General features: G+C 46.2%; 3 protein-coding genes across 4 annotated transcripts; 2 read left to right on the forward strand and 1 right to left on the reverse strand.

The window, feature by feature from the left end:
- The first annotated feature begins 6,534 nt into the window (after nt 1-6,534).
- COPS6 (COP9 signalosome subunit 6) lies at nt 6,535-18,660 on the forward strand. Its single transcript, XM_018564806.1, has 10 exons — nt 6,535-6,682; nt 8,587-8,712; nt 10,330-10,461; nt 11,510-11,598; nt 13,883-13,945; nt 14,030-14,077; nt 16,109-16,223; nt 16,329-16,336; nt 16,797-16,955; nt 18,402-18,660. Exons 1-10 carry the CDS (start codon nt 6,625-6,627, stop codon nt 18,540-18,542), a joined length of 939 nt encoding a protein of 312 aa, XP_018420308.1. The 5' UTR covers nt 6,535-6,624; the 3' UTR covers nt 18,543-18,660.
- Nucleotides 18,661-25,447: 6,787 nt separating this feature from the next.
- Nucleotides 25,448-36,357, reverse strand: MCM7 (minichromosome maintenance complex component 7). Its single transcript, XM_018564807.1, has 15 exons — nt 36,321-36,357; nt 34,394-34,473; nt 33,667-33,831; nt 32,130-32,254; nt 31,328-31,508; nt 31,054-31,191; nt 30,819-30,968; nt 29,965-30,079; nt 29,248-29,379; nt 29,008-29,091; nt 28,483-28,694; nt 27,936-28,117; nt 27,580-27,832; nt 25,806-25,915; nt 25,448-25,655 (listed from the first exon to the last, which is right to left on the reverse strand). Exons 1-15 carry the CDS (start codon nt 36,355-36,357, stop codon nt 25,448-25,450), a joined length of 2,172 nt encoding a protein of 723 aa, XP_018420309.1.
- Nucleotides 36,225-55,771, forward strand: AP4M1 (adaptor related protein complex 4 mu 1 subunit). 2 transcript variants are annotated; one of them, XM_018564819.1, is made up of 16 exons: nt 36,225-36,293; nt 38,406-38,478; nt 40,369-40,457; nt 42,855-42,961; nt 43,041-43,137; nt 44,762-44,872; nt 44,979-45,059; nt 46,627-46,689; nt 46,785-46,851; nt 47,651-47,704; nt 48,363-48,469; nt 49,900-49,991; nt 51,734-51,781; nt 51,865-51,915; nt 53,245-53,362; nt 55,524-55,771. In XM_018564819.1, exons 2-16 carry the CDS (start codon nt 38,421-38,423, stop codon nt 55,719-55,721), a joined length of 1,341 nt encoding a protein of 446 aa, XP_018420321.1. In that variant the 5' UTR covers nt 36,225-36,293; nt 38,406-38,420; the 3' UTR covers nt 55,722-55,771. The 2 variants fall into 2 exon arrangements, with proteins under 2 accessions (XP_018420321.1, XP_018420323.1); XM_018564821.1 differs by having other exon boundaries at nt 36,226-36,295; nt 38,403-38,478.
- The last annotated feature ends 10,454 nt before the right edge of the window (nt 55,772-66,225 follow it).

A 66,225-nucleotide genomic window follows, 5' to 3' on the forward strand; every position in this document is an offset into this window, starting at 1 on the left:
GGTATATTAGGCAGCAAGTGAACACTGTGTCCCTGAAGCTGATGTGTTGGAAGCAGAAACGATGGGCAAGTGTAAGGATTTGAGTGACTTTGACAAGGACCAAATTGTGATGGCTAAAGGACTGGGTCAGAGCAACTCCCAAACTGCAGCTCTTGTGGGATGTCCCCAGTCTGCAGTGGTCAGGACCTACCAAACATGGTCAAAGGAAGGAAAACCGGTGACACGGCAACAAGGTCATGGGCAGCCAAGGCTCACTGATGCATGTGGGGAGCAAAGGAGGCCACACCTCTAAACTTACAGGGCTTAAAGGATCTGCTACTAACAGCTTGGTGCCAGATACCACACCATGCTTTCAGAAATCTAGAGTCCATGCCTTAACAGGTCAGGGTGGAATTGGCGACAAAAGGGGGCCTGCACAATATTAGACGGGTGGTTATAATGTTATGGCTGATTGGTGTATACAGTAAAGGGTAAAAGATGCAACTGGCATTGGCTACAGTACAACATGCAGAAGACATGGACACCCAGGAACAGCCCAAGCTGGTTTGTCCTGCACTTTTATTCAGCAAGGCAGCAAACACACACAGTTTTAGTCCAGGAGGACTTTGTACAGCAAGTCCATAGCATAAAGCAACCAAAATATCTGCTCCTATGAGCTACTTACTAATCTCAGGTCAGTTCCTGACTAACAGGGTGCCCCTAATGGCTTCCCCAAAACCAGGGGCGTAACTAGAAATCACAGGGCCCCATAGCAAAATTTTGTATGGGGCCCAGCCGGCCTATTCTGCTACATCTGCTGGCTGTCACTGACACAGCTTGGCAGCGGCTGTGAGGGGGAACGTTCACCTTCACAGCTGCTGCTGAGCTATGTCAGTGACAGCCAGCACCGGAGACGCCATAGCGACCCAGGCGGCCCACACGGCATCAGCCCCCCTGTGCCCGGGCCCCATAGCGGCCACCTGGGTTGCTATGGCGATTGTTACGCCACTGCCCAAAACAAACAGGCAGCACTCGTACCGTCTGTCAGCAGTCAGCCTCTTCACCCAGCAGCAGGCTCCCACAGAAGAGGGAGTGACAGAGAGAGACAGAGAAAGCACCATGGGCATCAGTAAGCTCACATATAAAAAGACCTGTAAACAGCTGAAACTAATAATGAGGTCTGGCTACCAGGTAAGATGTGGACCTGGGAATGGAGGCTTTCCCCATGCAAAGCTCTAATAAAAACCTCAGGGCCCCATGACACAGGACAGGACTTTTGAAGAGGTTTGTTCTCTCCATATCAGACACAAATCCATGAGCTCCTTACCATGTGTATGTGAAACCTAGGTGACATATACAGTACATCATCCATAATCCTGCCAACAGTACCTCACATACCCTCCCCCTCTGCTCAAACCTGAACATTTTGCCAAAGCACAGTGAACATGTGGCAGCCCATCAGCATTCCCTTGCTGGGTCCCTGGTGTGTATTCTACATAAAATGTAAAGTCTTGCAGAGCCATAAACCATCTTGTGACCCCGGCATTATTCCTTTTGGTTGGAGCCATCCATTGGAGAATGGTTTGCAATCAATTGGAATCATCTGCCCAAAGGGCAATACCTCAATGACTGTGTTGCCCACTTTACGGACAGATATTCCCTTTCCACCATTAAATAGTCCCTCTCTGCAGGGGTTAATTTCGGGCAGATGTATGCTACTGGATGGTCTTCACCATTCATTTCCTGGGACAAGATTTCCCCCAAGCCAACATCCGAGGCAGCTGTTTGTACATTAAATTCTTGACTAGTTAACTCTGGTCCCTTATACTGCCTTCAGCTCTTGAAGAGCTCCTTATGCCTCCAATTCTATTGGACCATGGTGGACTCCCTTTAGAGAGATCAGTAAGTAGAGCTGCTATAGTAGTAACGTTAGGCAAAAACCTCCAGTAGCATCCTACAATGACCAGGAAGGCTCTAATCTGTTTTTTTTTACACTGGCTGGGGGCAACTTTTAATTGCCTCCCAAATGTTGTAGGCCAAATACAGGGCTTCTTCCAGATCTATAATAAGCAAAGTTCCCCGAAAATACGGAATCCCAAAATAGGAGCTGTCTATAATAATCAAACAGGTAATGATAATGTAACAAATTTTAATGAGAATTATTAATAAAGTAGAAAAACATATAAACACACCTACTGACAAAGAACATCTAAAATCAATTAAAATGACAAACAAGTCCTCCCTGATATAGCCCTGTGTTGATTGATGTAGATGAGAATCTAGTGACCGTTAGTGATGGTCACAAAGAGTCACTGATATTGGACACAAGCGCTGTGTTAGGCAAGCAAATACTCAGTATCAAAGAAGAGAAAAAAAGAAGGAATTACTCACTTCTGATGTGGTTTAGGTGGTGAGACAATTCCTAACAAAAAAGACTTCAAGCATGCATGAGATAATGGTCACAATGGCTGTCCCAGACTGCTGGTCCCCGGTTTCAGCAACTTTATTTTCCTGTATGTTGGTATAATTGCTGCGAGGCCTGCTGTGGATCCTCCATGTCGGCTCCTGCCTATGAAGTGGTATTCAGACCTGTGTTTGATAACAAAGCTGGAAAGTTGTATTCCATATGTGCGGCCGCACTAACGAATGCAGGTGAATAAAGATCCACGAGGAGTGTAGTTTTCTCTTAGTGGGTCCAGTCAGCATGGATTTAGCCAAAGAGGAGTGAACAGATAGTATTCAGAGTGAAGGTAGTACTGTCAGATCCACCATGATTTGGTTGGTTTGCTTTGCCATCAGTGTCCCCAAAGGGATCCCGTATATCCAGCAGAGTCTGCAGAGTAAAATCATGGGCACACAGGGAGGGCTGCACACACGTTTAACCCTAACGTTTCACCCCTACACACAGGGGCTTCCTCAGAGGGACGTGTGGTAGACATCTTGCAGAGGTGAATCATATAGCTCCTGGATCAGAGCTTAATGAAGTTCAGGTGTACTTGAACAATTAGTAAACCGATCATCGGTTTAAACATTCATTTTCAAGGGCAGCCTGTAAAGCCCTATATATTTGCCTCAAAACATTCCGTGGTCATCGTGATTACACTATAAAATCGTTTTATAAAGTGTAACAGCCCCAGATTTAAATAAATTCTTTCAGTCTCATACAAATATTTGCATAAAAGATGATAACTATAAACTATAGACATAAGCTCTGGATCTGGTTCGTAGGTGATCTATATCTCAGGTCTGATGTATCAGAGGGTCTGTCTGAAGGTTTGTAAACGGGGAGCAGATCTCACATATGTCCCCATATAGTTTATATAAACAAAAAAAAAAAAAAAATACATTTCTTTTATGCCCAAATTTATACTAATCAATGACTGGAATACATGTCTCCATAATCCAGTGTCTAATGGCTTAGAAAAAAGTTTACATTTGCACCAAGAGTGCCATATAGCTGGATGCTGCTGAATGGGATGGATGCAGCTGCATTTGTATGAGACTGGAGGAAGCATTTGTAACGCATGTGTACATATACAGTTGGAGAAGCAGGTCATATTTCCCCTTCTACATTGTATCTAAGTGAATATGATTATATTTACATTCATGTATACAGTTACATAGCATTCAAATCTATATGTATGTACATGTGGTTACAAAGTTTCAGAACATGAATTATAAAGATCCGGCCATCACATATATATCATACCGAAAATAATTAGTTTAGAATAACCTACTTAGAATGAGAGCAAATTAAATTATAATTGTGTGATTACCTAAATACATGGAACATGCATACAACTCAATTGTATGCATGTGAGGGAAACACAATGTTTGAGTGAAGAGCCACTCCAGAGGTATCAATAAAGTCATATTTGAAAGGACAAAGATAAGAGATTCTTCCAGATCTACTGCACATTTTTTGGATTGGCTGGTGTTAAACCAGCTTTTTGAATGGAATCTAAAACTCTGCATGGGCACAAAAAAAGCTGTTGCATTTGGCAGCGGAGGCTCTTGTGTACCATCAAAAATTATAAAGGTATGCTAAGGGGTCTATTTATAAACAACTTGCAGGACCTGTTCACCCTGCGAATATCTGTAAACATTCACTGTGTAAGAATATATGCCAAAATGAACAATGTTCATGTAATATCACATCATGGCCACTAGAATGAGCTCAATGAGCACAGAAAGTGTTTATTTTCTACGCTCCTCTGCGCCACCTACTGGTCATAATGAGATTTTACATGACAAAAAAAATTGAAAATACATTCCCTTGTAAAGAAACAACTAAATAACCTTCATTTGGGCACATATCCACACGGAACAAATGTGCACAGATATTTGCAGGGCCAATAATTTATTAAAAAGACCCCAAAGAGTAATTTATTATGGGCCCAGTGCCTCTGCAAGTGAGTTGAACTCTATACTGCATCGTGTTGAGGTGGTAGTATACTTCACATTTAATCCCTTTTATTTTAATGTTCCTTTTATCTGTTTAGTAATAGCTTTTCTGTTATATGTTCTTGCACCATTTTTCTTTTCATTAAAGGAGAATTATGAGACGAGTGAAATACACTCATCCCCATTGTTAGAGCCGACATGTCGGCTCTATTGATTGAGAACTGAGCAATCAGATACAGTTGATAGTTCCCTTTTAAGCTGAATCTGCGAATGCTTTGACTACAAATGAAAGAACTTTGGCTCTGCGAACAGCTACCTTAGTGTAAAACTCTGTCATATTCCTGTCTGGTCGTGGCAGCGAGTGTTACAGACATTTCTCAAAGGTCAGAAATGCAACAGCTGATTCCGTGAGTGTTTCTGTTAATACACGCGGTGGCAGCTACCTTGTGTATAAAGGGTTAACCGCTCAGTTAACCTGACCCAGGGAAGACAGAAAAACACAAGAAAGAGCGCTACTACCTGATATTGAATAGCTGACCCAGGGAAGATCACTCTCAATCACTCCGTGCTTAGATTGTTGTCCAGACAGCCGAAAAGTCTCTGGGTAGGGTGACGCTGAGAGTGTAATCATCACATTCTGGAGGCAGCGGTGGGATCTGACAACATAACACTTGATTGCTTTTACAGGGTCACAGTCATTCCGATTCAATGAGCAGGGGAATGACCAGTGGCGTCCCGAGGCCGGGTGTCACCCGGAGCAGTTACTGGGTGACGCCCCGTCGTGACATCATCGTGCATGCACGGCGATCTTATCGATACCTGCCGGCGGCCATATTGGTGTTGGACGCCGGCAGAGAGAGGAGGGGGACAGTCATGAACGAGTGCCCATGACTGAGTGCCCGACTTTTCAGGGGGGGGGGGGACACCAAAATGACTGTCAGTCATTTTGGTGTCACCCCTCCAATGGTGTCACCCGAGTGACACAGGAAGCTTCAGAAGTGCAATAGTGAAAACACTGTTGTCACCCTATCAGCAAGGGTACAGGAGCTTCAAGAGTGACTAAACATAATTACTTAATATTAGGCAGCTTAAAGAGTTGTCATATGTGAGCTCCAATTGCATCTTCAGCTCTTCGGCTGGAGTTCCACTTTAAGGGCCCGTTCTCAGCATTCGGTGCGCATTATGGTGCACATAGCATGCGTGTGCTGGTGTGCGTTGTGCTGCAATGTGATTTTTTTTTTTTAACTGTTGAAAAAAAGTGTAAAGAATTCAACGCTATGCACAACAGGGCGCGGCGATGCATGGTTGTGCTAGGGTTGCCACCTGTCCAGGATTCACCCGGACAGTTCGGGTTTTGAATGCTGTGTTCGGGTTTCATGGCAGCAGAAACCCGGACACAAGATGTCAGGCACACAGGAGAAACCAAAATGAAGATAGGGGCTACTGGCCCCCCACTGAAAATAGTTTCAACTGTGATATTTACATATGAAGGGGTGGCACTATTTACATATGAAAAAGCAGCAACTCATTCTTCCAAGAAAATTTCCGTGTGTCGCTAGAGTGTTCGGGTTTCGATGGAAAAAAAGGTGGCAACCCTAGGTATTGCGTTGCATTTAAATGCAGACACTGAATTTTTACGCAACGCACCTATATGGTGAGAACAGGGCACATAGAGAACAATTGTTTTCTGCGTTCATGCTTTGAGCCTGCGTCAGCCTATGCTGAACAACGCAGCTCAATGCGCCTGATGTGAATGAACCCCGCAGGTTACATTTCAATAATACGCAGAAATAATAAAATGTATCCCAATTTAGTAACCAAAGAAGAAGATATAAAAGGAGATGCAAAAAGTCTGCACCAGCAGAAGATCTGAAATATTGTACGACTCAGGATCAACTCACTAAGCAATAAGGATCGTTAATTTTTCATAACGATCGTTGTTTTTGCAATAAACGCGGAAAATAACGCTTTGTAAGGCAACGAGACTATACAGCAGCGCCCCCAGCGGCAGACTAAAGACTGCACCGCAGCGCCCTAGAAGAAATAGAGCAGCGCCCCTAGCGGCAGACTATAGACTGCACCACAGCGCCCCAAGAAGACTGTACAGCAGCGCTCCTAGAGGACACTCCACCCAAGAAAAGATCAGCGCCTGCGCAGAAGCCACCGCAGCCGCGCCTGCGCAGACCCGAGCTCTTGTTCCTCGCAGCCGCAGTGACACAGCTGCCAGCCGGGAGGAGCAAGATGGCGGCGGCTGCGGCTACAGCTCCGAACGGCGGCGGGATGGAGGTGGACGGGGCGGGTGAGTGTACGTGCTACTGCCTGAGCTCCGTGGAAGGGAGGGGATTCCGTTGCGGAGTGCCGGGGAGAACAACGCTGCGGGGTGTAAAGCACGTTAGTAGTCATGGCCGCCCGCCTGACCGAGCCTCCCGATCTGGGTCAGATGGGTGGGTGGGACCTGAACGCCGCACTTTGGTTGGCTGATGGTGCTGTCAGTCAGTGGAGGGATTGCCGTGACGTCACTCAGTGTTATGAATTGGAGGAAGAAGTGTGCTGGCTGCGGTGTTCAGGCTGACAATAGTGGGGAAGCCATAGATACTGAAATACTGAACTGTCACCCCTGTGCTGAGCTGGTCTGGGCAGGAGTGGGCCTGCTTTGTGCTCTTCAAAAGAAAGGTTATTACTGATGAGCTGTGCATGCACTGTGTCTAATAATAAAAGGTTATGAATGTCCTAAATACTCTTTCGAGTTGTCATGCCTCCACATGTTGGAAACAGGAACATTAATGTGTCACTTGGAGACCCTCGGTGCATGTTCAGCATCAGAGTGGCACGGCGCCCTTGGTTGCTAGGATGCTGTGCAGCTGACAGCATCCTAGCAACCAGTAATACATTATCTGCCCCATTCAGCTGCCAGCCGGGCAACCTCACTGAATGTAAACAACAGAGGGGGGACATCATTGACCAAATATGGTCATTATGTAGCCACACTTGTGTGCAAACACCCAGCCAAGACTACTTCCTGTCATGCCAAGGATCCATGAGCACTGGCAGCATGGAAGCCTCCGCCCCAAGCCACTCCCCTTACTACCATAAAGGCTTCAAATGACAGACGGGCACATATGTGCTTAAAAGAAAAACTTGTATATAGCGGGGGTTAGTGTTCTGAATTAGGAATATTCATGTACATCTAAAAGCTGCAAGGAATCATGGGACTTGTAGGCCCCGAACGTGATATTTCAATGATGTAAACTGCGCCCGCTCTCTGACTGGACGCTGAGGAGAATCGAGCAAACAGTTTATAAAAGATGGAAAAGTGAGTTCTTTGGGATCCTTCGAGATAAAATACTATATAGTTACACTTTGGTGGACCTGAGAGGGAAAATGAAATATTGCTGTGAGGGTGTAATACCACTTTAATGGCGGTCCCACAGCTCCTTTGCTCTGCAAGTATGGCCGCTGTGTGGCGCCCGGTGTCCTCACACCCTTTCCCTGCTTTTATTTCCAGGCTCTGCTTCCTGAGTGGTTGGGTCTCCGGTGGCAAATGATCTTCCAGCTGTAGTAGGCGCTGACTTAAGAAAAAAATAAAAATGATATATATATACACACACATTGGAAAGAGTAGAGAGAACAGGAGCACTGCACCAAAGGTTTATCAGTCCAAGTCTATTTATTTAATCACATATGTCCAAAGAAAGCAAACCAGCACGTTTCAGGGGTATACGATTCCCCCTTCGTCAGGGTCTGAAGGCTTAGTCCACCTTTGAGACCATGTTTTATTTAATACCTATATTTATGGTGTAACACGAAGCATGGTGGCATCCCTCTTCCCTGGAACCAGCCCCTCCACTTACCCGGATCGCCTTGTAGCTTTTTGAATTTAGCTCAGTTGTGTGCTGCTCATCCTGCGTAGCTGCTTAATTTTTTCACACGGATCTGGGAATAGGAAAACTACAAGTCCCATCTGCCACATGGCACAGGGACACACAGACCACGCCGGCAGCAGGGCGGTGACGTCACCACACTTGTAGTTCATTGTTTACTTCCTACAGCCCCTTAAAATGATCGTCTACCATTTTCCCCCTCCTAAAGCTTATGTAAAGACTTAGCTTCTATGGAGCCTCCTGATGTATACAAGATGTACGTTGGCTGGATGTACGCTGCTTCTACGTGCTGTGTCCTGTAACAGTGTGTGTTTCTTTGCAGTGCTCCCCACGGTGATGGCGCAGGGAGTCACGGGCAGCGTGGCTGTAGCCTTACACCCGCTAGTCATTCTAAATATTTCCGATCACTGGATACGAATAAGATCGCAAGAAGGTCGCCCGGTGCAAGGTAAGACACTGATTCCACCTGTGAGGCTGAATCTCAGGAGCCTTCCATACTATGTGCCTTAAATGTTGCCTCACAATCTGATTGTAGAACCTTCTTTAAGCGGGCCATACACAGAGCGAATTTCGGATGGTTCTTGATGAATCAGCCCAAAACTCGCTCTGTATGTGGCCCAGTCAGCAGCCTTCCGCCTGACTTCCTTCAATGTGAAAATCCAAGAAGCCAGGGCGGGAAAGTTCTCAGCCGAACAATGAAAGGCAATGGCAGTGTATAGCCAGCTTTAGATTTACCAACCTTCATGTAGTATACATCCTTGCTCAACTAGGGGGCCTTCTGACTTCCACAGGGGTCCCTTGAAATTTTTGAACAGAGTCATGCGTTTGCATGGAGCAGGCAGGTCAGCCACCAGCACCATTAAAATGCATGGCACTGATCCAGGGAGGATAGAATCCATTCAGAAAAGGACATCAGTTTGCCTCCATCCAGACCTGCCCCACCTACTGCCTCTGCCCTACTGTCCCAGCTGCAGCTTCTGATGTGGAAGAGGGCGGCTCTGATGTGGAAGAGGGCGGCTCTGCTCTGATGTGGAAGAGGGCGGCTCTGATGTGGAAGAGGGCGGCTCTGCTCTGATGTGGAAGAGGGCTGCTCTGATGTGGAAGAGGGCGGCTCTGCTCTGATGTGGAAGAGGGCGGCTCTGCTCTGATGTGGAAGAGGGCGGCTCTGCTCTGATGTGGAAGAGGGCGGCTCTGATGTGGAAGAGGGCGGCTCTGCTCTGATGTGGAAGAGGGCGGCTTTGCTCTGATGTGGAAGAGGGCGGCTCTGCTCTGATGTGGAAGAGGGCGGCTCTGCTCTGATGTGGAAGAGGGCGGCTTTGATGCAAAGGGGGTCCTAGTAAGATTCCGCTGATATTGTACATCTCTTGGTGACAACAATGGTGAGATCCCTACACCTGAATTCACAGTTTGACCTCCATCTGTCTTCTATTATACGGGAGTCCCTGAGAATCTCCTATTATTTTACATTCTGGAGATACAAGACTCCTCGGTACGGGGTACTAACCAGGAATTCTGGTAGGGAAGCCTCTCTGCTGGTGACAACAAGAGATAGGACAATGCAGTGGGATATTCACCCCGTCCAGTTTGTATTCAGAATATCCCATTGTCTTTGCTTACCTATCTCTGACTCTTTATTGTTACCTGTGTCCCCGTGTGTCAGCTCCTTCTTACTCGGTGTCTCTATCTCTGACTCTTTATTGTTACCTGTGTCCCCGTGTGTCAGCTCCTTCTTACTCGGCGTCTCTATCTCTGACTCTTTATTGTTACCTGTCCCTATGTGAGCTCCTTCTTACTCGGCGTCTCTATCTCTGACTCTTTATTGTTACCTGTGTCCCCGTGTGTCAGCTCCTTCTTACTCGGTGTCTCTATCTCTGACTCTTTATTGTTACCTGTGTCCCCGTGTGTCAGCTCCTTCTTACTCGGCGTCTCTAGCTCTGACTCTTTATTGTTACCTGTCCCTATGTGAGCTCCTTCTTACTCGGTGTCTCTATCTCTGACTCTTTATTGTTACCTGTCCCCGTGTGTCAGCTCCTTCTCACTCAGGGTCTTTTTATCTCCTTTGCAGTGATCGGCGCTCTCATTGGGAAGCAAGAGGGAAGAAATATAGAGGTAATGAACTCGTTCGAGCTCCTGTCTCAGAATGTCGAGGACAAGATCATCATCAACAAGGAATATTATTATACTAAGGAGGAGCAGTGTGAGTATAGACAACTCTTAGTTGCTTAAAGATGAAGTTTGATCTGCTTATATTTTGCCTTTCCTGGTCCCCCCCCCCCTTCCTCGTCAATATTCTAATGAAATAAAACCTTAAATATTTTTATTAGAAATACCTTAAACTATAACATTAAATAAAACCTTACCATTTTCATGACCTTGTTTTATACCCAGTGATGTCATCTTTTGGTCTCTGTGAAATGCAAGCAGATCATAATCCTAGCTGGTGGGAGGGACCAGCAGGGCGCTGTGATGTTTTCAGGAAGTTATGTATAGCACCCTGCCGGTCCCTCCCACCAGCCATGATCTGCCTGCATTGCATAACGTACTCCTCAGTACTCCTCTCAAGAGCCCTCAGCCATAATTGAAGCAGTGGGCTGCCTCTTGGGAGGAGTCATGCAAATATCACAATGCCTTGGTTGGTGGGTGTCAGTTTGGAGGAGTGGGTGTTCCTAGGCAGGCTGCATTTGCATAAGTCCACCCTAGGTAACGCCCACATGTAACGCTGAGCCTCCATGACTATAAAAACTGAAATTCAATGAATGAAAGGGACCGGCCTAGGACAGTCAGGCTGGGGAGGGAAGTAGGGCTGTAACAACTAATCGACATAATCGATTATTGAAAAAGTTGTCAACTTTTTCAATAATCGATTAATCGGCTTCCGATCAGTTGGCCCTGTAAAGTGAGAAGCTGGCAGTGTGCAGTAAAACCAGAGGAAGCAGTTTCAGTCCAGGAGAGGAGCCGGTACAACCGTGTAAGACTGAAGGACATCCAGCAGAATGTATCTCTGCCTGCCCTGCTTTAAATGTCTGTCATAAGAGAAGTACATTGCTGTGACTTCACTGCCCCTCGTCTAATTAGAGAACGCGCTGAACGGCCAATGCGACGAGTGGGTGACCCCCTGTGTTCCTACTCGCTCTGCTCAGCAGCTGTTTCAGGATCCATATGGTCGCTGTAATACATTTGTAGTCCATCTGATCCAACTAATTCTCCTTTCCTGACTTTTTTTTTTTTTTTATATATGTGTTTAGTTAAACAAGTGTTTAAAGACATGGAGTTCCTGGGCTGGTACACAACCGGAGGACCCCCAGAACCGTCTGACATTCACATTCACAAACAGGTAAAGGTTACTTTAGATCAGTGCTTCTCAACTTGTGTAACCTCAGGACCCACATTTGTCATCGGTCATTAAGTCGTGACCCAAGTCGCACTGCAATGGAACGCAAGGCAACGTGGGCTGCTGTGCTGTGATGGAGCTCCGTCCATATGTGCATTGCTTGTGGAGCTCAAATGTGTACCTGTAGAGGTGCCGGGAGCCAGATTGTGATCTCACTCCAGTCCAGGCACCTCCACAGGACATGCAAGGGGGCTATAGGGAATGCACCTATGGAGGTAACTCCTTGGCGGCCATACCCCCAGCCCACCCCACCTCAAGTCAACACTTGCGCTGGGCAGCATATGTTGAATGGCTGCTCATTGTAAGAACTGACAGTGCTGCGCTAGGGGGAGGCTGAGGAGCCTCTCGCCTAGAAAAGTGGAAGGGATGCAGTGACCCAATGAACATGGGGTCGCGACCCACTTTTGGGTCACGACCCACCAGTTGAGACCCAAGGCTTTAGATGGTTATTAAAAATTGGGTTTGACATGCCAACTTCTCTCCAAGGATATTACAGTCTGTGTTCCTATAGCAGTCACACAGGAACACTTTGATCAGGAAATAGTGATAATATACAATACAACACAAAGGGGGTTTATTTATAAACCAATCACACAGCGAACAGCTCTGCCAAAGATATCCACAGCTCATTATAGCCACTAGATGCAGCCAATGGGAATAGAGAATCCCTATGGTCCTCGGCCCCATCCAGTGACCATAATGCACTATGACTCTCGTTTGCAGAGCCGTTTGCTGTGCGAATGGTTCATAAATAGGCCCCCAAAATTCTAAACGGTTTCAACAAATTACTTTTAAAAACAGGTTTTCATAAATCTATGTAAAGCCACCTTAGGGCTCCTACGCAAAATGTGGCCCCTAACTGTAGTCTGACCGAGCTCCCATTGTGGGAGATTTATATAGCAATGAATACATTGATAGCAGATCTGCCTTGGAGGTAGCCCATTGCTCCTTAAAGGTGCAGGGACACACCAGGAGCCCAGACTCGCTCAGTAGCAACGGAAGACATCTACGTAGTAGCTATGTGGATAAATCCAGCAAGAAAAGAAAAACGTCATCCAGGCTGATTAGTCAGCTGTGACGTCGAGGGGTTGCCATCGGTATCCTACCAAAAGCCGCATTCTTCCCTATGAAGAAACACTGGGGGGATTTCTTAAAAAAACTGGAGCAGTTGCCCATAGCAACCAATCGGTTCCTTTTTTCAGTTTGTTTAGTTTGGCTTGAAAAATGAACCAGATTTGTTGCCATGGACAACTGCTCCAGTATTTATGAATTCCCCCCTCCTTGTCTGTGTTCACATACTCTGGAGAGAACTGTGCAAGGCCTGGAATGCTTGTTGGGATGGGGGAAGCTTTGGATGGATGGGAAAATCCAGAGTTTCCTCCATGGCACCAAGCATTCGAGGCCTTGCCTTGCACAGTTCTCTGTCTTGCACAGGGCAGATACTTACAGGAGAGGAGAGCACAGGCTTGACCTCGGCTGCTGCTCCTTTGTTGTGGAATCTTGTGCTAGAGCGGGTGCTGGACCAGACTGTATTGCTGAGCTGCAGAGAGTTCCAGGATGAGGCCGTTGTGTCTGGCAGTGTTTGGATTACTGGCTGGACAGAATTATAAATCCTCTGCCAGGTAGAACAGTTGTCATGTATTTGCTAAATCTCTGGGTTTAAATACCTGTGAGTAGTTTTTGTTGTTGTTGCTCTATCTCTGCTATAAGACTGTTTGTCAGTCCGCCTTCTTGTGTTAAAGGAGAACTATGAGGTGAGTGCTTTTCACTCATCCTCATAGTTCTAGCCGACCTGTGACAATGAGACTGTCACAGGTCGGCTCAGTAGATCGGGAGGTGAGCAAACACATACCGGCGTTCGCTCACCTCTCGATCCTGTGGAGGGGCTGGATTCCCCTCTCCCCACTCCGATCCTCCAGCGCTGACTGGCGGAACGGACGGGGGAGGGGGCGGGTCCAGCTGGCTCTGCCTCTAGATAGGCAGAGCCAGCTGTCAGTCACACAGCTGGGCGGATCCCGGCATAATTGTCGGGATCCGCTTCAGCTGCGGCGTCTCAGTATACCGCAAGCTACAGCTCGCAGTATACTGAGCCTAGGGTGACGGGAGGACGCTAGTTTGTGTCCTCCTGTTACCCTAAGGAGAACTATGGGGAAAAGCCTTAACCCCATAGTTCTCTAAGTCTGAATCATGAGAACGCCATAATAAATCAATGTTGTTTCCTCTCCAGGTTTGTGAGATTATCGAGTCCCCGCTCTTCCTGAAGTTGAACCCAATGACCAAGCACACAGATGTAAGCTTCCCCATGCAGCCGTACGCCGCTTCTGTTCTACTGGATTGTTACGTCTTATCTTTAATACGTTCTCTTCTCTCACAGCTTCCGGTCAGTGTTTACGAGTCAGTGATCGATATTGTGAATGGAGAGGTGAGTCCAGTTGCTTCATTGCCTGATACTCAGAATGCCAAGTGCATACGCGGTACAGCTTTGCAATACTTACACCTCTCCCCATGTTATATCCCTGTAAAGTGAAGATTTGTTGTGTTCTAGGGAATCTAGGAGTGTTAATTGTGTCTAAGCTGTACCCTGAAAGGTTTACCTTAGCCCTGAACTTCCTACTATGTGAGGGTGCCTAGGCACTCCTGCTCTGAAGCCTGATGGCTGTATATCTGCAGTATGAGATCTAAGGCACTGCTGCATCTGACTTCTAGTCCTGAGGAGATCTGGAGTGAGATTTGATGTCACTACTGTGCTGATCTGGCAAAGTGACAGTGTCACCTAAACTATTGCCTTCTGTATTTTAAACTTAAAATGTCTTCCTGTCTCTTTATTGGCTGCTGCGACTGTCAAGGTCTACAGCATTGTGCCCAGCTCTGCTTTATAAGCTCAATTTTGTATTCTGAAGTAAAGCTGTGCTCTGCTCATGTACATAACGTCACCCCTTCCCAGCAGCGCATACCTTACGTTTCGCAGCTGGGCGTGAAGATTGGTACCAAATACTTCCAGATATGGGGGCTCAAGTGACATACTTCCCTTCCTCCCACATCACAGTGTTGCCAAATGGGGGCGGCAAGTCAAAAATCTCCATGTTATCAGCTGTCCCACAAGGTGCTTGCAGCCCAAAGCTATAGAGTCACCTTGGGTGACTGCACTGCTCTTCTATAGATACAGTACTGTAAGTGAATGTTGTCACCCTAGGATAGGAAGTGTTATACTGGTGTTCTATCGAAAGCTCCGACTGGTCGACCTCTCCGACTGGGCACATCACATCCGGTGACTGCCAGTAGGAGATGTACAGCAGATGGAGCTAGTGCGCATGGGCAGAAAATCCTTCTCGAACTGTTGCCACTGTGCGGCTCATCGGATTCTATAACCTAGTACACACTTATATTTGTCCTAGGTTATAGAAGGCGCGCATGCGCAGTGGCAACTGTGGTTGTAGAAAGAATCGCGTGGGCATGGGCGCTGTAACATAATATAACCTTTGACTAGGTTATAGAATCCGATGAGGCAATAGCCACTGCGCCTGCGCGGCTCATTGGCTTCTATAACCTAAGACACATATAACCGTAGTATGTTATACAAGTGGATAGCAGCGCAGGTGCTTTGGCAATAGACAGTTGGACAAGGATTTCCTGGGCATGCGCACTAGCACCATCTGCTGTAAATCTCCTACTGGCTGTCGCCGGATGTGACGTCACCAGTTGGAGAGGTCAACAGGTTGGAACTTTCGATAGAACGCAGGATGATCAGTACAGAAATCCTAAATGAAAGCACTGTTCACAAAACAAATGAATGGGGTTCCTAAACATTTCAGATGTACCATCTCCTCGGTCTTCCTGGCCCCAAGAATAGTTCTAGCCAAGTGCTAGAAAAAAACCTTGAAATAATGGAAACCAAATGAAACTGGAGTTATAATCAATGACGAGGTCTCCATCATCTTGGGTAGCAGACACAGTTTGAGAAGATATGGAGTCCTTGGATACAGTACATATCCATAGACTACAGCGACCTGCTGGAGGACCTTCCTGCTATTCCTCTCTCATCCAAGTCTTTCTTGTGAATATTCCTGTAGGTTTCATGACCTTTTATAATGTGGAATTGCCCCTGATCACCTCCAGCTATATTATTATTATTATACAGGATTTATATAGCGCCAACAGTTTGCGCCGCGCTTCACAATATAAGGAAGACATTAGAATCACAAGACGAGGAGGGCCCTGCCCGTGAGAGCTTACAATCTAAAAGTATATGTTGTAGTTTGGCAGCTAGTATGTACTGTAGGAATATCACGTGTTGTCAGATCTACAATATACTCCAAATAGACAGAATTCCAGGACAAGACATCTGGCAATGCCCTTTTATTTGTAAGATTCTGAAAGTTTGAACATCTGCGCTACTCACTGCGGTCTTATTTAAATCATCCCTTTTCATACACCCCCCATCTGTCCCTTTCAGGCCACCATGCTTTTGGCTGAACTTCCATACACTTTGGCAACAGAGGAAGCAGAAAGAATCGGCGTTGACCATGTGGCTCGAATGACGGCAACAGGCAGCGGAGAGAACTCGACAGGTGAGAGGGAAAGGTGATGGGATGGTAATGAAAGGGGCAGGTACACTATATGACACTGCACCATCACACCGGCTATTTGGTGAGAACTATGGGCATACCCTCCAGATTATATGGTAAGGGTATTGTTTATTCTGCAACATACCAAGAAGACATTTTAGAGTATTGCGCACTTCCAACCTTGTGGTAGCAATTAGGGAGAGGCCCTTCTCAGTCCCAGCATGGCTGTGTCCCGATCCACAAAGCCAGCTCCATAAAGACATGGTTTGACCAGTTTGGCAAAGAGCAGTAGTTCTCAACCTTTCTAGAGCCGGGACCCCTTGGTAACATTTGGCAAGTTGTGGTGACCCCCAACGGAAAAATGATTATGTTTTATTATTATACTTATGATTGCACCAATATCGTTTTTTCCGTATCGAGTACAAGTAGAAATGTTTTCTTCGGTAATCCCCAATACCATTTCTGTGTGACCTAATTATCAAGAAGCTGGGTGGCGGATCATGACCCGCCGCCTGGTTTCCTTATTTTCTGGGAAGCCGGTGTTCTATCGAAAGAACACCGGCTACACTTCCCGAGGCTGCCTGGATGAGGTTGGCGCAGTTAAGCTGTAACATCTCTGATCTTCTTTTTTCAGGAGAGGTTCCCTTCAATCACGAGATTCTTCGGGAGGCCTCGGCTTTGTGTCATTGCCTCCCTGTACTCAGCACAGACAAGTTCAAGACAGATTTTTATGATGTAAGTCTGAACGTTATGTGACCTCATTTCTCCACAGGGTTCATTTCAGATTCACCACCCAGTTTAAGGGCCCGTTCACACCAGTTGCAATGCGTTCCGGCCTGATTCTGGCCAGAACGCACTGCCTCGCATTGCGACCGGCTCACTTTTTAGTGGAGCAGTAGGGGGCGTGGCGAAATGAAATGAATGGTCCGGTGCGATCAAAATGCTGCAAGCACTATTTTGATTGCACCGGACCGCAGACACAATGTGCCTTGCGATCCCGTGCAGGCGATCGCATTGCGGCCGGAGGGCATGGCTACGGTGCCATTCACTTCAATGGCTGCCACACCCCCTCCTGCCCCACTAAAAAGTGAGCCGGCCGCAATGCGAGGCAGTGCGTTCTAGCCAGAATTGGGCCGGAACGCACTGCAACTGGTGTGAACGGGCCCTAATGTGTTCCTCACAGTTGCACCCCGGACTCGGGAACATTCACGAACATGTTGTATGTTTAACCCCTTCGCGCTGGCCACACAAATGTATGTGGCAGCATGGTGGTGGGCTTTATGCTGTACCGACACACATATATATGAGTGCAGTGGGTGGTGGTCTTTTGTGCTGGGAGCGCACTCAATCGCGCGCCTCCAGCACCGTGACCAAGCTGTCACCGACAGCTCCTATTGGTAAGAAGGGCTCCTGATCACGTAAACAATATGACTGCTAATAACAGTGATCACATGATCAGAATGTAATACAGCTAGGTCACCTCCCCGACTCAGCCTATAATCATGCAGCCAAGGAGCAACAGCAGACTGATGTGCTCATCATCCCTTTGCTCTCTCCTCCTGTCTGCAAGTTCCTTCTCAAGTTCAGGGAAGTTTGATATCTACATACAGATTTTAAATTCTGCTAATAAATAGCTTCATATGTTCATATGCGGCATACTGGCCCTTAGACGAGGTAGCTGCTACTGACTGCACTGTATGTAGGAAAGCCAATTAGCCAATCAGTCCAAAGAATATGCTGACAGGGGGACAAAGCAGAGTAACAGAGAAATGAGCTCAGCACTGCTGATCCTTCACTTTCCAGCCACAGGCTGGCAGCCCAGTGTTTGCCGTCATTTAGCCTGGAAGACTGAGGACATCTTGTGGAATACTGCACAAGGACAGCTCTGGAGCTTTCTCTGCAAGGCTTTAATGATCACAGAGCTTTCTCTGCAAGGCTTTAATGATCACAGAGCTTTCTCTGCAAGGCTTTAATGATCACAGAGCTTTCTCTGCAAGGCTTTAATGATCACGGAGCTTCCTCAACAAGGCTTTAATGATCACGGAGCTTCTGATGCAAGGCTTTAATGATCAGAGGTTTTACAGGACACATACAATGCTCTGACAACGGACGTTGTTCAAACCATTGCTTGCAAATATCACTGTGTGTATGTCCGGCTTAAGTCTTCGTCTTTACTTCCAGCAATGCAACGACGTGGGCTTGATGTCCTACCTGGGAACCATCACCAAGACCTGCAACACCATGAACCAGTTTGTCAACAAATTCAATATTCTGTATGACCGCCAGGGGATTGGAAGGAGAATGAGAGGCCTCTTCTTCTGAATGGTCTTCTGATGAAAGCAATACGTGACCATGCTTCTTTTCTGTGATTTAAATGGACTTTAGCAAGGAAAACAGCAACCTTTTGCTCTGTTATGTTGTTATTATAGGAAATAAATGAATAAAGGTATATTGCATATGTTCATGCTATTTCCCAAGGTGTTTGATGCTGGAAAGATCACATGGCCTGATACTTTGTTTCTGTAGAAGAATTGTATAGCATAAGAGAATTTAAAAGACCTAAAATGGAACACTATGGATTGGATTTTTTTTGGGGGGGAGGTTAAGTTTTAAAAGCAGTTTTCCTATTCTGCAGTTTTCCCCTTACGTCCTGTCTTTGGATTAGGGGTGGTAGTGTAAAGCAATCTCAAGTTAAAGGAGACCTTGCATGAAAATACAGAGAGCACTTTTGTTAACTCCTCCCCCCCTCCCATAAAAGAACAAAACAAAAATATGAAAGCTGCCAAATAGGATAGTTCGTCTTCCCATTAAGGGACACAGGATTTCAGATACAGCTGGGTTATACTATTGCCTGCAGAAGAGTTGGACACTGGCAAATAGAAACATCATAGGCCGGCCCCCAGTATACCTCCTTATGTCCTAGAACAGGGCTTCACAAATATCATGGGGCCAGTTAGCCAATGCTCCTTAAAATTCTAACTGGCACCTAACTTTTCTCTAGTTGTCAATGGAGCGGGCTCCTACAAAAAAAAACTGGCTCCTGGATTGCACAGTCTAGCTCCTGAATTCCATATTAATTTGTTCACCTGTCTTAGAAGGATGGATATCTTTTACCAACTCCAATTATGCAAATACAATAAACACCTGGTTGTCATTAACAGATTATGTGGATTGGAGCGACATTCACCATATTTATTCCCAGAGAATTCTGTGTACAAGTCATTCTGAATTGAGAAAGCTGGTCGGATGTCCAGTGAAACGTCTTCAAGAAAAATACAGCGAGTCCAGTTGCCTTGACTTATTCTTTACAGATATATCTTTTACCAAGCTTTACTGAGAAAAGTCCAATTTTTGGTTCTTAGCCACTTGCGTGGATGTCTTTAAATTTCCTTTTACTGTGGTAAGGGTTAATTTGAGGGACTGAGCGCTGACATGAGTGAGTGGATTGCTCACATTGATCACGGTTATACACATTGTTGCAGCTGGTGTTTTCACATAGTTTTTCCAGCGCAACTAAATTGGTTAAAATGAGTGAGTGGAGTGTTGCGCATGCGTGGTCTTTCTCACGCTGTTCAGGGTAGAGGAATTACCACCCTGCTTGCAAACATCTCATTGAACTCTAGTGCTACCACTGCCTACCTATGGTGACATGGTCACCTTTGGCCACCTGAGCCTCATCGGAACCAGCTGCCCGACTTTTGTGCTTTGGGCCCAGTTGCATTACTGTTGCATGGCAGCAAAATGCCTGCACAGAGACAGCCCCACTGCTACAGGTGACCCCAACCCATATTTCTCTAGTAGTTCTGAGAGTGTTTACTGGGTGTCCTCTAAGGGACCTGGTGCATGTAATCTAGAACCTGGTACCTCTTTTGTTACAGGGCATTCCTCAGATCGGGCTTTGCTTTGTCCTCAGTAGGGATGAGCCGAACACCCCCGTGTTGGGTTCTAACTCGAACTTTCGAACATGGAAAAAGTTCTAATTCGAACTTAGAACTCAATGAATACACAGAAGTCTATTATAACAATCTATAACTCTCTATCAATCTGCTGTAACTAACTATACTAGAACCCTCTTTCTCTATCTCCTACAACACACTACATAGGGCCGGTGTCAGCAGCCTTATATAGTGTGATGCAGGGACTTAGCTGTGAGACATGATTGGGCAGAGTCATTCGAATCGAACATAGGTTCGACTCGAACGTGCAGCCCATCCCTAGTCCTCAGGTACTTTTATATCGACCATGTATGCTCAACTCTTTGCACACATTGACCAGAGTCTCAATGCACTTCAAGCTCCATTTCCTAGTCTCTCTGACCCTCCAGAGGTCTTACATCATATGAAACTAGAGTCCCAACAGTCTATTTCTGAAAAGGCACCACAAATCTCTCGTCCCCTTATAGTTACAGGGGGTCAAGCCAGACCTTATTGAGGCAGTGCATACTACTACCCTGCCATCGCCAATCTTAGGTCTTTAGGATCCCCACTGTTCCAAAGGCATTCCTCTATGTGGACTGGAAGCAATCTGAGTGGTCCTGGGTCCCACCTAGGGTTGTGCTGGAAATATGCCCCTTTGAGAGTTTAATGGCGGACTGTTCCCACTGTGGCTCAACCAGTCAGTGTACCACCTAAATAGGAACTAGTCAGATGAAAGGTGTGCTTACCTTTAACCGCTTGAAGACCAGGTGTTTAGACCCCCTTCTTGGCCAGGCCATTTTTCAGTATTCAGTAATTTTTAGGGGGGAAACTTTAAATTTTTTTTTTCTCACTTAACTTTATTGCTATCACAGAGGGGGCTAAGAAACCCCTCTATGTGATACCAAAAGAAGTGACAGGTCCTCTTTATGGAGACATCAGGGGTCTCCAAATGTCACCTAGGACCCCCCCCTGAAGAAGCAGAGATCTGCTTCATCAGCTTCTCTCCAGAATCTGAAGCTGGAGAGTGACACAAGAATGCGGAAGTAATGTACAACACTTCCGCATTCTGACAGGGGAGAGGGGACCGGAGGGAGCTCGTGAACCGACCTCCCTCTCATCCCATCAGAGAGCCACTATGCTGGTCCCGGGCTCAGCGCAACAGCGGGCGGGGGGAGCTGCGGAGCACACATACCGGTACCCCATACAAGCGATCCGCTTGTATGTTAACGGGCATCGCTGCCAGTTTTTAAATTGTCTTTCCCACGCGAGTGGGCGGGACTAACAGGACGTGTATACACGCCCAGTTATATCCAAGAAGGTCCTGGTCGGCCATGTATACACAACGGCTGGCCAGTAGTTAAAGATTATACTGATAGGCAGTATCCTTTCTCAAATGCCAGTTTGCACTGGTTGGTTTTGTGGGTAATCCTATGCTGGGGGCAGTCAGCTTATTGTCTCATCATCAATAGGTGGGTTCAGCACCTACCACTCTCACCTATATGATGAAGTTCCTTCCTTCTCCAATACAGGCTCACTCTACTAGGTGTGGTTGTGCTTTTTGGCCTTTCAGCATCAGGCTTCAATATCGCAAATCTGTAAGGTTGCCACTTGGTCCTCTTCATACTTTTGTCAAGTCAAAATTTGGCCCTTTGTGGATGCGTGCGTCAACCACAAGGTTCTTCCGGTGGTCCTCTCTCGTTAGTTTCCTGTGGGATGTGTTGTGTTGCCCACCCCTCTGTTGGGTTGCTTCTGGAAATCCCATCCATGCAAGAGACAACCGGGGTCCTGATGTATGTTCCACAAAACAGGATTTTTGTCTTACCTGCAAAATTGTTTCTGTGAGTCTATTGAGGGACATGGATCTCACCCCTCTGTTTTTTTTTGTGTATGTCCTTAGTACCGCTTTACCACTAATACTAGGGGCAGGCTTAGGATTTCATTTTTTTGTCCAATACTTCTGTAGTTTGCAGTAGAACCTGACATATCTGAATGCTTGTGTAGCTCAATAGATTCCAAGAAATAGTCTAATTCTGTAAAGTCTAATTGCAGCAAAACCATATCAGGAGCTCGATCATAAACACAGCTGGATGGAATCTACATCCCTCAATAGACTCCCATAAATGGATAGTTGCAGCAAAGTAAAAAGAATCCCATTTTCTCTCTTATCCATGGAGGACACAGGCATTCTTAAACTGTTATAATGTCCAAATGCAGTGGGGGGTGGGCAACAGGAAATGAAATGCTAACAAAATGTTAATAAGGTACCTGAAGGTCCTAACAACCGAAGCATCAGATAAGACATGAACATCCACATTAGGGCTGCAACCAACTAAATCAATTATGAGAATAGTTGTCAACTATTCTCATTATCGATTAGTTGGTTGGATCCCCTTGCTCTTTCCTCGACTCTAGGAGGGCACAACAAGCAGTGGACAGGTGCCATAGCCAGCCTGCTATTGCTATTTGAAATGGCCAATAGCAGGCTGGCTATTGCATCAGCCCAATACCTGCTGTATTTACATTCAGCTGCAGTCTGCATCTTGCTACTGGCAGATGTCATTCCCTGGCTGAAGCTATTCAAGTGCCATGTGCTTACAATAAAAAAATAATTTTTTAAATAAAAGTGGGAAGAAGTCTTTTGGTTTCAGCCCGACAAATTCTGCTGCAGGGGTGCATTGCAGTGCCATTCATTTTAATGGACCCCAAATGCGCCTCCCACCCACAGTGTGATCGCCCACACTGGAACGCACGGTACCACAATATCACGTGTTCCAGTGCAGTGCGATTGCAAAAAAATTGTGCATGCAGATTTATTCAGAAGTAAACTTTGTTTGTAACACGCCACATATGTGTATTTGATTTTAAATGAAGGATGGTATTTTTTTTAGTTGAAAAAATAAATCTGCCAATAGATTAAGAAAATCATCATTAGTTGCAGCCCTAACCCACATGGTAAAAAGGTGGAAATGGTTAATTATACCAGGTGGCACCTTTGTAAATCTTTTAGGAACAGTAACCTGATGCCAGAGAGACTAACAGATCTGGTGAAATGTGCCACAGGAAAGGGTGGCACTCAACCCTAAAATGATGGTCTGTCAAAGTCACACAAATGGTGGCAGAAGCTGGTTGACCCTCATGTGGACCATCAGGAATGACCATGTCAGTCTCTCTGAAGGAAGCACTGGCTACAAGAAACTCACAGCACACACTACATCCAGGCAGTGAAGGGAGATCTGATGAACTGATCCAGATGAAAGAACAATGTCCTGTTTGGAGGTGAAAGGACAAAACTACCTTCGATAGGAAGATCTGTGACATTACCTTGTACTTGTTTAAGACTAGAAATATTTCTTTACACAAGGCTGCCAGCTAAGACATTTACCCAACAGAGGTGATGACAAAATAAATGCACCCTTATGAAAGCTAAAAAGGAGAATACCTCTGATCAGTTCAAAAGGGCTGATTAAGTGTAAACAGAACCAAAATTCAGATGCCACAGAGTCACATGGGCCTCCACAAAAGTTTTAATCAAAGAATAGGAAGACCGCAGGCTCTGGAACAAGATCACAAGAGCAGAGACCTGACCCTTGATGGTGTTAAGAGCCAAATGCTGGTCCAGACTCCTCTGTAAAGCCACCAAAGTGCTCTTCACATGTGAACTGACATGAGATGGCAAACCTTCTGCAACCCATCCACAATAGTTCAGTGTAACCACCAATCTCCCCCCCCCCCCCCCCAAACATTCTATGATCAAAAGGAGGATCAATCTCCATAAGGACCAGATCCCTTCCAACAGCTTTTAACTAGTCAGTCATCGTTTGACAAAGCAAGGTCCAAGGCAACACAGGGTTCACAGCAAGGCCTGCCAGAGAACACTGCTCTAGAAACGGCCTCTGCCATTTGTTGGTTGGGTCCTTGAAGACTGATGCATCCTATCCCAGACACTGCTGCATCCACACAGAGGGAGCAGGCAATCTTTAACAAAATTCTTCTCAAAAGGCATTTTGAAAGGTGCAATGGGAAAATGTATCAACCTTGGTAGTTCTAAAGGATCCGAGCCGGGGACAGCATTCGCAACAGGCTAATTCTACAGTTCTAGCTATATTTTCTGCACACTACCGCACATGTATGGTGTGAACAGGGCACATAGGAAAACTGTGCACATTGGTGTGCAGAAAAATGCGGCTCACACACGGTGTGAATAAACCCTTGTGAGGCACCCAGTACAGCAGGGTTGTCCCCCCGGGTCTATTACATGTTCCAACTGCCAGGTGGTAAGGCAACATAGCTCTGGGTTCGAGGCAAAGCCTCAGGTAGTCTCAAACCCAACTGATGGTATGAGGCATAGCATCAGACAGCCAGAGGTAACCAAGTCATTGCAGGTGGTCCATATGCATAGATCAGTTTCAAATGACTGTTGCGAGCAGGAGGATCAGTGGTAAGGCACTTTAATAATGCTAAAACAACAAAAGAGCAAGGGGTGCACATGCTCAACATTCCACCCACCTAGTGGAGGATTTCCATGCTAGTTCCTCAGAGTGAATCCCTTCTGCAATAAAGCAGAAAATGTAAAAGGTGTCTATGGGTTCGAACAACAAGGTAGCTCCTGATGCTCAGCCTACTCTAGTCACAGTGGTTCAACTTTTCCTAGCAGAAACACACACACACCCCATATCCAATCTACCAGTACATCCTTAAAATTAGGGCATGCTGGTAGCAGTAGTTGGGAGGGGTTTATGCTGGGATAGCCTACAGTTTGCCAGCAGCAGTATACCCATCGAATTTCAGGGAAGCTGCTTAGGTAAAAATGGGAGCCATGTAGGAAGTTCCCTATAAGAAAGCAAAAATTGAATTCCAAATTGCAGGTCTTCTTAAAACATACAGCAGTGCAGGGCTCCAAAACAAAAATGACTTCCACTGCGATTCAAGTCTTTCCCCATCCCCTAGAATATACTACTTCTTCCATGATATAAGCTGTTGCCAATTGCTTGCACACAAGGATGGATTCAGTCTTACAAGTAAAAAAAAGTCTTTATTGAAATGACTCGAGAGACCATAATTTTCATTGTGCTCAGAAAGCTAGCCTCCATACTAAAGACCAGAAATACCTGAAGTCAACTAAAGGAAAAATATGCGTCAACATGTCATCTTAGTACTTGCACATCACTAACGGAATGTGCCACTTGGCATAACTAGATAAAATGCGTTTGCCCATAATTGTCCATCAGCCCTAACATGAATACGTGTCTGGCAGCGGCAAAGAATGTTCAATGCAAAGCGGTTTAAGCAAAAACTTTGAATACACCCAAATCATACAAAGGTGATCTTTGTCCGGGCTTGGTTGACCAACCAAACGTTCAGCTCCTCATACTCTTCCAAGGCAGCTTCAAACTGTGCTGGGGTGAAGCCTTTGGACACACAACGCTGCTCAGCTTCTGAATATTTGACGCTGCGTGCACCCTTCTCTGGAACCATCTCACGAATCGTGGAAAAGATCACATCAGCAGGTCTCTGTGTCCTGGAAGCAAAAGACAGACATACTTTGTCATCTATAGACCCAATACAAAGCCATGCAGTATAGGAAGAACAGGACATCCCAAAATCTGAGGATCAAGAGGCAAGCGAGGAGAAATAAAAGGATGACAGATTGGGTTTTATATAGTTTTACCTTGTGGTTTGTCCTTTGTCACCCATCAGAGAGTCTTTAGACATTTCCATTAGCCTCATCGCTTCGTTCACATCCTCTTTCTCAACAACATCTTCAAGACGCAACCGAGCCTATTAAAGAGTCACGTTGGCTTTAGCACAAATTCACACAACTCTTCAAAAGTAAAAGCTTATATGTTCAGATTTTTGTAGAACGAGCCAAGTCTCTAGAAAGCAGTGATCACCAAAATAAAATCGCTCTCCTAGCCACCCCTCACACAACTGGACTGGCTGGGGTGCCATCTACAGAGTTCTACAAAAATTATCAGCTGCCATTATTAAATCTGTATAGGCAGTTAATGTCACTGAAAGCATACTGGTAAATGCTGTGGACAAAGTCACAAGACGGCTATCTGTAGACCACTACATGTGCAGAACACAATCTTCCTAGACCTTGTTACCATGTGCCTGCAGATGCAACTAACCACTCAGCTGCAATGGCAGATCTGAAACTACAATTGTTTTGTTGGTACCATAGATCACAGTCCAGATCAGTCTCAATAAAGACAGAAGATAAACGGTGGTGACCAGATGAGAGGACTGCCACTCCTGACGTTTGCTAGTACAGAGCCATCAGATTTTCCCCAACTCCTGAAGGTCAAATATTTACTGACAACAAACGCATCTCTACATTTACAGGGATTTGTTGTGCACCTGACCATCACACCTATAGAAGCTTGTTGGACATTCCAAAGTCATGGGCATTATTGAGTTTGCCCACCTTGGAAGCTATAACCTCCTCACGATTTGCACCTATTCTGCCAAAAGCATTTGTGAGGTCAGCTACTGACGCCGGCATAAAGACTTGCAATTTGTGTTAAAAATAAATATTCGAGTTGAGGTTAGGGCTCTGTGCTGGCTATTCGAGCTCCTCCACACCAATAATCGAACTATCTTTATGGAGCTGGCTTTATGTACAGGACAGTCAGAGAACTATGGGGTTAGGGCTTTTCCCCATAGTTCTCCTTATGGTAACGGGAGGACACAAACTAGCGTCCTCCCGTCACCCTAGGCTCAGTATACCACGATCTGTAGCTCGCGGTATACCGAGACGCCGCAGCGGATCCCTACAATTGTGCCGGGACCCACCCAGCTGCGTGACAGCTGGCTCTGCCTATCTAGAAGCAGAGCCAGCTGTACTCACCCCCTCCCCCGTCCGTTCCACCAGTCAGCGCTGGCGAAGGTTAGAAGTGCATAACGGTCCTTGTATGCTGTAGCATTACCAGCACCATTCACTGGAAACAGCTGATCATGTAGGTGTGATGGGACTACAACAGTGCAGGCTATTGGGAGATGCAAGGCCTTCAAAATCTACATATGGACCACACCATTGCTATAAAAACAGAACAAATGTTGGGTACAGGCAAGCACGTTTTGCTCAAATTTGATTCATCACCATAAAAACAGGTAAAGGGTTTGGTTATTATGCCGTAGTGTTTTGCCAACACTGTCAGACCGAGACAAGTGCAATGCTCCTAGGACACACCAGCAGTTGCTCCTGTCTCTGCCTGTCAACATCGGCCTGTCTGGAGAAAAATAGGTGCCACTGGATTACTCCGCATGCGTCCACTCCAAGATGACTGGGGTCACAGGAAACTCGTGAAGTGCTGTCCTTACAGTAGGGCCATCAAACAGCTACCTGCACGAACAGCACTTTGGAGCGCCAAGGACATCTTTGCCCTAAAGAACATAGCATCGGGTTATCTCACGCCAAGTATTCCGACAGCAAGTCTCACCAGAGCTGTGGAGATTCGCAGAATGGCCAACAAGGTCCTTGGAGATGTGTATGTGGTGTCTTTATTGGTTCTGGCTTCTTTCCTCATCTCCACATAGGCTGCCGTCAAATAATCAGCAAGTGCTTCTGGGATTGCAGGTTGTTTTCTCTTGCACATAGTGATGTATCGCCGCATGAGTTTCATATCCAGAGCCTCGAACTGGGATGGTGGTTGTTTGCTGTGCTGGTGGACATATGTGATGTGCTGAGCCAGTCTAATAAAACAGAGCAGACTCCCATTAGTCAACTTGCCAAGGGGGGAAAAAAAAAAAATGCAGGTCATAAAAGGTGAATGGAGTGAAGACAAACTATATTTACCTGAGATCGTTTTCCCGATCTGGCTTGTCCTGGATTAGCCAAAGCAGGTCAAATCGAGAGAGTAAGGCGGCAGGGAGCTGGATGTTCTGCTCTATACTCTTCTTGGGGTTGTATCGCCCATAGGCAGGGTTAGCAGCAGCAAGAATGGAGCAACGAGCGTTCAGAGTTGTCATAATTCCAGCCTATAAAGAAACAAGTCACAATCAACACCTAACCAGTAATCTGTTTCCACAGTGGCTGTCATATTTTTGTTTCAGTATTCACTGCATCCTCCCCCCACTTCCAAGGTTAAGAGAATTAAATGCCTGTGATGGCCAGAGCACAAGAGCCAAAAAGTTAACTGCAACTAAGGAAAGGTTATTCCTCAATTTCCAGTAAGTGTTTTTATGGTTTCTAAATATGCCTTCAACATGATCACCACACAGCAGAAAGACAAAAGTTACATTTGTTAACCACCAATCAAGCATTATAATAAGAGTGGACACTTATTCTGTTTACAATAAAGACACTATACCTCAAAACACAGGACAGTTTAGCAGATGCCTACCTTGGCAATGGAGATGGTCTGCTGCTCCATGACCTCATGAATGGCTGTGCGGTCAGTGTCCATCATCTTGTCAAACTCGTCAATACAGCAGACACCCTGATCTGCCAACACCAGAGCGCCACCCTCCAGAGTCATCTCTCCTGTTACTGAATCCTTCATTACAGCAGCAGTGAGACCCACCCCTGATGAACCTCTTCCAGTTGTGTACTGACCTGCACGAGGAAAAGAAATGTCACAGAAAAGACGCCCGTTAGAGAAACTTCACAGCCCGATAGTAATGACCTAAAAAAAAGGCTAGTTGTCTAGCAGTGTCTGGTTTTAATGCCTTCAGAGAAGCATGCAGCCAGTTAACTCTGATCTGCATACCCGTTTTAAAGTAGGAAATCAAATAAACCCGAGTGCCAGCTTATCCCAATGGTTACCCTTGTAGTTCCAAGTTTGTATCTATGGCGGCCCTGGGGGGGGGGGTCAATGTAATTGCGAGAACCTTGGAGAGGGGAGGTTGACAACATTCATGATACTTACTGCGAGGAGCTAGACGATCGATGTATGACAGAAGCTGAGACTTTGCTACTCCTGGGTCTCCCATAAGGCAGATGTTTATGTTTCCTGAAAAGGTAAAAAAAATACATTGGAGCCAGATCGCATACACAATCTACACTGATGTGAAATCAAATCGCATCACGAGATTACAAGTCATGTGAAGACTTCGCTAGGACATCCACCATGCATCTGTGAAGTCAGTAGGTCAAGACATTAAAGTACCTCTTATCTTCATGCCACGGGGAGAGTGGTCAACACCACCCACCAGGAGAAGCAGCAGGGCCTTCTTCACATCCTCATGACCATAGATCTCTGGGGCGATGGAGGCTGCCAGCTTCTCATAGAAGTCTTCCTCTACAAAAAATAAAGTTCACCAAGTTATATCACTTTATTTTTGCAAAAAACACCGGCAACACTAAAGATATTTAAAAGGAGAACTATGGGGTCAGGGCTTTTCCCCATAGTTCTCCTTAGGGTAACGGGAGGACACAAACGCGTAGAAACTACACAAACTGTAGCCTGAGACGCCTGTACTGAGACGCCGCAGTGGATCCCGACATCGATATCCGCCCAGCTGCGTGAGTGACAGCTGGCTCTGCCTATCTAGAGGCAGAGCCAGCTGTAGCCGCCCCTCCCCCGTCCGTTCTGCCAGTCAGAACAGCGGATCGGAGCGGGGAGAGGAATCCAGCCCCTCCCCTGTCACGGCAGAGAGCCGTGACAGGATCGAGAAGTGAGCGAACGCCAGTATGTGTTCGCTCACTTCCCGATCTACTGAGCCGACCTGTGAGTCTCATTGTCACAGGTCGGCTAGAACTATGAGGTGAGTGAAAAGCACCCACCTCATAGTTCTCCTTTAAGGACACCACTTCCCCTCAAAAAAGGAATTTTCAAAATTTTTCCCAGAAGCTAAACCGCAATTATCTTACAGTTTCTGCTCACCTGTAATCTGTCGTAGTTCCTCCTCACTCAGCTCCTCTGTACCTAGCTCATCATCTTCTGTTTTATTCATCCTAATGATTCGGTGAGCCTCCAAATAGGTCTCAGAAAGAAGACCCTACAGGGAACACAAGAAGCCATTATGTACCGTGCTCTAATGAGCCGATTTGCTCACTTTTGGGCGATTTATACCAATGTTAACTGATGGTCAAGGAGTGGAGGGGGATAACAGAAGGAAAGCCAGTCCCATTACTGAGACTATAGGCTCTCCTGTGATTTGTGTCAGAATGCGGCCATACTGCTGGGTTTATGAATTGGTCCCTTAAGCTCATCTGCCTTGCCCAGTTTGTACTACACAACACTTCCCCTCGTGTTAAAGAAGCTGTCTGAAGTCCTCCTAACCTAGGGGGATAGCACTGCTCCTTTCCAGAGAGACAGTATGATGACTGAACATTGTCATATTAGAACAGGAAGAGTATTACCACCATCACCATTTAAAAAAGGAAAAAGCCTAAGAAACCCCAATACAGCCAGCACATCAAAAGGACTCTCAGGCCTTGTTCACACCAAATGCAGACCAGATCCAATTATATATATTTTTTTTTTTTTTTTAAGTTTAACATGGGCTTTCAGGCACTTGCATGCATTTTTGATGCGTTCCAGAGCAGGTAAAATAGGGCTTGCCGCAGTTTTTTCACCAGATCTGGATCTGCACGCTGCGACGCAGTTTTGATCCGGTCTGCACCTGCTACGCGCTTGGTGTGAACAAGGCCTAAGATGCATGGTGTTAATTTTCATGGTTTAGATGCAATTGAAATGCATCACCTGACTGATAACTCCGCACTCCGCACACCTACCTGCACTACTTGCCGAAAACCAGTTTTTAGCATAGGTAGGAAGATCCCAGTAATGCCAATGTGATCACCTGGCTGGGCCAGACGGGTATTGTCTCCGCGCACGAACACAGACATACAGCGAGGAATGTTACCAACCGGCACTTGGTCACTCTAAACATACAGAAAACAGACGGTTAGATGGAGGTTCTTACACGAGGTTAAACTTAATACAAAAAAAACAAACAAAATCACTTACGTGCTCTTGAATTTTCAGTTCCTGGAACTTGACAAACTTCGATCCCCTAGTCTGCAGGTAGAGTCTGCCACCTGACCGGTTAGTCTGACATTCTTTACTTGGACACATTATGAGAGGCATAAAGGTTGGAGACTGGATCTATAATAGAGCAAAGTTATATGAGATCACTAAACTGGAGGGAGTTTGCTGTGCACTGGAAGGTCGGTGGGGTTGTAGAGATTGAATGGCAAAAGATTTGCTTCAAAGAGGACCCGGTTGAAATCAGATTACTTACTGGTTGGTAAGTTTCGGCACCACACTGGTCACAGGTATAAGTGGCTACGACCATCATGGGTTTGACCTCTGTGACCCTGGTCACAATTCCTCTCACTGTAACCAGTTTACCGATTGAATCTGCCTTCACATCACGGACAACACGAGCCTTGGCACTGGAGGGAGCCTTGAAATACAGTTCACTGGAAGAGAGTAAAAAAAGTTATTCAGATATAGTTTTATGGCCAACAGTCAGTACCGTGTTTCCCTGAAAATAAGACCTACCCCGAAAATAAGACCTAGTTCGGTGGTAGGTCTTATATTACAGAAATCCCTGAAGATATCGCTAGGTCTTACCTTCTGGGTAGCTGCACATGTAATTAAATTTTACATGTGAAGACCGGCCGCAGCTCCCTCCTGCCCCCTCGCCCGCCCACCTGCACGCCCAACTATCCGTGGCTCTCTGGATGGCATCAGAGCGGAGAGGCAGCTCCCTCCCGCCCCCCTGCCAGACACGCCCCCCGGCCGCACGCATGCCCGCCCCCTCATCTGTTTCACACCCCCGCCAGAAAGGAGAGGCACCGGGGCCCACCCCCGCCAGAAAGGAGAGGCACCGGGGCCCACCCCCGCCAGAAAGGAGAGGCACCGGGGCCCACCCCCGCCAGAAAGGAGAGGCACCGGGGCCGACTCCAAGGAGGTTGGAAAATCCCCATTTGTAATGAGTGTTTTATCATCCTCCTATGTGGTCAGAAACCACCTGATCAATGCCACACTGACAACCTTTTGAAGATTTACTACTTAAAATCAAAACTGTTGCAACTTACAATCTTCTCATGAGCTCTGGTGGGTACTGGTTGTGAGGGTCCCGGGTGTCATTAGGGTCTCTGCCTCTCTGCTCCATCATTAACCGGTGTTCTATGTAGACATCCAGAGAGTCTTTATGCACAACCTAGGAAGAGTTATTTCACAAGCATTCAGTACATTTCCTCCAATATGTGTACATTAGCCCCATGCTTGGTCTCTTTAAAAATGCTGCAAATACAGAACACTACCCGGCGAGCACATCAGACATTTAGTGTGCTCCTTAGAGCTGCAGCTAACGATTATTTTCAAAATCGCTTAGTTAGCTGATTATTGAGTTCGATTAATCGGATAAACAATAACATACATTTTAAAAAATGGCTCCAGTGATGGACTACTAGTTTGTATCGAGGTTGTAGTCCATCACAGGAGCGAGCTTGGAGCGGTGGAAGTAAAAAAATGGTGTGGTGTGCAATATAGTCAAATGGAAAGTGTAAAATTATACAGCAATCAATGCAGAATGGCATCGGCTATAGAGGACTATAAATCCCAGCAATAGTACATTATACAGCACAATGCAGTTCCCTGTGCGAATCGTGGATGTGGGCGGGCGGTGAGTGTGAGGCGGGAAGGAGGTGCAGCGTGTAGAGCGCGGATGCGGGTGGGTCTGGCAGCGGTGGGCGCGAGTTGGGGAGGAGACGCGGTGCGCAGCGTTTGTGGACCCGTGAACAGGGCCAACTGATCGGAAGCCGATTAATCGATTATTGAAAAAGTTGACAACTTTTTCAATAATCGATTATGTCGATTAGTTGTTGCAGCCCTAGTGCTCCTTACTTCCTGCAGCCTGTCTGCCAGAAATCCACTGTAGGATTGGAAGTGTTACTGGCAGGATCAGCATGTGAAAGGAAACAAATCTAAAAAACAAATGCAGCTCCCACATCCAAGGACTGCAATATATTTAGTTCTTGATTAGATGCGCTTTGAGTGAGTTATAGCTTGGCAATCTTACCGTACAAGTGAGCTATTCAAATGTACACTCCTTCCAGCATGCCAACATCATAAATTGCTTTCATTGTGTTTTCAATAAGGAAACCATCATGGGAAGCACATTTTGTCTACCTACCCCTCTATAAACCAATACAGAGGTTGCCATTACTTCTGTCCGAACTCAGTCAATGAACTGGGACACGCATGATCTAGCAAAAGGTCAGATCATCTGATCTTTAGTCTCATTATTCCAGGTCAGTGACTAAGATACAAAAGCCTTTTAGCCAACAACCCAGCAAGCTGCATTTTTAAGAACAGCGTCCATTTACAAACTAAAGGAAACCTTTTAAAGAAAATATGTAAAGAAAATTGGAGTATGCCAAAGCTAAGCTACAGACCAGCTAGACACCAGTCAGGCTGTACCCACCTTTCTTTCATATCCCAACTAAAAGGCCCCCCAAAATAAACACTGCCAGGTAAGGGAAAAGCACAAAACAACATGGCGAATTTTCCCTCTCTAATACCCAAAAAGCCCCATGACCCTTATGAGAAGCTATCATTCCCTGCACTCACCTCTTTTTCTTTGTACTGAGGTAACAACTCCTGAACAGCATCAGCAAAGAGATTGGTGTATCTTCTGGTGTTCTCACAAATGGCATCCACCAGCTCCGGGTCTTCTTCTGCCAGGTCATCCAGATCTATGTAGAGAGCAACCTGCTCTCTGTGGGCAATATTTGTCTGAAACAGAAGTAGTGAGCTTTTACATTCACTTCCATTATCAATAAACACACAGCGGAATGGAGAGTGAAATGTGGAGTGCTGCCATACTACAGAAGTCCACAAGAACCAAGTGATAGAAGAGTAAAAAAGGCCAACAGACAATATTTTAGTAACACTCGAAATATTGGTAATAATGAACCCTCCCCCAATATGAAGAGAACACTCGGGAAAAGGTTTTACTGCCGTCATCCTGTCTGAGTGACACCCCCATACATTGTACTGTCACTGGATAACAGGTGAGGGGAATCTTCCCAATAAGACAGCAATGAGAACTGCAAAGTTCTGACCCTTCCCCACTGCAGCCAAAACATGTTTTATTGATAAAGAGTTGGGCTTTAATGCCAAAGAGTTGCTCAGGAATACTTGACAATATAGTCTTCTATGGCAGCACTACACTGTCCAGCTACCACCCCGAGTATGAAAAACAAAGAACTATAAAAGTTTTTAAAACTTTGCTTCAAACTTAACACCAGAATAAAAACAGACCACACACGAGCACAAGAACCCCAATGGCACTTACCAGCTGAGTTCCATATTTAAAGTGCTTCTTTCCAAACTCATCATCCTTGTAAAACTCCTGCAGGAAGGTTTTGCATTTTTCTAAAAATAAAGATGGAAAACTAATTGAAAGTCTGTTGGGAATCCTCTACTGAGAGACAGAACATTGCGGCAAAGAAGCAAAAAGGGCAGAAGTCATTACTGGAAACCAGACAGGTGACAATGCATCAACCCGATTCAGTGCAACCCTTATCAACACATGCATTTGGAACATATTGGGTGGAAATAAACATCTACACTTCACATCCTCAATCTCTGGTGTTTTGCCAGTTTCGGAGCATGCAAGGAGAAGAGGCAGCAGCTGCTGCTAAGGGATTGTACCGTTTGCCCTCACCCTTCCTGACCCCTTACCCATTCACAAAACTTAGGAGGGAATTTATCAAAACTGGAGGAGTTGCCCATGGCAACCAATCAGCTTCCCTCTTTTGTGAAGATTTGCAGACGAAAGAAGCCAATTGGTTGCCATGGGCAACTGCTTCAGATTCTGTCTATTGCAGTCTTTATAAGTTAACATCTTAGTACCGTCCAAGAATGCAAGGTGTTATCTGCCCCTTCTCCGTTCACAGATCTCCCCTGTCCATTCACGCAATACCTTTTCAGGATAGGAAGGGGAGGGCAAATGGTGCAAATCTTTTACAGTCCCAGACTCGCTTGTAGGAAGATCACTGCTTTCTGTAGTATCCAACATCCCTGAGGGGAGGCATATTACACTAACCAGCAGGACGTGGGATACAGTTTGTTAGAGGTATGACATTAGACTGCATGAAACTTTTTTTTTCCCTTCAAGATCTCCAGGAAAACTATTAACCCCGCAGTGCAGCTACCCCCACACTGCAAGGGTTAAGTGCTCATCTGTGTCTAGGGAGAAAAATAAATTACCCCAAGCTCCCAGCTGCCACAGCGCTCCCTGCAGTCTGTATCCCACTCCTTCACTGCATTGGACTTTTCCTCAGTGCCCTCATATCTATACACTGTAAAGACGTAGTGATTTACAGGACCTTAGACTGCTGCAGAGGAGGGGAGAAACATTGGAAAGACCGGTCCAAGAAGAATCCAGCTCAGAGCTTCAGGTGAGTATACCTTTTAAACCTAAACACAAATGAGCACTTAACCCTTGCAGTGCATAGGGTAACCCCACTACAAGGTCAATAACATTCCTGGGGTTGTTCTTTCAGCTTTATCACAACACATCAGCCACCCAGATGTAGAATATACATCAATACAGGTAACTCGTGCACACCACGTATTACAAGACTGTTCAGCTTCACAGAGATGAGGGGGTGTTCTGTAGTCCAGCAGAAGAGCTCAGGCAGGGCTGACAATTCAGTATGGCAGAGGCGTTGTCAGGCCGCCATAGAGAGCCGGAGTCATTATGGATTTGTATCTTTCTGCACTTGTTGGGTCTATAATGGGATAACAAATAAGGAAATGTGCATGTACAGTGCTGGAAATTGCTGCTACAATGCTCTGGCAGGGTCTGTCACGGTCACTTCCACAGGCCATGGAAAGGTATTATAGGAAGCCATGGCATAACATTGAATAGATGGATAAATGGGATTAAAACTGGAGCAGCAACCAATCAGCTTCTAGCTTTCCTTTTCAATGCCAAGATGGAAGCTGATGGGTTACTGTGCACGGCTGCTCCAGTTTTAGTAAATGAGCCCCATAGATGTTAGCATAGTATGGACGCTTCCATTGGAGCGCACACTTCCGGCCTTTGTGAACGGACACGGTACAACAGCCGGTCATGTGACATCCATAACCCGGAAGGAAAAGCCTCCCTCACCGAAAGCCGCCGGTTGCAGGTCTAAACCCTGCCTGCATCTGTCCCCCTCCCGGTATGTAAGCCAGAGCCGACCCGGGTAAGTCTATACCGCAGAAGGACTCACGACAGCGGCTGTTGGCTCCGCAGGGAGAGGGAGTCATATTCGTATCGTTAACCCCTCAACTAGAAACGCATAAATGACTGCTCGCGCTGCCTCTCGTTTCCCGGGCTATCTTTTCGCGGGCTTTTTCCCTCTCCGCTCTCTGATTGGCTAAGCTGTCACGCTCCCGCGTACCGCCTCTTAACAACAAAGGGCGAGGGGAAGATGATGTCGAGCTGGAGCCAATGAGCGCCGGCCTGGAGCTTTTAATGCGAACCAATAGACTCTCGCTGTCATTGGTTGATTGACGCTTAGTGGGCCCGCCTCCGATGTGGCGGCTAGACCAATGGGGTGGTTAGAGTAAGGATTTCCCGCGGTTTTTCTTTGTTGGGCTGTTGCTGTAGTGAGGGAGGGATTACCTCAGGTGACCAGCGGTGAGAAGTGTGTATTATACAGAACATCGGCCTGTGGCCCTTTCACATACACGGCCTGTGGGCTGTGGCACTTTCACTTACACGGCCTGTGGCCCTTTCACATACACAATCTGACTGAAAACTGAGAAGTATAATGGCTGTAACACGTTTTGTGATACATTTATGTAATTAAACAAACCCAACTATGAGGGGAATATGGAGGCTGCCATTGCTGACCTCTTTTGGTGCTGAAAATGCTATTTAGTGTTTTTGTTAGGGCCCATTCACACAATTGCGTCAGTGTGCGCTGGGATAAGGTGGCCCATTAATTTGAGCCGGTTGCCTAAGGCACCAAACAAGGCGCATTTATCATTTCTGGCGGCACACCGGAATGTACTTTAGTGGGTCACACTGCGCCACAATTCACGTCTGCGTTGGGCTGCCGTTCAGAATGATGTAACACACCCAATTCATCCTTTGCTATGGAGGCTCCAAGATGGCGGCTCCCTTTGGGTTAAGCCCGGTGGCACACTGCATGCGAAGCCGTGCAGAATGAAGCAAAGCTGTCAGGAGCTTGGCATGCAATGTGTGAGTGGAGTGCAGCCAGATGATTGACAGCACCTTCAGCCAATCGGCTCGTGCGTAACAACCTGATGGAGTGCGCATTGTGACGCTCGGGTTTATACGCGCAAGCCGATTGGCTGGAGATGACATTTTTCATCTCGGCACGCTCAGCTATGCAAGCTCTCACAAGCTGACGTGCCGGGGAGAAAATGACATGACACACTGCACGCCAAGGCAGCGCACCACCGCTCCGCGTGCAGTGTGTCACAGCTATTAGCGTTAGGGCCACACTACACAGAGGTCCCCTGACGAGGCAGTGCGGCTTCCACATACTTTACAAAAGTTTTGCATCTCAAACCTCTGATTGTAACCCTAAAAGGCCTCGTTCACACTGAGCTATTTATCGCGCGGTAATTCCCGCGATATCGCGGCTATTTACTGCGCGATATCGCTCTCCAATGCTTGACAATAGGGCAAAGGGTCCTGCTGTCGCGGGTCGTGCGTCGCTACAGCAGGACCCTTTTTGGAGCGGATTTTGCCGCGATTCTAGCTTGCTCAATGCAAGCATTTGCGCGATATCACGCAATATGCAAATCGCGCGCCAAACGCACGATTTGGGAATCGCGCAGTGTGAATGGGGCCTCATAGTTACCCCGTGTACATTGTCTTTTTGACATTCTAGCTGGGTGGGGATGTTTTGTGTATATCTCCCTAACAAGGACACAGACGGCAACAAAACGCTGACAGAGCTTGTAGTCCTTTATCACTCCATCCAGTCAGCTGTGAGGTGCCAGGCGCGAGGCGTTTCCTGCACGGAAGTAACAGCCAGTGATTGTACGGCTTGATACGCACCGTGCCAGTCCATAGTCTTGTGTTACATGCATTGCGGCAGCCCGTTTATTTGAATCGATGATGTCAGCAGCGGGGCGGGGAATGCAGCTGATTGGGCCGACACTTCTGGGCTCTGATCCGCTCAGGTTTGGTCCAGACACAAGCTCATCCCTACAATCCAGGTGGTTGTTATGGCGACACAGTCACTTTCAGATATACTTAAAACATTTTTATATAAAAAAAAACCCACCCCATGTGATATTTATTATAACTCAATGCTCATTGTTACTTTGTTCCGCAGGGTGAAGACTGAACCATGATCTCCCAGTTTTTCATCCTGTCCTCCAAGGGGGACCTCCTGATACATAAGGACTGTATCCTTTGGCAAAGCAAACAGTATTCCTTTCTCCGGGATGTTTTATGCCGCGGGAATACATCTGGATTTCTCTTCAGCTCCTCTCCGGCTCAATATAAAGAACGCCGGGCGTTTTATAAATGAACCCTTGCAGTGGGGGCTACCCTGGCACTACAAGGGTTAAGTGCTTGTTTTGGTCTAGGGGCCCGCTCACCTCTCTCCCCTTCCACTCTGGCTGTGCTATGTCCCTTGGTGTCCTTACATCCAATGCAAATCAGTGGTACGTAGACTGATGGAGCCCGGGGGAGGGGGGGGGAGAGAGGTTGTGGCGACTGGTCCAGCAGCCAGGCAGGACCGAGGATTAGGTGAGAATATCTTTTTTTAATTTTAGGTTAAAACAAGCACTTAACCCTTGTAGTGCAGCGGTAGCCCCACTGCAAGGGTCAATTTTTAAAATGCCCGGAGTATGTCTTTAACTAAAGGCCTATTAAAGGAGAACTATGAGGGGGGTGCTTTTCACTCACCTCATAGTTCTAGCCGACCTGTGACAATGAGACTGTCACAGGTCGGCTCAGTAGATCGGGAGGTGAGCGAACACATACCGGCGTTCGCTCACCTCTCGATCCTGTCACGGCTCTCTGCTGTGACAGGGGAGGGGCTGGATTCCCCCCTCCCCGCTCCGATCCGCCAGCGCTGACTGGCGGAACGGACGGGGGAGGGGGCGGGTACAGCTGGCTCTGCCTCTAGATAGGCAGAGCCAGCTGTCACTCACGCAGCTGGGCGGATCCCGTCATCTACGTCGGGATCCGCTCCGGCTGCGCCGGTCTCAGTATATAGAGAGCTGTAGCTCGCGGTATACTGAGCTTAGGGTGACGGGAGGACGCTAGTTTGTGTCCTCCCGTTACCCTAAGGAGAACTATGGTGAAAAACACTGACCCCATACTTCTCCTTTAACACCATCAGCATTGAACTGCATTGCCCAATTCAAGATCAATTTGCCTTATGACCTATTGCTTCAGTTCACACCAATGATTGGTTCTGCGGTGCGTTATAAATCGTCACCTTAGACCCCATTCACATATAGCGACATACCTTTTGCAGCGGATCCGCACGGCCGGGATAGCGCGACTTTCGGGGCGACGATCCAGCGACGGTAGTGCGACCTTCCCCGTCGGGCTCCATAGAAAAAAAGCAAAATCCGCCGAAAAAAGGGTCCGGTAGAAACGACTTGCGACCGCGACGAGCGACATGGAGTTAAGACAGCTCCATTGAATAACATTGGCCGGTGACTTCTCGCGATATCGCGCGGCAAAAATGCGCGATATCACGGCGGAAATCGCGCGACAATTCGCTATATGTGAACGGGGCCTTAGTCTAAAGCTGCCCATACACCTTACAACCATCGCACGACTTTCGTTGTGCGATGGTTGTAAGGTGATTCAAATTCCGTACGAACTGCCCATCTTGGACGAGCAGGTCTTACTTGCGATCATCGCAAACCCTCCCCGCTGAGGGGAGGGCTTGCCGATGATTGCAATGCTGAGCGGCCAGCGTGTGCTTGCGCACAGTGGCCCTTGCGGCTCTCGTCTCCCGAGCACGCTACCAACCCGACGAAAATGGTGCGACCGTTTCTAGCGTGCTCGTAAGACGAAAGTCGTGCAACCGTACAGTAAATGCAGTCGCACGCTGCCCATACACCTGCCGATTATCGTACGATCGTGGGATCACCCGTGATTATCGTACGATAATCGTCAGGTATATGGGCAGCTTTAGTAAGAATCCTCCCGAGCCTGTGTCAGCAGACAGGAAGGAGGATCTATGACATAATAGACTTCCACCATTGCACTTTTCTGTCTGTGGAATTCCCTTGGAAGGGTTGTCGCTCTTTCTTCCTTATGAATGTTCTCAGACCGCGGATCATCTGCGCACACCAACCTGGCTGATGGCCTCTATCTGAAGCTCTCCTCTCTTCCTTCTGACCAAGCCCCGGTGGTCATGGTGAGTTTCCTTTCATAGATTTTCAATAATAAAAACTGTGAACAATGTTTCTTCGCTTTGTATGTGTAGTATGCGCCTCTACTGTATATAGGACATTGTTTACTACTGCCCTCCTTGTCAAGATCTCAACCGCTCCTTGATGTGGCATAGGCGCATTTATAGGAGGCTAACCATATATATCTATGGGTGCGGGCTTATTCAGACGATAGCGGTGCGTTAGCGGATGCTCATTGTATCGCTGGGTAATGTGCACTGGGCTCAATTCACAAAGCTAACACACCAGGACAAGTATCCTTCTTTTCAGAGTAGTGACGGTTATGTTCAGTTCCTGAGACCAATGAAATTGATACATTACAGTCACATGGCTGAAAATCGAGTGCCATAGGCCGGGGCTAAAGCTTTGTGAATTGAGCCTATTGGCAGCCCACTTATGTTGTATACCCTGAAAAACACACATGACCCCCTTTTTATGCCAAAGCAGTGCACCAAATCACTTGGCATGGGCTCCAGTTCTAAATATATTTCAACTATTGTTGGAATGTATTCTTATTAGTTTTTTTGAATGTAGATTATGAGAGTGTCCTTTGGCCCGGACACAGGGTCAGTTGTAGTAATCTCGCAAAAGTGATAAAGATTTGTTTTTTTTAAATCAATTGTTTCTGTTTAACCCCCTTGTTAACTTAAAGTACAATTAAGCTCTCCTTTTTTACATATATCTACTGCTAGCAGGCAGTTTGTATATGCAAAAACGTTTAAAAAAATTAGTTACCAAAAAGGTAATTACTTAGATCTGTGTCCGCTCCCGTCTGATTCTGGAGCGGCCGTGAAGGATGATGGGGCGAGCGCATGGGCAGTAAAGATCTTCGGCGGGGAGAAGAGGAGAGAGACAGTGAAAGTGAATGCACGCAGCCGGGAGCGTGCACGCGGTCAGACACCGTGGGACCCCCACTGCAGCGCTGGATGGATTGCTGAATACAGGTGGAAGGGAAACGATGATCGGATCAAGAGGCATCATTTAACCAGTTGACATCCGCGGTGTTAAACCCCCTTCCCATCCAGGCCATTTTTCAGTATTCAGCGCTGCGGTACTTTGACTGACATTTATTCCGTCATGCAGCGCTGTACTGAAATTAATTTTATACCCCAATCCCGGGATTGAAGGTGAGGGGTCAGGGGGGCGGAAAAACAAGCACATATAGACGATCGGCGGGCTATGGAGCCGCTGATCGCCTATATGTGAAACACCCGGTAACGGGTGTTTGCATTGGTCGGGTCTTTTCTGCCCGTGCGTGCCCGCTAGGGGGTGCGTGCCCGCAGAAAAAAAATGGCCGTCTGGAGACGGCAAGCCGCCAATGCAGCAGTGCCGTCCATCCGTTTTTTTACAACGGGCGGACGGCAAGTGGTTAAGGTAAGTCCTTAAAGCAGCATGGGGGGAGGAAAGCATTTGTGACTTTAATGTCACATTAATTACATTTTTTAGGCCCATAGCTGAAATCTTGAAATGACTCCATACGACATGTACAGGTATGGAAGCCGACGTGGGTAAAGCTGATTTCCACAAATGAATGCACCTCCATAATCACTAATACATCATTACATTTATGTAAATATAAGCAGTGTCGGTGTCTGAATTCAACCTGGTATCAGACTCTTGCAGTCTCTCTACAGCAGAACTTAGATTGGGAGAGGGAGAAGCAGCACACAGAGTTTTGCTGCAGTGTTCCTGTGCTAACTGATAGAGGGCAGGGTGACAGAGAGGTGAGCTGCTTCTCTTTTCATGGTCCAGCTTCAGGCTGCAGATGGGGAAGAGACCTGTAAGTGTTGGTGAGCTGCAGCTTAAAAAAAACTCAGGCCTCCTGCCCTTGCAGTCAGGGCTGTGCTGTGTGTCAGAGCTATGTTATTCTCAGGAGTGGATGGACAGAAATACATAAAATTTGGCACGCCAGGCAACTACCATATATATTATTATTATTATACAGGATTTATATAGCGCCAACAGTTTGCGCAGCGCTTTACAATATAAGGAAGGCATTACAATCACAATACAATTCAGGACAAGATGGTAAGGAGGGCCCTGCCCCTGAGGGCTTACAATCTAAAAGGGAGGGGCAAGTGATGCATGAGGAGGGAACTGTGTGGGGATGAATTGATTGAGAATGTGATGGTTCAGTGGTCAGGTTGAGGTGGGATCGGCTTCCCTGAAGAGATGCGTTTTAAGGGATCACCTAAAGGCAGTCAGAGTGGGAGACAGACGGACAGGTTGGGGTAAAGCATGCACACTATTATACTATATGTATTTCATGTGTTTACTTTTCCTGGAGTTCTGCTTTTACTATTCAGAACTTGTCACTTTCGTTTGATTCCCATGACCCTTTAAATGTCTTTCATCTCTTCTAGGAACATGAGGGGTGCCACTTTATTCACACCCGACACCAAGGTCTATACTTTGTCATCAGCATCGGATCCAGTGACTCTCCATTTCTGTATATCGATCTTCTAAACCGGTGGGTTTCTGTCAGTCTTCTCTGGATTGATGTAAGAAGGATTGTAAGGTGATATTTTTCTTCCTCTCTTTGGTCCCAGGCTGGCTTCCCTGATCCGAGATTACTGTGGGGACCTCAGTGAGTCTGTAGTCCGACTCAACTTTGCTCTCATCTATGAGCTGCTGGATGAGGTTCTGGTAAGTGGTCAGCTAGTGGGTTTGTCTGTGCAGTTCTTTTCTGATGGGGAAATTTATCAAAGCAGTATTTTTAAACATGCGTGATGTGAACCTTGGTGAAATATCTCTTCCCTTTGGGTGGTGTTGTGGTCCAGTGGTCTAACTAAACCTAGGACACATACTGATACAGGCTGTTACAGGAGAATTATGAGGTGAGTGCTTTTCACTCACCTCATAGTTCTAGCCGACCTGTGACAATGAGACTGCCACAGGTCGGCTCAGTAGGTCGGGAAGTGAGCGAACACATACCGGCGCTCGCTCACTTCTCCATCCTGTCCTGCAGAGAGCCGTGACAGGGGAGGGACTGGATTCCCCCCTCCCGTCTGATCCTCCAGCGCTGAATGGCAGAACGGACGGGGGAGGGGGCGGGTACGGCTGGCTCTCTGCCTCTAGATAGGCAGAGCCAGCTGTCACTCACGCAGCTGGGTGGATCCAGACATAATTGTCGGGATCCGTTCCGGCTGCGGAGTCTCAGTATACCGGGAGCTGTAGCTTGCGGTATACTGAGCTTTGGGTAACGGGAGGACGCTAGTTTGTGTCCTCCCGTTACCCTTAGGAGAACTATGGGGAAAAGCCCTGACCCCATAGTTCTCCTTTAAAGTGGAGTTTACAACCCAAATTGACTATTGCCTATCTGGTATCCACTCTCCCATGGAAAATAGTTAAGCCTAAAAATAAAAACCAAAACATTAGCAACAAAAAATAAAAATGACTTGCCTTCCGGCCCCTTCGCCTAGGTGCCGGTGAATTCACTCTGGAAAGTCTTCTGAGAAACCCGAGGATCCCAGATCTCGCAAAATTGCACCCCAGTAGGGGTTGCCAGTGATCAAAGGGATGAGTAGCTGATCTTGTAGGTTGGGTCCAAAAGAAAGAACTCTAAAATCCTTTAGATTGTTCTGGACAAGAAACCTGAAGCCCCATCCGGAGACTTCTCTATGGTTAAGTACCGTGTGGGTGAAATGCGTCAGAGAGGTCCTAGGTGGGGCTTTGTATTGTTTGTCCAGAACAATAAAACAAATATGAAGGATTTTATAGTGTGCCACCAGGTTTTTTTTTTTAGATTCCCAGATAGTTTGAGGCTAGGTGCCCAGTTTTCTGTACCCGGTAGCCAAGGACCCAGCATAGAGGGCTTGGTGCAATGCGATGGATAACCTCTTTGCCTTGTAAGGTGGGTGTTCAGGGAGATGCAGCATTATCCTAGAGATGGACTTTAAAGCCAGCTCTTGAAGCGGCTTATATGTACTCTCCCTTTGTTCCCCTGCCACTGCGGGAGCAAGGATTGGACACTCCTTGTAAGTTCCAAATCGATTGCAGTTCACATTTATACAAGGGCAGGGAGCCTTCTTTCCACCCCATGTGATGAGTGCCTGAGCAGCTAGATGCCAGTCACCAGCCATGGTATGTGGGAGGAAGGGGATGGAATCACGCACATGTGTAGCCAGCATTACAGTAAACCTGCTGCTTTGCCCTGTATACTGTAGTAATAATGTGCACTGCATACCCAGCAACACTGAGCAGTTAGGTCAGAGCCCCACTAGAGGTGTCTACCATTACATTTTAGGTTAACAATTCTTTCTGCACACAGGATTATGGGTACGTCCAGACAACATCAACAGACATGCTGAAGAATTTCATCCAGTGTGACCCTGTTGTCATTAAACCGTTTAGTCTGCTGGATCTGAGCAGTGTGGGGCTGGTATGAAGCTGCACTATATACTCCCCGTTCACTTTACTATAGCTTCTCTACAACTTTCTCTTACCCATCTTCTTTTTGTTCTTCTACCCTACCTAATGACCCTCAGTTTGGAGCCGAGACTCAACAAAGCAAGGTGGCTCCCAGCTCAGCTTCCAGTCGGCCCGTCCTCTCCTCTCGAAACCAGCTGGTGAGTTGGTTGATCTAATCTACTGAGTCTAGAGCAGGCGTAGGCAACCTCGGCACTACAGCTGTGGTGAAAATACAAATCCCATCATGCCTCTGGAGTCATGCCTGTGGCTGCCAGAGTCTTGCAGTGCCTCAAGGGATTTGCAGTTTCGCCTCAATTGGAGTGCTGAGGTTATCCACCCCAGGTCTAGATCATTATAATGGACCTTGCAATTTTGGGATATGTGTGTCCAAACAATAAATGTGGTTTATTGTAGACTGTCCAGCATTAGGGATGAGCTCAGGTTCAGATTGAACCAGGTCCGAGCGTAATCTCCTCCAAACACAGAAGTGCAATAGGCCACCCACCCAATCATCTGCGGGCTGGGGCATTCCCTTCCCCGCAGCTACACATAAACAAAGGAGAGGGATGTGTGTGCTCATGTCATTTACTTTATTATGGCCACATGTCAATATTAGGTCAATGCCATTAACCAAATATAGCCATGTGACTACATAAGGGGAATGGCGTCACTGCATCCTGCCCCTTTGCTTACGTGCAGCTGCGGGCAGGAAATTCCCCCACTGCAGCTGATTGGACAGAAGCGGAATCAGCTTCCTTCTGTGTTCGGAAGAGCTCAGGTTCAGACCTGGTTCCATTCAAATCTGAGCCCATTCTTATCCATCAGCTTACTCTGAGGCTGACTTCATGGCTAATCTTCCTGTAATGCCAAGAAGTGGAGTAGTCACATACAAGTGACTCTGGGCCTGGCTCTTCCTAGCTTGAATGGCAGCCAATCATGGCAGTAACATAAAATGGTATTGGCTTATATGTTTAGGGGGGTTGTCTGTTACAAGGGGGGACTGCTCCAAAACATGGGTGCCTACATTTTACCCGTGGATGTTCCAGCAGCAACAATCTGACACATCCTGCGCCTGCACCAATGTCAGAGTTGATTTTCCATGATACAGATTTTTCTTGGTGCAAGAAGTTTTCAGTATTATCAACGCTCTGGTAACAGCCATAATAACGTAATGTTTATTGTTGGGATGTTCGGAGTTCCCCATGAGGGGTACAGATTTAGTGGTGGGTAAAGGAAAGGTTTAAGGGTTACATTTAGTGGTGAGGTTGAGGTTAAAGTGAACCTGTGTCTTGTCCATGCGGAGTATGTGACAGGTTCACTTTTTACTGCCTTCTTTACAGTAGCTTACCTTACTTTACCTTCACGCCTCCTCAAGAAGCAGTGACATTTCATTTCTGGTACCTCCCTTCCTCCTACGTGGTAGCACGGGCCCCCCATACACCCGGCATTGTCACATGGGGTAAGGAGGGAGTTCTCAGCCCTGTGTAAGAGTTGTGACATAGACGCTGTGCACTTGGATTTTGCGCTGGGTGAATTCCAGTCATAATGGATATGTTTGGATGGATCTAAGACCGTTTTAGTTTGGTTGGAGCTGCTTTATCCTTCTTGTCTATGTCAGAGCCCTCATGAGTTTGGCATTCCTTTCACACGGCTGTAGGCTTCAGTGAAGCTCAGCAAGGGAGGAAAGGTCCCATTTATCTAAAACTCTTTTCTCCTCTATACCAGAGTGAGCAGAATGAGATCTTCCTGGATGTCATAGAGCGCATGACGGTGGCCATTGGCACAAATGTGAGTATTCTTTACTCATTCTGATACCAGAATCACACCTATCTTTAGCAGGAAAGACATGTTGATTAATCTGATTTAACCCATTTCTTTTACAGGGTACTCTGCTGAAAGCCGATGTTCAGGGTGAACTCCGGCTGAAAAATTTCTACCCAAACTGCCCTGGTTAGTAGACTTTACTCATTGTAGGGTAAGGTAACAAGTTCACTTCAACACCGCTTCCCCAATGTAGCCTATAGTCACCTCTCCTCCTTTCCCCATTCCAGTTCAGCGGCTGAAAGCAGGAGAAGCCGCCATGTTTAAACTAGTCATTAACCCCTTCATGACTGAGGCCCTTTTTTCATTTTTTGCACCCATGTTATATTCCACATTTTAGGCCTGAAAATGAGGTAAAACCCCCCAACATTATATATTTTCTGAATGCCAAGACCCTATAAACGGCCACATGTCCTCTATACCCGGAAGTATTGGGCATTTTCTTCAGCAGCTGGACAGTGGGAACAGGGGAGAAGAAAGGTAAGTTTGTGCAGCTGGGGAAGGGGGATTAAAGAAAGGTTTTGCTGTGCATGGATAAAGGACAGGTTTGCTTTAAGGCAGATCAGTTTCAGACCTTTGTGTATTGCAGCAGAGTTTTCCTGAAGAAGCCAACCCTCCAACCCTGTGTCTGACCAACAACCTAAAAAAGAACAACCTTTCTGCGAGAAAATTAACTTACCCATAACACTCTGCAACCTCTCCCCACTGTGCATACCTTTACGTTGCGTGCACTAGACTCTCCCCCCCCCCCCGCAGCTGGTGTCCAGTCTATACACCGCACTGCAGCCCTGCAGTTAGCATTAGGCATAATGCCCGCAAATGGCGAGCACTGATTGGTCAGCACGGTCAGAAATGACAAACTACAGTACAATATTGCATATTCAGGATGTGATTTGCGCACACAGCTTCATTTCTTTTTGTTTTTCAGAGTTGAGAATTGGGGTGAGTGAAGAATTCTGCGTCGGGAGTTCAGAATTGAGAGGTTAGTGTTTTTTTGCACTTCATGTTGTTATTCCAAACTGGAAAACCTGAAGTCTCAGTGCACGTCGGGACTAATGATTAGAAATAAATTGATTTCACTCTCAGTAAGCAGTTTTTTTAACCGATATCTTTCATGGCTGAGGGCCTACTGCTGTCCTCTTGGTTCTTCGTATTTTGAAAATGAATAACAATTATTGAATAAAAAATACATATATACTTGGGCATTTAAAGAAGAAGTAAAGTTATCGAAATAAACAAAATTGATGGGAGTGTTGGGATTTTTGGCAGGAGACATGCAAAGTCACTTATGCTAAAAAAAAAAAAAAGCGAAGAAAGATCAAGAACTATTTTCAGGTACGCTGTATGAATGGGAACACAAAAACATATAGTAGGTTTTTTTTTTTCAAATTTGACTGCAAAATTGGAACTACGCTGGGGTGGGGGGTGTAAAACGTTTGCCCAGTGTATAGACAGCCAAAGCCATTCGCAAGGCATTATTGCCGATAGATGGAGCCGAAGAACATGGGAAATTCCTTTGCTCCTGTACCTCCACCTGGCGTTTGTGATGCCGTGTGAACCGCTTTCGCCTTTTTGTACATCCGCCCCTTTAAATCTTTAGCTGTTTGTTATAATTTTATGCTCTAATTCTTCCTAAACAGGATACGGTTCGGCGGTGCGGGTGGACAGCTGTCAGTTTCACGAATCTGTAAAGTTGGATGAGTTTGAGATCAGTCGGATCCTGAAAGTCCTTCCTCCTCAGGGAGAGGTGAGTCAAAACCCCCAAAACCATCACCTTCTGCTCAGTGTCACAGTTCATCTTATTGAGGAGTTTAGAATGGATTGCATTTTTAATTTATGTTGTTTTTTTAGGTAATAAAAGTGGTATATACTCTTGGTATTGCTTTTCTATCAAACTGAAGCATTGTGGGAGTAGGAGGGGTTATCCTGGGATGGCCTACAGTTTACTCTTTGCCTGTGTCCGCTCCTCCTGTAGGCGGCAGTATTCCTGATGGCGAATGACTTCAGCTGTTCCTCAATGTTTAAAAAAGACCTGAACTGTGGAAGCTGTGCCTGCAAAAGCCAAGCAGAGGACAAAGGACTAGTAACCAGTATTACCTTAGGCCCCCTGCAGCTGATCTTTTCCCCCATTACTGACTTGCTATACCTTGTTCTGCAGTGTGTCTCTGCCTCGGAATCCAAACTAGCATAAAAATTTGTTTTGTTTGAGGTTTTGAGTTTTCGTTCATTTAGTCCGAAACAAATTTTTAGCATTTGCACATGTCCAGAGAATAGTGAGCTGCACAACAGTGACATCCCCAAATCTCACTGCCACCGTCAGAGGCAGCAGTGTCTAAAGGTGCCCATACACCTTGCGATTATCGTAGGAAATCCCGCGATCGTATGATAATCGCAAGGTGTGCGACCGTTCCTACTGTACGGTCGCACGTCTGTTGTCGAACCAGCATGTTCGAAAACCTGCCGAGAATCGTACGATTGTCAGCGGGTTTCTAGCATGCTTGTTCGACAACTGCGGAACGGGTGCCGGTGTGTCACACGCGCACACTGCCCGTTCAGCATTGCGGTCATCAGAAGCCCGCCCCTCAGCGGGGTGGGCTTTCGATGATCGCAAGTACGATCTGCCTGTCCAAGATGGGCAGAACCGTACAAGCTTTTAATTAGCTTACAACCATCGCAAGACAAAAGTCTTGCGATGGTTGTAAGGTGTATGAGCACCTTTAGATGTCGCTCTGCAGATATACAGCCTTGAGGCTCAGTACAGTACAGTGCCTAAGCACAGTCACTATGCTATTTTATTAGGAGGAATTCAAGACAAATGGTAGGATTTTTTTAGGGTACTGCTCAGGCACAAAAATAACAAATCTTTATGTTCGGTACAAGATCGCAAATGTTCATTTTCTGAGTTCAGGTCCATTTTAAGTGTCTATTTCAACATGTCCGCTTTCGTGGCATATACTTTTGCCGCATGAAAATGCAATTTTAACTGTGCTGCAGCTTAGTGTGTTCTGAAAGGCAAAGTATATGAGCCCAATCACACCCACACATGTATGTTACTACGTGTACAGCAACTCACACAGAGCAGTGTGAATCCATGAAGCCTTAATCTTGTTGTGTCTCATGATGGGAGCCTTCATTTTGTTTGGTTTTACGTTACATTTTCCTTTCCCTTTCTTTCAGCTGACGGTGATGCAGTATCAAATCTCAGACAGTATCGGCACCTCCCTCCCTTTCCACCTATTCCCAACCGTGGAGAGAGACCCCAGGAGCAGGTAAGGACCCAAATGACCAAGTTCCATATATAGCAGGGGTAGGCAACCTTGGCACCACAGGCATGACTCTCAGAGTCATGATTGGATTTGTAGCGTCACCACAGCTGATGGGCTGAGGTTGCCTGCCCCAATATAAAGGATATCAATGGACAGGGATATCAAAGTACAGTGAAGGGAATTAATTAAAACTGTAGCAGCTTTGCATGGCAACCAATCAGCTTCTCTCTTTCATTTTCAAATCTTAACTGAACAAACTGAAGAGAGAAGTGATTCAGCAACCGGATGATTTTTCAAAAGTGGCAACAAAAATGAAATTTATTTTGCAACCGTTGTTGCATTATATAGATTGTAGAAAGGTTTAGCTTCACGCTCCTGTTACTACATATAGCACATTGTCACTCCCAGCAGCTCGCCCAGACTACATACTGCATGGCAAGGTATCATGGCACACTCACAAGTCAGCGATAAGAGGTGCCTTGGCGTGGCTGTGCGGCTTTCACATTTTCTGCAGAAGACGTGTAACTAAACCTCTGTTATTAACCTTAGTGGTGAGACAAGTTGTTTTACATGCTGACTTGTGAGTGTGTCATGATGCCTTTCTACTGTTTGCTGTTTAAAGCCCATTTCGTGTGCACCTTACTGTATAGTTGCTGACAAATTGTTGAGTGCGTTTGTCATTTGTTTTGGTGCAGCGACGCATGGGGGTTCTCAGCTGCCATTGGGATGTGCGGGATCCCTTGTGTGTTCCTGTGCCTTTAGGGGAGGTTGGGCGTCCTCCTGACAAACCTGCACCCAATTTGAAATCTTCTGCCCCCATGTGCTCCAAGATGGAGACTCTCATAGTTTAGAGTTAGGACCGCACTATAAGAGGAGCCTTGGCGCGGCAGTGCGGCTTTCACATTTTCTGCAGAAGACGTGTATCCAAACCTCTGTTATTATCCTTAGTGGTGAGACAAGTTTTTTTACATGCCGACTTGTGAGTGTGCCATGATACCTTTCTACGTCGGGTGAATAGACACCAAACATGTCAAGCCTTAAAATTGCGTGCGCCCGCAAAATCGCAAAAAACGCCCATAGGCAACACTTAAAACGCTTTTATTGCTCATCAGTATTATCAGTGATTAATGGCTCTGAAATTATTGCTCTCACTCCCACGTTTGCAGCGATATGTAACATGTGCGGCACAATAGGCGCAATCGTCGTTTTCGCACTTAGGCGCACCCGACGCATATCTGCGTGTGTATGTGGAGGGCGGGAATATGCTTCTGTAGTCGGAGAGGGACACTGAATGCAGGAAGTGATGTAATATACATCACTTCCTGCATTCCGGGACTGGAGAGGAGTTCAAAGAGAGATTGTGTACTGAACTCCCTTTGATCTTCTGTCACAGAGCCGTGCCGGTCCCGGCCACAGCGGATCTTGGGACCGGCAACGGCAGTGACAGCTGCTAATACAAGCGATCGAGCGTCCATAGAGACGCCCGATCACTTGAATGTAAAGCTCCCAGCCGGCCGTGTAATTACAATGGCCGGCCGGGAAGCTGCTCGACGGGCTCCGCCGTCCTCTCGTCACAGATGATGGGATTTTTCAAGCCCTGCAAATGTAAAATAACCAGAACGCATTTGCAATGGGGGGCGAAAACCTCCAGAAACATGGGAAAATGTAAAAAGTTCACACCCAGAAGAAGAATTCTTCAAATGAGAAGACTGTGTGAGTGAATAATGACAAATATTCTCTTTCAGTCGGCTGCAAATTTTTCTGAAGCTGCGATGTGATCTGAGCCCCAAGAGGTGAGTCCCCCAAATAAAATAAGAACGCCGATCAGAGAGAGGGAATTCTTCATACTGTACTGACCATGTCATTGTATTTCCAGCCAGGCAATAAACGTACTCGTGCAAGTACCAGTGCCGAAAGGAGCCAGCAGGTAAGTCTCCGGCGAGACACATGTATATATATGTTCTGGGGTGACAGCTAGAATTTCACAGGCTGGAAAGGAATCAGAGATCAGGTTTTGGAGTCGGAGTTCTCCCTTGGGAAGCTTAAAATGTACCAGTATTTTAGCAATAAACATAGAAGGTACATGTGGTAGGTGCTGTAGTGGTTCTCCCACACATGAAGATGTCATTGTGATCAGAAGACCTTGTTTACACCATGTTTGTTGAGCTGTGATTTTCCTCACACCACCGCACATGTATAGTATGAACAGGACACATAGAACACACGGTTTATGCCCTATACACACATTACATATGTGGTGGTGTGTGGAAAATCACAGCTCAAGGGACATGGTGTGATCAATGCATAAATATAATCTAAAATGTCATCGACGCTCTAACATGTTCATGTCATTTTTTAAATCTGGATCTTTCATTAAAATAATACCCGTGATCGTGCCATAAGCATCCTTGTGCAGACCTACGCAATCCGGGATCGCACGGGCCTGCACAATGGAGCCGCAATTGCCCCATCGATTTAAATGGGGTGACATTTGCATGGAAATCGCAGAAAAAGGGTACATGTACCTTTTTTCTGCGATACACGACGCGCGTCTGTTTTCGGCGCAATAGTGTTCGGAAGCACGGGCGGAATCGCGGCGCTCGATCCGCCCAGCACGACTGGGGTGTCATTAGAAAATAATTATTTTCTGGGGTGCCTGTAGGAAATAATGGCACCCACAGCGCAAACGGTGCACACCTAGGCGACTCCTGACCGTGCGGCAATCTGCGCGGAATCATGCACGATTGCCGCGCGGTGAGATGTCGCCTAGGTGTGCACCGGCCCTTAGGCTCTTCCTGTTATAGGCTGACAACGATCTGTCCCTGTCTTCCAAGTGTCCTCCTGCGTTGTCACCCTGTAACAAAGGGTTCGGATGGCCATTTCAGCACACACTAAACAGACGTTGTGCACTGTTATCGGCGGGGTGCATGTAGATGGAAAGAGGCTGCAGGAGATCAGCAACAAAAGGATGAAAGAAAGATGGAAACAGGATTTAAAAAAAACAAACATTTTTTATACACCACGCAGATCAGACTAAATGTCGTCCAGTCCAGGTTTACATCTCCATTAGGTCAGATGAGACATTTTATACTCTTCTCTGGGAGAAGTACACTGCGGCTGGAAAGGTGTCACCCTATTGTACCATCTCCATGTGATCTGTTACTATTATTTCTGAGACTTTCATGTTTCCAGTAATAAAATGAAATCCTAATATAAACCGACCCCCCCGAGTCACTCTTCAGACTTTGTGTTCCAGTGTTTCTCAGGAGCTCAGCAGTCCGGATCAGAGTGCAGAGTTGTCGCTGAGCACGCAGTCGCTGACCTGGAATATTCCAAGAATCCGAGGAGGGAGCCAGCTTTCCGCCCTCTTCAAGGTAACGCAGCTTTTCTATTCCATTGACGAGGGTCGTTTTCAAGACGCACAGACATGTCATCTTTAAAGTGACACTGAGACTGGCAATAAACGCTGTGCCGGTAAAGCAGAAAGTGAATACTTACTACAGGACATAGTAGTGACATGGAGGTCAGCAGGAGGAACCACTGTGCTACGGGACACACGGGAGAGGAAAACTCCCAGACGTGTTAGTTTCAGAGGAAATTTCAGCCGGAGATTTCTCTTCTACAGAACGCAGTTCGGCAGCACGAGAGGTTAGTATTCGCCTTCCTCTTTACCAGCACAGCATTTATGTGACAGGGCCTCTTCAAAGCCACTGTACACGGCTATCACTATGTGATAGTTATTGGGATGTGATCTGGTAAACGTTACTCTGTGTATGGCGTGTAGACAGTTACATCATTACTAATGATTGGTTGATATGGGAGAGTTTTATTCGGTCTGTTCAGATAATAATAAACCAGAACTGTACCGAATTCCTTGTCTGGCCCATCACACTATGGCACCAGACAGGCTCGCTTAAATGTCCAATGAAAATACTCATCCGTCTCCACAAGCCGCTCCATCTCTGGTCAGATTAGTAAGGCAATGCTCCTTCACACATGGCAGAATGTCGCTCACCAGCCACAGAGCAACACCTAGCTCATCCAGCTAGTCAGGGGGTCATCTAGGGAAACAAGGGTCTGCCCCGTCCTACATAGCTATGTGACTGGCGAGTTGTCCTCAGCTAAAGGCTTAAAGGAGAAGTATGGGGTAAGTGTTTTTCCCTATAGTTCTCCTAAGGGTCACTTGAGAACACAAACTAGCGTCCTCCCGTCACCCAAAGCTCAGTATACCGCTATACTGAGACCGCCGCAGCCGGGACGGATCCCGACATTACTGTTGATCCACCCAGCTGCGTGAGTGACAGCTGGCTCTGCCTATCCAGAGGCAGAGCCAGCTGTGCCCGCCCCCTCCCCCGTCCGTTCCGCCAGTCAGCGCTGGAGGATCGGAGCGGGGAGGGAATCCCTGCAGGGAGCCGTGACAGTCACGGCTCTCTGCAGGGATAGATTGAGAAGTGAACGAGCGCCCGTATGTGTTCGCTCACTTCCCGATCTATTGAGCCGACGTGTGACAGTTTCATTGTCTCAGGTCGGCTCGAACTATGAGGTTGAGTGAAAATCACTCGCTTCATAGTTCTCCTTTAAGTGTGACACGGACCCTACCGTCTCACGTGTTCTGCAGAGATCATACATGTGCATGGGTCACACAGTTTCTGTCACATCCTCTTCCATATGGTCACCCAACACTTTGACTCACTGAAAATATCTCAGTGGAAAATAAATCTATAACTGGTTGTTCAAAGTGTGTCAAATGCTCTCGCCCAAATACAAATGCGCTCATCAATTCCAGCCTGGTGTTTGTTGGCGCTCACAAGCGTTTATGAACAGTTCAGGACCATGAACCATTGTATGTAGCTTCTGAATTAATATGTCCAGGAGGGATGCTTATAGAACATTCCTGTTGGTTAATATGCAGAATCGGCACCATCAGTGGCTTGAGGAGCAGCGCGCTGATCGTCTGGTCCGCACCTCTAAGTATCTAGCCGAAGACTTTCTTTTATGTTTTCCACCAGACTCAGGAAAAATGTGCCAGGCGGGAGCTCTTTCACACATGTGCTAAAAGCAATGCTAAAGAGCACCTGTTATGTACTAAGGCATAATGCTGTTTGGGGGGATAGGGAAGGTAGATGCTGGGCTTGGTTCTTCCAGAGATGAAGGTTTTAGTGTATTTTGGATATAGCACTTTCTTGTGTTCTGTGCCATTGTTTGCTACCATGGCAGTAGTTAGATTAAGTTGTTGGATATAGGTGTGCCATAAAGAGGTCGGCAATGGCATCCCCCTCACATCTCAGTACAGGTTTCAGCATGGCTCTTCTGATGCCTTCTGGGTAAAACACAGCAGATTGAGGACCTTGGAGGGAAGGGTGGCTTGCCAGCAAGTAGTACAGCAGTGTGCTGTCTAGATCTCAGTTTGTGTGGGATGTGTCAGGACAGATCGGCACTTGGTGACATATATTACAGCAGGGCTTAGAGCAGAGCTTTTCATCTCGCCAAGTTTGAGACTTCATTCCAGCTTTGTACGTCTGTCCCCTCCTGCAGGTCGATGTGTCTGGATGCGTCTCCCTGCCCTCCGTTCTGGATCTGCCTCCTGTGAATGTCTCCTTCCAGGTGCCATCACACACCAGTTCTGGCCTTCAGATCCGTTTCCTCAGGCTCAGAAATGAACTTCCAACCGCCATCCATACTTGGGTCCGTTACCTGACCCAAAGTGACTCGTACAGTGTCCGGCTCGGGTAGACACCTGCAGCACATCGCACTGGGTGCGTCTCACTCACTGGCAAGTACCTGGTCTCAGAGGTGCAGCATGTTTCTTGAAGGATCGATTTGACGTTTTGTCCTATTTTTTGCTATGAACAAAGTTATATCTATTCAAAGAGGCCGACCTGAATTATGGGATGTTAGAGCTTTGGACTGAACGACCTCATTCATCGCCTTGGTCTAAATAAGCAGAGCCTGATGAGTCTGGGGTACCCTGTAATGTGTCAGCAGGCCCGTACAAAGAATCTATCCGCGTGAGTGAGGAGGTTTGCCTTGTGTTACACTTCTCGCCGGGCACAAGGGGAGGATCTGGACTCCGGGGTGTGTCTGCAATGATGACATGCGTCTGAATTTATAATAAAGTCATGATGGAGGTGAGAGCGATGCTGGAATCATTTGACAATTTTGTACTCTTAAAAAAAACTCCTATGTTGTGTTGTTTTCTATGGCAAGACAAACCGGTGAATGATCTCTGGATGCCTTCTGCTCCAGAGCGATATGGGGAAGCTGCACTGCTGACCATCTTCTGAAAATACCATTTGCTCGGCTGTCGTGCCGATCCTCTGCCTTTCATATTTTGAGTCACTGGCCAAAAATAAATATGCAGCAAGTGACATCACAATTCCTAATCTGAAGACTTGTTGGCGAGGGGGGGAGACCATGGAATAACTAATAGTAATATAGAATGACAGGCAGGCAACAACATTGGTCAGATGAAGAGGTCAGCAGTGGAAGGCTGATTATTTCTGTCGTCACGTTTTATTTAAAGGGAATCTTTCAGAAGAAAGCAGCCGTCCTCTGAGTCCTGGGCTGTAGACTAATTCCCTACAGCCCTCCCAGGAGTGAATTCGCTGCCCTAGTTTTTGAAAACAGAGAACTTCTACTTCTGAGACCAGTATTTAGCATAAGCATCCGTTCCCATTACCAGATTGCAGCATAGACCTGGGCTCTATATATGAGCTCCAATCATCACATTTAGTCTTAGACTTCACAATTGTTGTTTAATCCTGCACAAGATGGACTGGTCTTCTAATGCCTGTGGATACATCTCATAATCGAGCAGCGCAACGTCCAAGTTCTGAGCGTTTCTACCTCTGATGTGTAGGGTTTAAAGTGACACCAAACTCGGGATTTAAATCTTAAAAATACATCCAAATACCTCAACTATGAACAACAATGTATCTTATTTGTGTATCACTCGGCTGTAGATCAATCATCTCTGAATTGGTGCTGACACTGTCCTTCCTTCTGGAGGGGGGCTACTTATGTTCCCCATGGTCCCTGTGTGTGTTGTAAAGTAGTCACCGCTCCAAGCTCACTCCTGTGATGGACTGCAACCTCATGGTTAGTTTTCTAATTTGTATTGAGATTGTAGATAGACATAAATAATACAAAGCTGATAATTTCTTATGAAAAAAAAAAAAATCACAAACATACCTGTTCTCTGGTGTTACTTAAACAATTTTTATTCAAAAGTTTCATCACTTTAACAAGTAGAAGCCAATAATGTTTTTAACATTCAAACTTAACAAAGCTTTACAAGTGCAAATAAACCCCCAAACCAGACTGCTGTGTACGGAACTGCACCCAGCAGCGGTCATACGTAACATAAATAAATAACAAACGTGACACAGTGTTCCAGGTCTACCTTGGTGCTGGACACTGCAGGATGTCCCTGTCAGGATGGATGTGTGTCGGCATACAGAAATATGAAGTATCTGGAGCACAGTATCCATCACTCTTCATTTTCCAGGAGGGCGGAATCCAACAAGTCAGGAAGAAACTGAAGGTTTTAAAAACAAAGAAAACAATCACACGTGAAATAATATGTAGAGAATAAGATTCCGTACGGCAGGGGTGCCCATTTGGTAGATCTTGATCTACCAGTAGCTCTCAAAGCTGATGGTGGTAGATCAGGAAGGGTGTGAATGGCGGCCCCTTTATTCTATTTTGGTATATTTATTTAGCTGTGCACACATGATTACCTATTAGCCTGAGACTGCTGAGCCAAGCTCCCTGACACCTCCCTGGTGGATACTGGTGGGTAAAGTGCTATGTATTACATCAAAGAATATTAGTTTACACAGCTTGTTGCAAAATACAGCAAGGTGAGCCAGGAGAGACAGCCAGCCAGGGGAGAGAGAGGAGAGACAGCCAGGGGAGAGAGAGGAGAGCCAGCCAGGAGAGAGCGAGGGAGTTTTTTTTTTTTTCCGTTGGTAGATTTCATGTAGCTCGTCATTTGAAAAGTAGATCTTAACACAAAAAAGTGTGGGCACCCCTGCCGTACGGCATAGCCTAAGAAACACACATTAGTGTATGATGGGGGTATGGGTTCGCAACAAGAAGGATGATTACCGCAGGAGAAGAGCTCAGCCTCCTATGACAGACTGCTCACAGCGCTCTCCTCCTCACCCGTCCTCTTGAACATTTCTCCTCCCTGCTGGACACTGCGATGTGTCAGAGGGGACACAGAGCAGCGCCCAACGGGGAGGGGAAAAACCAGGGATGCACTGCATTTTCCTCTATGTTGCAGCGGCCGAAATTTTGGTGCATCCCTAGTTTAAAGTAGTGGAACTGCACTAAAATGTCAGAAATGTCTCCACTGTGGCTCAGAGTGTTTACTGGAAGAACATTCCAGCAGCTTACCACCCATAGATGCTCATTAACCGCACATAACATCCCCGTGTCATCCCTATTGAGTATTCTGCAGCGCAAATCTCCTCGGGGTGTCACGTAAATAAATCACAATACCCATTACACCCCCTGCAGCAATCCTTCCCCCTGGGCTACAACTTCTGAAGCAGTCCACCAGCATTACATTGTCTTCTATTGATAAGGCAACTTCAAAATTATTGAATTTTTGGAATCCTCATCCTAGGGCTTTCCTTGTTGAGCCGTGTCATAATTCTGCTGCCTTGTCTCCCACTTATGAGAATACTACAATCTGGAAGTAAAATTGTTTTTTGTTTTGGGGGGGGGGGATGTTAGGAAATTGTACCATGTGATGCATTAGGTGCAAAATCATTTTTTTATTGACACAAACAATAAATAAAGCAAAAAGAAAATCTTGTGTGCAGAAGTATTCACCCCATTTGCTATGAAACCCATAAACCAACCAGAGCCAACCAATGAACTTCAGAAGTCCCATAATTAGCTGATGGAGGTCCCATCGACGTGTTACATGATCTGTCACAAGATATCAGTATATATATATATACACACCTATTCTGAAAGGGCCCCGAATCTGCAACACCACTAAGCAAGCAAGACGAAGACCAAGGAGTTTTCCCAACAGGTCAGAGACAAGGTTTTGGAGAATTGTAGATCAGGTTGGGTTATTAAAAAAGAAATCCCAAACTTTGAACATCCCACGAGGCACCATTAAATCCATTACAACAAAATTAAAAGAATATGGCACCGCTACAAACCTGACAAGAGAAGGCCGATTGCCAAAACTCAGACCGGGCAAGGAGGACATTAATCAGAGATGCAACAAAAACCCCCAAAGATAACACTGAAGGAGCTGCAGAGATCCACAGAGATGGGAATATCTGTCCATAGGACCACTTTAAGCCGTACACTCCACAGAAAGAGGTTTTATGGGAGTGACCAGGAAAATAGGATTTTATTCTTACCGTAAAATCCTTTTTTGAGTCCATGGAGGGACACATCCCTGAAGAATTCTGATACATAGGGTTATGCTGCGTCTAGGAGAAATGAGAGGAGAGAGCTGTGTCCCTCAACGGACTCCAAGAAAAGGATTTTAAAATAACATCCTTTTTTTCTTTGTCATCCATTGAGGGGCACAGCTCTGAAGAAATCTGAGACGTAGGGACGTTCCAAAGCAGTCCAAACAGGAGGACACCACAACAGCTAAACAGTTACATTTAAACAGCCGCCTAAAGAACTTTTCTGACAAAACTAGCATCAGAAGAGGCAGAAACATCAACTTTATCAAACATTGAGTGAACGGAAGGCCAAGTTGTGGCCCTGCAGATTGGCCACAATTCTCAATGTACTCCGAGAAAAGCATTCTAGGGTAAGATCGCCCATTGAGGGACACAGCTCTGAAGAATTCCGAGATGTAGGGACGTTGAAAAGCAATCCAAAACAGAGGTGCGGGCACCATAAAAACTATAACATGTTCACGCTGGAAGTGCGGAGATTAAGGGGGGACATGATTTTGATGTACAAGATGTTCAGTGGTGATAGCAACATCTGCCATAAACTTTTTACGGTAAACTCCACAACAAAAGACTAGAGGCCGCCACCTAAAATTGGTGGAGAAAAGATTTCAGCACAAGGGGCTTCTTCACAGTTAGGGTCTGGAACTCACTGCCGCAAGCAGTGATTTCAGCTGAGAGTATTGAATCTTTCAAAAAGCATTTGGACGATTTCCTCAGAGAGCGTATCATTCAGGGGTACAGGTACTCTTAAGAACAAGATCACACAGGGACTCATACACACGCATACACATGCAGAATCACATGCATACATGCAATGGGTTGAACTTGATGGACCCGTGTCTTTATTCAACCTCAAATACTATATGTCACTATAAGAACCAGCTCAAATACTAAGCAGCTGCCTGAAGAAGTTGTCTGCCCAAACTAGCATCAGCAGAGGCAGAAACGTCAACTTTATAAAACTGCAAAAAGAGTGAATAGAAGACCAAGTTGCGGCCTTGCAATGCGAGTAACAGAAGCTTGATTTTGAAATGCCCGAAAAGTACTACGCGCCCTAGCAGAATGAACAGAAAACAGGAAAAGGAGGAACTTTATCCGGCAACTCAATGACAACCTGACAAATCCACTCAGAAATAGTGGATCTAGAAAAACTGAAGAACCTCCTCTAGGCCCTTCTGAAAAAACAAATAAAAGAGTCAGAATGTCTAAAAAAAAAAGATAAAAGACCAAATCTAACCACCCGCACAACATCCAAACAATGAAGAGAAATTTCCTTACAATGAACAGGACCCAGACCAAGCGAAGGTTAAACAATGTCTTCATTCACTGAAAGGCCAAAACTACCTTAGGTTAAAAGGAAACAACCTTAAAAGGAGAACTATGGGATTAAGGCTTTTCCTCATAGTTCTCCTTAGGGTAACGGGAGGACACAAACTAGCATCCTCCCGTCACCCTAGGCTCAGTATACTGCGAGCTGTAGCTCGCGATATACTGAGACGCCGCAGCTGAAGCGGATCCCCACAATTGTGCCGGGATCCGCCCAGCTGCGTGACTGACAGCTGGCTCTGCCTATCTAGAGGCAGAGCCAGCTGTAACCGCCCCCCTCCCCCGTCCGTTCCGCCAGTCAGCGCTGGCGGATCGGAGCGGGGAGGGGGGAATCCAGCCCCTCCCCTGTAGAGGGCCGGGACAGGATCGAGAGGTGAGCGAACGCCGGTATGTGTTCGCTCACCTCCCGATCTACTGAGCCGACCTGTGACAGTCTCATTGTCACAGGTCGGCTGGAACTATGAGAACTATGAGGTGAGTGGAAATCATTTACCTCATAGTTCTCCTTTAAAACAACCTTGTCCTCATGAAGAACCAAAATATGGGTCTCTACAAGACAAAGCAGACAACTCAGAAACCCTTTTAGCACAGGTAATGGCTACAAGAAGTGCAACATTTTTGGATAACAAGGGAAAAAAAATGTATCTGATGGGTTCAAAGGAGGTTTTTGTAGAACAGATAAAACCGGGTTTAAGTCCCACGGAGGAAAAGGAGACCTAACAGGAGGAACAATACGCATAACTCCCTGAACAAAAGTATGAATCAAGGAATTAGAAGCCAGAGGATGTGGAAAAAGGACAGACAAGGCAGATATCTGACCCTTATGATACTAAGAGCTAAACGTCAATCTACCTCTGATTAAAGGAAAGAAAGAAGCCTGAGGAAAAACCCTGAGGGCTCACACCAACGAAAAAAGCCTTCCATGTACGGTGATACATTTTAGGAATAGATCTACGAGCCTTCAGCATAGTCGGGATAACAGAATCCAAAACACCTCCGTCTTCCAACACCTGGGTTTCAACAGCCAGACAAGGAGGCAGCTCTAGTGGAGGAAAGGCATACATCAGGGTGTACTGATCCCATGGAGCTATCAAGGCAAGATACATCAACCACCACGACAGAGACATCAATCTGATCTTGTCTAGTGACAGAGAGAGTAAGAATCTGTAAGAATGTTCCTTTGCAAGATCCTGGAATGTAACTGAGCCAAAAAGGTACAACTTCAAAAAGGTAGATACCATCACACCCAAAACTCTCATGCAAGTTCACAGAAAGGATCGGCGCTGGGATCGAAGTGACCGAACTTAATCTCGCAACTTCAATACTTTGTTCTGAGGAAGAAGCACCTTTGCTTGAAGGGTATCCAACAGAAAACAAGAATTCCAAGTGATGCGATGGATCTAGGAATGACTTCTCTGTTCACAATCCACCTCAAGTTCTCTAAGGTCCACAATACAGTCCAAAAGACTGTTCTCAAAGTAAAAGGTCATCTAAGTATCCTATAATCAGAATATCCTTGAGACTAAAAAGTCCCAGAATGGGGAAACACAGGAAGGTGTAGACACCCAACTTTTATGTCTATGGAAACAAGAAAATCTCCTGGACAAAGAGAGGTGACAAGTGACTGAATGGCTTCCATCTGGAATTTATGAAGACTTACAAACCCATTAAGCTCTTTGAGATGAATCCAGAATCAGACAAAGAGCTTCACTGGGTATGGGAACAGTAATCATGTTTGAGTACAAACATTAAAAATGTTCTGTCAAAGGAACAGGAATAATACCCGGATCCAGCAGACTGAAATGCACAAAAAGTCTGATGTTGCCGAGACACAAAGAAACCGAGGAGGAAGATGAAATTATTTTGTAATCAGTGGAAACCACCTCTCTGACCCAAGCATATGAAACTTGATCTTCCCACGTCTCTGCAAAATCATCAGATCCCCCCCCCCAAGATATGGAAAAGGTGAAGTGAAGGCAGAAGTTCATGCTGAGTTGGACTTTTCAGATGGCTTGGATGTCTTTGATAGCCAAGGGCGTCTAGAGCAGTGGTTCTCAACTCGTGGGTCGCGACCCAAAAGTGGGTCGCGACACCCTCTGCAGTGGGTCGCGGCGTCATGTCTGCATAGACCGGCCCATCTGCATTAGAGAGAACTAGAGGGGGAATTTGTGGAGTCTAGAGGATCCGAATGACTTGGGATTGTCAGACGTCTTGAGACTGTAAACAAAAAACCCTGTTTGGAAGAACAAAAGGAATGTTTAAAGAGTGGAAAGGAAGGAGCAGACTTACGGCGCTGGTCTTTATTTTTCCACATCTGAGGTAAGTGTTGACTTTAACCTCATGTGGCTTTTTTAATAATCTCATCCAGTGAATCCCCAAATAGTCAATTTTCCACACATGGTAAACACAACAGTCCCTTTTTACATTTGGGTTCCACCAACCAGCATTTAAACCAGATAGCCCTGCAAATCTGAACAGAAGACACAGGCACTCGAGACGACGAGCATGAAGAACCGCATCACATTTGAAATGAGAAGCGACAATCATCGGATCAACACAATCAATAACATTTTGTTAGTAGGATCCTTAGATGAAGGGACGTCATCAATAGGAAGAGTCTACGCCTTGTTATGACGAGAAATTGAGAGGATCAACTTCAGGAGGAATAGACAATCATCCAGAAACAAATACAGCGACTTAAATTGTCTAGGAACCAAAAAATGGATCTGGACATTCCCAATCTTTACATAGAAACCGATCAAATATAGGAAGTAGAGGAAAAAAAATTAAAAAGGCAACCACGTCTTTCTGATGCTGAGAAATCGCAAATGACTGAAAATCAGCCTGAACCGTCTCGTCCTCATCAGAAGAAACCAACTCACCACCAGACATAGAACCACCCAGAACAGTAGCAGCAGTCCCGGAAATATCAGGCATGTCATCCTCACAATCCACAGGCGAAGGAGAAATGCAAAGTGTTTGTTACCCTTCTGTACAGGGACCGATAGTCTCTCCAAATGAGAAAAGTTTCCACAGTAGAAGAAAATGGAACTTTGGTAATATAAGAGGCTCGGCAAGACAGAAGATGCCGTATTAGAAACTGACACAGTGTTAGTATTGTTCTGCTATACAACCTTGCCAGAGGGAATCTCAGCTTTAGATGTATCACAATGAAGAGGTAAAGAGTCAGCAGACGCCACGGTGCATTGTTTTAGATTGTAAGCTCTCAGGGGCAGGGCCCTCCTTATCAAGTGACTGGGTGCATCTGAGGTGTAATGTAACCCAAGCTGTCCGAGTTATGTTTACATTCTCCTTATACAGCTATAATGGGCAAGAAGTAGCACACATGCCAATATAAAGATACTGTATATCTCACCTCCTCTCCAGTTGTTGATCCAGCACTACTCTGTACATCTTGTATCACTGTCCCTTCATCCATCGGGTCTTCTTCCATCAGGCTGAGACTGTGGAATCCCCCCAAAAAACAAAAGAATTTTCGCAATGAGCTTCATCAGGATCAAGGGCAGCTGGGACCATCAACCTACTTATCTCAACTCTTTAGCAACATATATAAATGGCCTTTGCAGCAGTGTAAAATCCAAAACAAATGGCAGCAAAAACTGCCCTGCACCCCCCAAAAAACCAAAACCCCCCCCCCCCCCCCCCCCCCCCCATATGGGTGAAGCTGTGCAGTTATTGCCTCCCAATTTTGCTTGAAACATAATAGTAAAAAGTGATGCAATATTCTAATGGACGCCTCTGTAATAGCAGTGACACTGTCAGAACCATACATCTGAAACCAGACAGACACAGTTTGGTGCCCTCTTCCCTGCAGCCCCTCCATGCTGGGAAGTTCTTCACCCTCTATATGCAGCAACCCCTATATATATATAAAATTCCATAAAGCAAATCATTGCCCTTGATCCTGATGAAGCTCATTGCTTCATTATCCCCATTATACTATTGAAGTCAATTAAACCATCATGGACCCAGGAGGGTGTACTTTAAAAAAAAAAAATGAAATCATGTATTTGGTAAAGTAATATGTGATCTATGGCCAACAGGGGAGTTTATATGTAGTGTGCCAATATGATATTGAAACACTCTTATGGTCATTGGCTTTGATACCAGAATACAATAAAATAAGATTTTGTTATTACCATAAAATCCTTTTTTTTGAGTCCATTGAGGGACACAGATCTGAAGAGTTCCGAGATGTAGGGTTATGCTGCTGCCTCCAGGAGAAATGGACACTAGGCAAAAAATGTAAAAGCCTGCCAACTTTAAGGACATAACCGCTCACACATGCCAGCTGTAGCAAGCAGTACGAAAGTTAGTGAGGGGAGGGAGCTGTGTCCCTTAACCTCCCTGGCGGTATTCCCGAGTGTGGCTCGGGTTAACTTTCATTACCAAAAGCGGTAACCCCGAGCCACACTCAGGGTTACTTACCTTGTCCACGATCCCCGCTGTGTCCTCCGGCCGATGCCAGCATCGGTCTTCTGTCCCTTGTGAGCGTCCGCGTCGCAGGGGGGTGGAACCGGCGGGAAATTGAAAAGTAAAAAAAAAAAAATGAAATAATCGGACCGCCAGATAAGTTAATTGACTCTTTTTTATGTAAGATCGCCCATTGAGGGACACAGCTCTAAAGAATTCTGAGACGAAGGGACGTTGAAAAGCAGTCCCAAACAGAGGTGCGGGCACCATAAAAACTAGAAGAACCAGCTCAAATACTAAAACAGCCACCTGAAGAACTTTTCTGCCAAAAACTATTATCAGAAGTGGCACACGATAGCGACTTTATAAAACTTTGCAAAAGAGTGAACAGAAGGCCAAGCTGCGGCTTTGCAATTTGACTAAGGCCTTGTTCACACCAAATGCAGAGCAGATCCGGTCAGGTTTCTGCACACGCAGTGCAGTGGGTTGTGCCGAGTTTTTGATGCGTTCCGGGCCGGTTTTGGTAAAAAAAAAAAATTAACATGGGCTTTCAGGCACTTGCATGCGTTTTTGATGTGTTCCAGAGCAGGTAAAATAGGGCTTGCCGCAGTTTTTTCACCTGCTCTGGATCTGGTCTGGATCTGCACGCTGCGATGTGAACTGGAGCTCAAAATACCATAGGAATACATTGGACGCAGTTTTGATCTGGTCTGCACCTGCTCTGGATCTGTTCCGCGCTTGGTGTGAACAAGGCCTAAGGCTCTGTTCACACCTAGGCGTATTGAATATGCGATTCGCGGTAAAAAAACGTGCGACAAACGTGCGTTTCCGAGGGCTACTTGGCTGTATCCCAATGGAAACACGCGACAGAAACGCCGCAAAGAAGCTCATGTACCTTTTCAGGCGCAGGCCGTTTTGTAGCGCGTTCAGACGGGCTGAAATACGGCAAGGTGTGAACCATACCCATAGAAAACAATGGGATTTTCATGTTTGAGCGTTTTGTAGAGCGTTCGTAGAGCGTTGAACGCGCTACAAAA

This window comes from Nanorana parkeri, unplaced genomic scaffold, assembly GCF_000935625.1.
Source record: "Nanorana parkeri isolate BGI_ZX_2015 unplaced genomic scaffold, ASM93562v1 scaffold784, whole genome shotgun sequence".
NCBI lineage: Eukaryota > Metazoa > Chordata > Amphibia > Anura > Dicroglossidae > Nanorana > Nanorana parkeri.

Bases quoted from the DNA above. Each gene is read 5' to 3' on its own strand.
- COPS6 (XM_018564806.1), top strand. From the start codon at position 6,625: ATGGCGGCGGCTGCGGCTACAGCTCCGAACGGCGGCGGGATGGAGGTG. The intron at 11,599-13,882 runs GTAAAGGTTACT...TTTCCTCTCCAG, and splicing joins ACATTCACATTCACAAACAG to GTTTGTGAGATTATCGAGTC. The intron at 13,946-14,029 runs GTAAGCTTCCCC...CTTCTCTCACAG, and splicing joins CAATGACCAAGCACACAGAT to CTTCCGGTCAGTGTTTACGA.
- MCM7 (XM_018564807.1), bottom strand. From the start codon at position 36,357: ATGACTCCCTCTCCCTGCGGAGCCAACAGCCGCTGTC. The intron at 29,092-29,247 runs GTACTTTAATGT...TTACCTTTTCAG, and splicing joins CCGTGGCATGAAGATAAGAG to GAAACATAAACATCTGCCTT. The intron at 28,695-29,007 runs GTAAGTATCATG...TTCCTCGTGCAG, and splicing joins CGATCGTCTAGCTCCTCGCA to GTCAGTACACAACTGGAAGA.
- AP4M1 (XM_018564819.1), top strand. From the start codon at position 38,421: ATGATCTCCCAGTTTTTCATCCTGTCCTCCAAGGGGGACCTCCTGATA. The intron at 48,470-49,899 runs GTGAGTCAAAAC...CCTTTCTTTCAG, and splicing joins TCCTTCCTCCTCAGGGAGAG to CTGACGGTGATGCAGTATCA. The intron at 49,992-51,733 runs GTAAGGACCCAA...ATTCTCTTTCAG, and splicing joins GAGAGAGACCCCAGGAGCAG to TCGGCTGCAAATTTTTCTGA.